This window comes from Quercus robur, chromosome 9 (assembly GCF_932294415.1).
Source record: "Quercus robur chromosome 9, dhQueRobu3.1, whole genome shotgun sequence".
NCBI classification, from domain to species: Eukaryota; Viridiplantae; Streptophyta; class Magnoliopsida; order Fagales; family Fagaceae; genus Quercus; species Quercus robur.
Genome location: NC_065542.1, coordinates 45,669,835 through 45,735,704, shown reverse-complemented (window position 1 = coordinate 45,735,704; position 65,870 = coordinate 45,669,835). Strand labels below are relative to the sequence as shown.

Below are 65,870 nucleotides of genomic sequence, written 5' to 3'. Positions count from 1 at the left end.
GGGCAACTCATTTCCTTTTGTACACCAATATGTCGATGCCACCGCTTCTTCATCTTCTTCAAATCCTTTACTGTAAAATAGGACATTATATAATCAACCAAAAACCACACCAAAATCACAACAAACTACCCAGCAAACTAACTCATATCACACCCAAACCAAAACCACAAATCCAACCATACCAAATACAACCAAACCAAACAGAAGTTTACAAGAAAGATAAAAGCATCTCAAACTTGACCCAACCTCACCGTTGCCAACATCATACCACCGCCAACAACCTAAGTAAGCCTTGATTATAGTGACCCACTACCTACACTGTCATACCGGCCTAGAGTCGCCGAGTATTGGCCGGAGTTAAGCCGCCGAAATACCTCATCTTCCTCTCCCTCTCGATCTCCCGATCTCCCGATCTCTCTTTCTCCCTTTCAGTGTCTCTTTCTTCATCTTAGTTTGCTATGTTAATTTTAGTCTCCTGGTTTTTTCATGGTTTGCTATTTTTTATTCCTAGATTTTTTACTTAAATTTTTTTTAAATTAAGAAATAAATAATAAAATAAATTTTAAATTAGGGTCAAAACTAACAGCAAGAATGGATGGAATGTTAATGGAGGGCTAAATTGAGGAGGATTGAAACTTAGAGGACTAAAATGACAAAATACAAACTTAGAGGACTGAAATGGAAAGTTGTGAAACTTAGAAGGTGAGTTTTGCATTTTAGCCTAAAATTTATACATATGTACAATTGAATTTAAAAGTAATCTACTGTTTTTCATTTCAACAAGAAAGAAGAACTGATTTGTGGAAAAATCGAAAGGTCCAACAATAGGTCTGTGTTCGTGGTTGTGATTCTCGAATAAATATGTGAAAAACAAAGCATTAAAGATAAAAACTCATATATGTTGCTGGCATTGATTGAAGATTAGACACAATTAAAGATCGAAACTCTATGCTCGTGGTTCTAGTAATATATGCTATATGCTATAAAATCTGGATACTGTATTAAACTATGAAATTCTAAACAGATTGTTTAGACCTTCAAGTTTCAAGTTACAAAAAGATTAGCCCAAATCTAAGATCCCCAAGTTGCATGGGGATTTTTCTTTTTTATATTGTTAAAAAGGTTGCATATATAGCCCAAATCTAAGAATTACAACAACACAAATCTTTTCTTATAAAGGTTTTTTTTTTTTTTTTTTTTTTTTTTTGAGAGAGAGATCTTATAAAGGGTTGTTGGTTTGTCCGCCATATAATAAAAAATCTTTTCAAATTATTTAATTTCTTTTTTAGGAAGAATCATTTGAAAAGTAGGTTGTTGAAAATGGCAAGTGCCCTTTAATCAAGTGAAAAACAATAAATAAGGAGAGAGACAAAAGTTGAAAGCAATAACATTTAATGATGTTTTTTTTAACCGATAGATCTTTTTGAAATCTACAGTATAAAAAAAGTGTAATTTTACAAGAATTACACCAAGTATAACTTGAACCTTATCCTATATATATATATAAAAGAATTCCCTTTCTTAGATTGGACTTTTTTGTGATTATTCAAAAATACTCCTAGACTATTTAACAGGGACAAAACTTATGGACAATCCGGTAAAAATATATGTCCAACTCTACTTAAAATACTTACAAAATAGAATACTCTCCTACTAATATATGTCTTTAAAACAAACTTATCCAAAGTATTTTAAAAAAAAAAAAAATTCTCATAATTTGTTAAAAAAAAAAAAAAAACTTGAAAAAAAAATTCTCATAATTTGGAAAAAAAAAAAACTTGAAAAATAGTTTTTTTTTTTAATTTTATTTTATCTAAACAATTTAATCTCTCTAAATGACAGCCCTAAGGGTTTTTTTTTTTTTTTTTTTTTTTTTTTTTTTGTTTTGTTTTGGCTGTGTCATAATCTAAAAATTGAAATAAATGGAAAATTATGACACAAGACCAAAAATAAAATTAAAAAAATAAAAATCTCATCGCATGTGCAAAGTGCGTGTGAGGAGGCTATTTTGTGTCTATATATATATGAGCCATAAAAATAACTATTTGTAATTTTAGGAAAATTGTAGCTTATCAATTATTATGTATGTGTTATTCTCAAAACTTCCCCCAATCATTTGTTACAAAAATTACAACAACAAAAATTGTGAGAATTTTTAATGTTAACCACCACAAACTTTTGACAAAGAGAAGGAAGGTACTCTATGAGAAGAAAGTGGTAGATATGTCAAACAAAGAAAAAAATAAAAGAAATGGAATCAAATAATTTTTTTGGGTGGTTGCCTCAAATTTTATGATTATTTTACTGTGTGAATTTTAGTCTTTTTTAGCACATTGTTGCAATTTACTTATTTGTGTATTCATTTTGTATATATGTGATAACTTACAGGTTGAAAATTATTAATCTTTAGAAAAAAAGAAAGAAAAAGAAGAGTTTTTGAGCATGTGCATAAGTGTATGTACTCACATGTTTAAAGGTTAGTTATATATAAACTATTGAAATTAGATATAATGTTTACAAGAAGTTAAATGGAAGTAACTCGCCTTTAAATTAGAAATTTATGATTTTGACAAAAAAGCAAAAATAAATTGCCAATCAATGAGGAAAGTATGGTTAAATGGTGTACAAAAGTTTTTCCTAATGGTTAGCCCAAGATCAAGATGTTGAATCCCCTCAAAAAAAAGATCATGATGTTGAACATTCCAGTGAACAGAGGAAAGAAGAAGAAAATAATGGGGGAATTTGGTTAAGAAGAGAAGTGATTCAAGTTAAGCAATCAAGTATATAGAGAGCCATGTTTTCCATTATGTTGTGTGATATTGATTTCAATTTTCAATTTTGTTTAAAAGAAAATGCTTGTTTCAAATTTTTATGCCAAAATTCAGTATAATAGAAAGTTATGATTTGGAATTTGATGTTATTATAATTTTTTTTTTTAAATTTCTAAACTCACTACGGTTTCTTTATTAAAATGCTTTCTGTAAGAACCAAGTACAAGAGTTCTGGGCCTTAGATTCCTTGGGCTCACAATTTATTTGTAGTGGGTTTAAGGATTTCCTACAATGGGTCGTTCTCGGCAGAGAGACTCAAAGTAACACTCAGTTGAAATGCTCTCTCGTTGACTATTTTCTCTCAATTTTTCTGAACCCCCTCTTCTCCCAACTTTCTTCTATTTATAGTCAAGGTTAGTGGGGAGATCATGATTACAATCACCGTTAGTGCTACTAAAGGTCCAGTATTATCTGGTTAAAGTGGTCGTTTAGGTGGAAGGGCGGTGCAGCATTTATGATCTTGGAACTTGTTTCCATTTGCACCGATTATGTTCGGCAACTCACGTTCCCATTCATATCATGTCCTTCCCGGATATGACTCATGCGCTCTTCCGGGAAGGATCAACCGGTCAACTCTGGGAACTTTGTGCTCAAAACCTGTTTTTACTTTAAGGCAGTTTCAAGAAGGGTCCGGGCCCAAGGACAATACGGGCTTTGGAAGCTCGGCGCCGGGCCTGCATCCAGGGCTGGTATGGGCTTGGGCCCGGGGCCTAGATGGGTCTGGGCCCAAGGGCAGTATGGACTTTGGAAGCTCGGTGCCATACAATAGCCCCCCCTTGATTCATACTCGGTTGCCGAGGAGAATCAAGGTGCTGCTTAGGGCCTTTTGATCCCAGGAGTCTTCTAACCTGGGACTTCTGGCTGTCACTTCTCATTAAAATTCATCTCAAAAGACGCGCCGTTTCGCGGCGCCAGGCTCAGTCGTCATTATTGCCTGACGGTTCGTAAACCGAAGCGGCGCGCACATCAGTTACGCTTGGCATTCGTTGGGTCGCTCGTAGGCTGTGCCCATTTATTGCTTGATTAAGCGTTTCCTCTTCCCCCGTTTCTTTTGGCTCTATAAATAGTCCTTCTCCACACACCATTCCATTTTTCCTTCGCCTCTGATCTTTAGCGTCTACTCTCTGCCGACCATAGTTCTGTGTGCTTGCTTGCTCAGCGTTCTTTTCCTCCTTAGAACCCAAAGTAAGTCTTCCTTCCCCTTCCTGTTCCTTCAGCTTTGTTTCTTTGAGTTCATTCTTATAGTTTTAGGCTTTGTAGATGGGTTATTCTTACCTCCTAGATACCCCGGCTGCGTTGGCCACCTTTAGGAGTAAATTTAGTATTCCCAGTGACGTGGACGTGGCCTACTGTCACGAGAGTGATATGGAACTCCACCGAGGGCAGGGTACAGCCTTCTTTCCTTTGATGTCCATCTTAGAAGGTGGGGTTAGGTTCCCGGTAGATCCCCTCCTGATAAACACACTCACCTACTATGGGCTGTGCCCCGACCAGCTTCCCCCCAATTTTTACCGAGTAGTTAGTTGTGTCAGCCAATTGAACCGAACCTTTAACTTACAATTAGACCAACATGATATTAACCAAATGTACAGCCTCTGTGGGAGCAAGTCCACAAATTATTATTTAAAGACGAGGGATGCTCGGGTACGGCTGATATCGTGCCTACCCGATTCGAACAGGAACTCCGCCGGGGAGTTCGTCAGGGTGCGCGGCAATTGGTTTGCCGGGGAGATCCCTTGCCCCCTCACATGGCGTGAAGTGGGTTCGTACCCTCCCCTTCTTATAGTTGTTTGAGTAAAAGAAAATTTTTATTTGTTAAAAGCTAACGCGTTATCTGTTCTTTTGCAGACGGCAAAGTTTTTGTTCAGGACCTCAGAGCCGTCCACGTCAAGGACCTAAACTTCGTCCTCCGTTCCGAGATCTTTGTGCATTGGGACGGGCAACTCCGGGCCTCACACCTGATCCTCGGCGTGGAACCGGTTTACTCTACTTAGCAGCCTTTCAAGCAGGCGTTGATAGTTGACAGCCCCTTGCTATCGTACATAGACGTCCGGTACGTGAACTTCTTGCCGCCGAAGCTTACAACCGGGGAAGCGAGGGAATTTGGTCGGCGGTTCACTGCCGCGGACGAACTAGTTCCCCAGCGAGACGATTCCGCGGAACAGGTGTCCCGGCGCCTTAGAGAGAGAGCTCACGAAGCCATACAACAAGGGGACCAAGCCCAAGAGCAGCCCCATCCCGAGGATCCACCTGCCGAGCACCAACAGCAAGTGACAGACGCGGCTAACCTGCTAGCTAAAGCGATCCAGCCCGGTGTAAGAATGGTGGCAAGGAGAGCAATGACCCTCGACAGGTTCGTGCCTGGTGCCCGGCCGACCAACCAGCCCCCGCCTACTCAGGGTCGGGGTCCAGTTTCTCAACCTCCTCCCCCCTCGCAGTCCGGACGTGCCCGGAAGAAACAGAAAGTAACCGAGCAACATTCCACCGGTCCGGGGGACGCCGTAGTTCAGACTCCTCCCCGTCCAACTGGCGGAATCGTTATCCGCGAGCCGCCAACCGAAGCTGGCACGGGGGGCGCGTCCTCCTCCCAAGTGGCTCCAGAGTGGGAGCCTAAGTTCCTTTTGGACGGCAAGCCATTGCCCTCAATCGCCTCCATTCGGATGTGGGATAAGGGCGAGGGCGGTCGTATCGCCCAAACTTTGGCTGGAGCTCTTCAACTCCCCGAGGACGTGCATGCTTTCGAGGATGGGTCCGAGGAGTCTGTGGGGCGCCGGTTAGAGTGGCACGCCATTGCGGTAATTCTTTTATCTCTTTACTTTCGTATATATATAGATTTCCCTGGGTTTCTTTGTTAACCCCCGTGCTTGCTAGGCCGCTCAACTGGCTCATATCATGGCTGCCCGGGCACGGGAGCTTGATGAGGAGAATGAGCGCGAGAAGGAGGCGCGGGAGGCAGCAATAAAAACCGCCAAGGAAAAGGCAAAGATTGCTGAGTCTGCCGAGAAGAAGGCTGCTACCGCGGAGAAGTTCCGAGCATCGGCTGAAAAAAGGTGTACCGAGCTCCTGACCCGGCAAAATGAGACGGAACTTAAGCTAGCCGAAGCCCTCAGCCTCAACACTTCTCATGCTGACGAGATAGCCGATCTCAGGGCCGGCTTGGCGGCCGCGGAGTAGAAGTGGTATGACGTAGGTTTCGCCGATGCCGAGAACTCCGCAGAGCCGGTGGTGACTGGGGCTCGGCGTATGGGTTTCGAGGCCGGGTGGTTTGCTGCTCTTCAGGCAATGGGAGTTCCTGAGGACTCACCGCTGAGGGACCCCAGCCAGATTCCATTTCCGAACCCTGTACCTGCCGGCCAGGACGCCCCGGCTGCTCTTGATGAGGAGGAGACGGCCAGTATGAGGGAGTTGGTCGAACAAATCGACTCCCATGCTGAGCCCGAGGAACTGGAGGCCACGAGCATACCTACTGTGCAGGAACTTCTTGACGAGGCCCAGCCTTTCTCCCTGATCGTCCAGCAGGAAGTGCCACCACCGACTCAACCCCCTAGTTGACTTTATTTTCTTTTTATTTCATTTTTATTTGCCTATGTCACCGGGATGTGGTGATTGAACCGTTGCTCTATTTTATTGGTTTTATTTGCCCATGTCACCGAGATGTGGTGATTGAACAATTGCTTTTACTTGTTTAATTGGTAGTCCGTTTCCTTTTCCTGTGTCAATTTGTTGAGTGAAATTATATCCGTTTGTGCTTTGCTTGAATTATACCTGTGCTATGGCCGTTTAACAGAATGGTACCCCCGAGAACCTGTTATGCGGAGCTGTGGGTAGTTTTGAGAGCGCTATTTGGATTTAGTTTTTGTAAAAAGGTTTAGGTTTTTATCAGGTTTCGGTTTGACTGAGAATTGAGTTTCCATCCTTCGAGCATTTGTTTGCAAAGTTTCCGTTTGTCCGGATATTCGATTTTAACCGAGAATCAAGTTTTTGTCTTCATAGATTTAATTGCAAGTTTCACACATGCTCGGTGATTTTGACCGAGCCGAGGGTCAGGTTCCTGCCCTTAAGATTTATTCGTCAGGTTTTCACCTGCTCGGCGATATTGATCGAGCCGAGAGTCAGGTTTCTGGCCTTTGAATTTTGTTCGTAAGGTTTTCACCTGCTCGGCGATATTGATCGAGCCGAGAGTCAGGTTTCTGTCCTTAGGATTTTGTTTGTAAGGTTTTCACCTGCTCGGCGATATTGATCGAGCCGAGGGTCAGGTTCCTGCCCTTAAGATTTATTCGTCAGGTTTTCACCTGCTCGGCGATATTGACCGAGCCGAGAGTCAGGTTTCTGGCCTTTGAATTTTGTTTGTAAGGTTTTCACCTGCTCGGCAATATTGATCGAGCCGAGAGTCAGGTTTCTGTCCTTAGGATTTTGTTTGTAAGGTTTTCACCTGCTCGGCGATATTGATCGGGCCGAGAGTCAGGTTTCTGTCCTTAGGTTCTGCTGGCGATTCTCTTGGTGCGCGGCTACAGGTTCAAAAACAGCAAAGACAAAAAAGTTCATCATACTCTTAATCTTTATAGAATACAAGTTTTGGCTTACATCGACGGTTACGCGTAGAATTTCTTCAGGTTGTTGGCGTTCCATGGTCGGGGGAGCGGCCTCTCGTCCAGGTCCTCCAAGTAGTAAGCCCCTGCCCCTACGATGGCTGTGACTCTGTATGGTCCCTCCCAACTCTGAGCAAGCTTCCCTGCAGCCACGTCCCGCATGTTCCCTACTACCCTTCTTAACACCAATTCCCCGGCGCTGAATTCCCTGGTCCTTACATTTCGGTTGTACCTTTGCGCCAGCTTCTGCTGATACTCGGCAAGACGTACGGTCGCGGCTTCCCTGCATTCTTCTAGCCAATCCAACTGCTCCATCATAAGGTCGGCGTTCTGTACGGGGTCAAACCCGACGACCCGCGCGCTGCATAAGCTCACCTCGGTTGGTATCACCGCTTCTGCTCCGTATGCCAGAGAAAATGGGGTTTCCCCCGTGGATCTCCTGGGGGTCGTGCGGTAGGCCCACCAAACACTGGGTAGTTCTTCTGCCCACCTTCCTTTCGCTCCATCCAACCTTCTCTTGAGCCCGTTCAAAATAGTCTTGTTTACTGCTTCAGCTTGGCCGTTGCTCTGGGGGTATGCCGGGGTTGAATACTTGTTCTTGATGCCGAGCTCGCTGCAAAAGGTCCGAAAAGCATTGCTGTCGAACTGTAGCCCGTTGTCTGTCACTAGTGAATTCGGCACCCCAAACCTTGTAACTATGTTTTTCCACACAAACTTTTTCACGTCGGTATCCCGGATATTGGCCAAGGCTTCGGCTTCAGCCCACTTTGTGAAGTAATCCACGGCCACTAGTACAAAACGGCGGTTCCCCGTTGCTCGGGGGAATGGCCCGAGGATGTCGAGCCCCCATTGTGCAAATGGCCATGGGCTGCTGACAGGGTTTAGATGTCCGGTCGGCTGATGGATCATTGGGGCGTGCCTTTGACATTGTTCGCAACTCCGAACGTATTCGGCGGCGTCCTTCTGCATCTGTGGCCACCAAAACCCCTGCGTCATTGCTCTGTGTGCTAAAGATCGTCCCCCGGCATGCCCGCCGCATACTCCCTCATGCAGCTCGGTTAGAAGCTCCTTGACTTTTTCAGGATGCAGGCACAAGAGGTAAGGGCTGGCGAAGGACCTTCTGTACAACTTTCGGTCCGAGGACAACCAGTACCTGGGAGCCATTCATCGAATCTTATTGGCCTCGGCCTCATCCTCTGGAACTTTATCTTCGGAAAGAAAGTCTATGATCGGGTTCATCCAGCATGGTCCGGCCACCGACACCTGCGCAACCTCTACTCCGGCACGGTCGAGGGCAGTCTTCACACAGATGCTTGGTTCCCTTACAAGTTCAATCGTGATAAGCCTCGGGGTGTCCTCGATAGCCGATGAGGCTAACGTGGCAAGAGAGTCAGCATGCTTGTTTTGCGACCGGGCCACCTGGGATATCTTTACCGTTCTAAACTGACCGATGATCTGCTTTGCCGTACTCAGATAAGCTTTCATTCGGGGATCCCGAGCCTCGAAGTCCCCCGTGATCTGATAAACAACCAGCCGAGAGTCTGAGTAGATCTCCACATCCCTGGCGCCCAGATGCAATACTGCCCTTAGTCCGGCCAACAGGGCCTCATATTCGGCTTCGTTGTTCGAGGCTTTGAACCCCAATCTGAAGGAATGTTCCAGTCGCATACCTTCAGGGGTGATTATGACAATACCAGCCCCGGCCCCCATAGCGTTTGATGCGCCGTCCACAAATAACCTCCACGGGCGAATCTCCGCACTACAGATTACCTGGCCTTCATTTTTAGGTGTAAATTCCGCGATGAAATCAGCGAGAATCTGCCCTTTCACCGAGCTTCTTGGTCGGTATCTTATGTCAAACGATCCCAACCGAGTCCCCCACTTAGCAATCCGTCCCGTGAAATCGGATCTCTTCAACAGTGATTGCAATGGATACTCGGTGAGGACGAACACTGTGTGTGCCTGGAAGTAGTGTGGTAACTTCCTCGTGGCGTGTACCAAGGCCAAAACCAACTTTTCAAGAGGCAGGTACCTCGTCTCGGCGTCGACCAAGGTCTTGCTTACGTAATACACCGGTATTTGCACTCCCCGGTCCCTTAGTAATACGGCACTTACGGCATGATTGGTGACTGCAAGGTACATAAACAGGTCCTCCCCGGGCTCCGGGGCCGTCAACCTCGGCGCCTTTGCCAAATACCCCTTTAGTTCTCGAAAAGCTTCATCGCAGCTCTCGTCCCATTGAAACCCCTTCCACTTCTTCAGAAGTTGATAGAATGGCCGGCAGCGATCGGCAAACTTGGAGATGAATCGGTTCAGGGCGGCCAACATCCCGGTGAGCACCTGCACCTCCTTAGGGTTGCTCGGTGGTTTGAGGCGATTGATTGCCTCTATTTGGTCGGGGTTAGCCTCTATTCCCCGAGTGGAGATCAGATAACCCAGGAACTTGCCAGCCCCCACTCCGAAAGTGCACTTTTCGGCATTGAGGCGCAGCCTGTGTCGTTGTAGTATCTCGAATACTCCCCGAAGGTCTTCAGTATGCAGCGACTCTTTTCTGCTCTTTACCACCATGTCGTCGATATAAACTTCAACCGTGCAACCAATTTTTTCCCGGAACATCCTTGTCATCATACGCTGGTAGGTGGCCCCGGCATTCTTCAATCCAAACGGCATGACCTCGTAGTGATAGTTTGCGTTCGGGGATATAAACGCTGTCTTCTCTCGGTCCTCGGGTGCTAAGGCAATCTGGTGGTAGCCTTGGAAGGCGTCCAGGAAACTCATTCTCGGGTGCCCGTACGTGGCATCCACCAACTGATCTATCTTGGGCATCGGGAACGGATCCTTGGGACACGCTCTGTTTAAATCGGTGAAGTCCACGCAAACTCTCCATTTACCGCTCTTCTTCTTTACTACGACAGTGTTTGCTAGCCATCTCGGGAAGAATATTTCTTTTATGACCCCGGCTTCCTTCAGTCTCTGGACCTCCAGGTTTACTGCATCGACGTGCTCCTTTGATGCTCTTCTCGGCTTCTGCTTTTTCGGAGGAAATGATGGGTCCACATTGAGTTTGTGAACAATGAACTCGGGGTCTACGTCGGGCACTTCATACGGGTTCCATGCGAAGACATCTATGTTCTGCAACAGGAACAACAACATCTCTACCCTTTCCCGGTCATCCATGCTTGTACCTATCTGGAAGTATTTGCCACTATCTGGGAGAATTCTTACCTTCAGTACCTCCTCGGCAACGTCCGCCCCCTTTTCCTGGGGTATCTGTAATTGCTATGCAGTCTCTTTCTCGGCGTACTCAGCTTGGCCAAGCTGCTCCTTTTCCCACTGGACCGCGGCTACTAGGCATTGCTTCGTCACCTGCTGATTTCCCCTTACCTCTACAACTCCGTGCTCAGTAGGAAATTTTACTTTCACGTGAAGGGTGGACGGAACAGCCCCCATGGCGTGAATCCACGGCCTCCCCAGGATTGCGGTGTAAGGTGCGAACGATCGGACTACTATGAACGTAACTACAACTTCCTTGCCCTCCATGTCCACAGGGAGTGAGATTTGCCCCTCGGGAATCACAATTCTCCCGTCAAACGAGACCAATGGCGTGTTATACTTTGCCAAATCCTGGGTTTTTAACCCGAGCCCTTCGAAGAGGTCCGGGTACATGACGTCAGCCCCGCTACCCTGATCAATCATCACCCTCTTCACCAGGAATCCGCCTATCCGGGCGGTCACCACCAAAGCGTCGTCGTGAGGTTGGATGGTTCCTTCGAAATCATCTTCTCCGAACGAGATGTCTAGCCGTCCAACTCTCTTTTGCTTCTTGGATGATTCTCCCTCCGCGCGAGCCACTGTCATCACCATCCTTGCCGCTGCTGCCCCTCTCGGTGCGGCATGAATGACGTTGATTACCCCCCGGGGTGGTGGAAGTGGATTCCTTCTCTGTGGGGCGCCCTGCTCGGTCTCCCGGTCAGTGGAATCTGCTACAAACTCTTTCAGGTGCCCTGCCTTCACTAACTACCCGAGATGATCTTTCAATACTCTACACTACTCGGTGGTGTGCCCCTTGTCTCTGTGATAAGTGCAGTATAAGCTTTGGTTCCTCCGAGATGGGTCGCCCCCCATTTTGTTCGACCATCTGAAGAATGGCTCGTTCCTTATCCGTTCCAGTATCTTGTGCACGGGCTCTTTAAACAACACATTAACCCCTTCCATCTGCACCTTTGGTTCCTGCATTCTGAAGTCCCTTTTCGGCTTTGGCAGTAAAATGCTTTGCCGAGATCTCCCCGTAAAAGGGGTTTTCCCCCTGCTTTGCAGCCGGTCATCCTCCAGGCGTTTGTACTCCTCTATGCGTCTCATCAGTTGCCTCATGTCCTCCGGGGGTCTTCTTGTTAGCGACTCCCGTAGTTCAGAATCCTCGGGAAGCCCCATCCTGAAGGTACTAGCCGCAATTTTCTCGTTTCCCCCACCGATCTCATTGTAGAGTTCCCAATATCGGCTGGCATAGCTCCGAAGGGTTTCCCCGACCCTCATTTTCATGGACAGCAACGCGTCGACCGGTTGTTGCACTCGGCTGCATGTTACGAACCTGCTGCCGAACTCCTGAATCAACTCGGCGAAGCTGTGTATAGAACCTTTCCGCAACCCATTGAACCATCTCAGTGCGGTAGAGCCGAGACTAGAGGGGAATACTTTACACATCAATGCATCGTTGTGCGCATGCAACGACATCATGTGGATGTAATGACTAACATGCTCCACGGGGTCCGTCCTCCCCTCATAGGAATTGAATGGTGGACGCGTGAATCTGCTCGGCATGGGTGCCCGTTCAATCTCGTCAGAGAATGGAGACCGGGCCGCCATCCGCAAGGCCCTGCTCATGGCGTCCATCGCGGCGTTGTGGTGCTGCCGCTCCTCTGGCGACTTTGACCCTTGGTTATCATATCCATGCGACCGAGAACGGTCTCGTCTACGATGAATATCCCGGGAGTGACGACGTGACTCTTGAGAATGGGATCGGTCCCGGTGTTGTTGTGTAACAGATCGGTTGGAACCTTCCTCGCCACGGTTCCTCCTGGGTTGGGGGTTGTGGTTCCTTTCGTGGCGCCGACCCCTTGCCTCCAGCTCCAAGTCCATGACCAATCTGCGCAACCGCTCCAGCTCCCGGTCTCTATCATCATGTTGCCGATGTGCTGAGACGTTTGAAATCGTCCGGTGCGTTTGGGCCGATCCTTCTCCCAATCCGGACCTTTCCTCCCCTCTTGAATGCTCCCTATCCTCCAGCCGCTTCTGCCTTCTCTCCCTCCACGTCGATCCCCGGGAAGATCCTGCGGAATTGCTCGGAACGTGCCCTCTTGAACGCTCCTCAGACATCTTCTTTGCTTGAGTCTCACTCGAACCACAGCTTCGTAGGATGGCCCCACGGTGGGCGCCAATTGTAAGAACCAAGTACAAGAGTTCTGGGCCTTAGATTCCTTGGGCTCACAATTTATTTGTAGTAGGTTTAAGGATTTCCTACAATGGGTCGTTCTCGGCAGAGAGACTCAAAGTAACACTCAGTTGAAATGCTCTCTCGTTGACTATTTTCTCTCAATTTTTCTGAACCCCCTCTTCTCCCAACTTTCTTCTATTTATAGTCAAGGTTAGTGGGGAGATCATGATTACAATCACCGTTAGTGCTACTAAAGGTCCAGTATTATCTGGTTAAAGTGGTCGTTTAGGTGGAAGGGCGGTGCAGCATTTATGATCTTGGAACTTGTTTCCATTTGCACCGATTATGTTCGGCAACTCACGTTCCCGTTCATATCATGTCCTTCCCGGATATGACTCATGCGCTCTTCCGGGAAGGATCAACCGGTCAACTCTGAGAACTTTGTGCTCAAAACCTGTTTTTACTTTAAGGCAGTTTCAAGAAGGGTCCGGGCCCAAGGACAATACGGGCTTTGGAAGCTCGGCGCCGGGCCTGCATCCAGGGCCGGTATGGGCTTGGGCCCGGGGCCTAGATGGGTCTGGGCCCAAGGGCAGTATGGACTTTGGAAGCTCGGTGCCGTACACTTTCAATATTTTTTCCCACCATGATTGGAAGGTATAAATCAAAAATTTGATATCTTTTTGTAAGACTCTGGATAACATAACAGACTCCAAAATTATATCCATTGTAATTCAAAAATCAAAACCATACATATTCTTGTATTTTATATCTATAACGTGTCCAATGCAATGTGTGAGAGACCGGGAAAACTATCTCCTAATGGTGCTCTCAGAAAAGGGATGAGGCATCGTCACCTTCCCTTTTCGGGATTATGTATGGAGTCGCCACTTATTTTTTGTTACAAAAAATAAGAAAAAAGAAAAAGAAATACACATTGTACATATTTGAATAACACAATCTCTCATTAACTTGAATGAATCACAATTTAGTAAATGAAATATACATGGCTTTGTTTCCTAGATTACAATTGAGTAAAAAATTACAAAGTTTTGTTTCCTAGATTACAATCTAAAAAAGGAAAATTACAAGGCTTTATTTCCTAGATTACAATCTAAAAAATGAAAGGATAACGCACTTTCTACAAACCAAAATCTAGATTCAGGGGCTAGGTTACAGAATGGGAAAATGTTAGGCACCCGTTCTGCCCAGAAAAAGTCTGGTCTTCTAGACTCTAAATGACCATTTATATACCCATTTGAATGATGCATTATAATGACATATTGAAATGTCCAAATTTAAGATTAATTCATTCTTTAAGGATTCAAAGTCTGCAATTTTATTTAAGAAGAAACACAAAAAACTTGGTGATATTCTACATTGAAGAAAACATTTTTTATTATAAAAAAAAATGTTCAAATATGTATTTGATGAAAATACAGATCAATTTTTTATATGCAAAAAAATTTAGATATGTATTTAATGAAAATACAGATAAGTTTTTAATGCAGAAAAAAATTTCAGATCTGTATTTAGTGAAAATACAGATTAGTTTTTTATGCAGAAAAATTTTTAGAACTGTATTTAATGAAAATTCAAATCTGTTTTGATTCAGAAAAAAATTTTAGATCTATATTTAATGAAAATATAGATAAGTTTTTATATGCAGAAAAATTTTAGATCTGTATTTAATGAAAATACAGATTTGTTTTTATTGTTGTTCTTTTTTTTTTTTTTTTAATAAATGCTTTTAGTAATTTGTTGCAGATCTTGAAATTTAAAGAAGAACTAAATCTTAAACCTAGCCGTGTTAATCAACTATTAAAAAACAAATTAAACATGTGAGCATGGCCGAAAAAAATATGAACAAGATTGTATCAATCAATGAATAAAATCAAACATACATTCTTGAAAATCATGCAATGAACAAAACATATATATCAAAATCAGATAGGAAATAAACTAAAGAGTGAGATTAGAGACATACTTGCATGAATATACCATTCAATGAAAGAATAATTTAGAAATCAAAGAAGTTTAACCTCTTTGAAATCTAAAATATGTTCACTTACAGGAAATAAATTCTTAAAGCCAAGGCTTCGAAAGCGTCTTTAACATAAGGGGAGCAAGGAATTCAGAAAAAGAAGGGCCAAAAAAGGGGGTCTTGAATGTCGGGAGGCCTCCCCTATTTATAGAGGTGCTAGTTGCTTAGAAAATAAGCTAGGTTTGCTTAAAAATTAAGTCCAATCATCTTAAAAAATAAGCAAAAAACGTATGAGAAAATCCTAAAAAAAATGGGATTTGGATAAGAGTAAGCTGATTTTTCAAATCATAATAAGTCTCAGTATTTTGATCATATCTTTTTACTCAAAATTCAGATTAAGCTAAAATTTTGACATCTGAAGGGAAATTCGATTCTCTACAGCTTTTTCAGAAATAGCCTAGTCTGAATTTTGAGTTTCACTATGCCAAAAGTGTCTTGAAACGTGAATCTGAAATTCTGCTACTTGATTAGCACATTTTTGAAGTGTTTTCCAGCTCTAAAACTGTATTTGGACGAATTTTAGAGTTATTTTCATGATAAACCTCATTTTAAAGTGATAATTAGGATTTTTAAAATAATTATTTTGAATATAATTATTCCAAAAGCCTAATTATCTACTGTCAACTTATTTGTTTTAATCTCATGCAACAAATCTCACTTTAAGAAAAATATTTAACTAATCACAAAAATTTATTTAATTAATTTTAATCATTAACCAATTAAAATTAATTTCAATTAATCACACGTGATCGGCTTCACCCCCATACAATGCATGCAGACCGTGAATATTTGATCTTGTGATATCTTTCAATCCGACAGTTCGATTTGGGAATCGGGCATACCATCACGACCGTTAGAATCTTAAGATCATTTTTATGATATTTAATGAATGATTTAATGCATGTAATGCAACTATGATTTTTGGGTATATGAAATGGTCATTTTAGCCATCTTCCAAGAGTAAATTATGGGTGCAAAATCGAGTGTCTACACAATGGAATTGGTGACTATTTTATTTTATTTATTTTTCATTCTAATTTAAAATCATACATATTTCATATTTGTGCACTTTTGTTTTTATGCATTCTGTTGTATATATAGGTATATACATAAATAGGTTGTTGTAATGATGTTTGAGTTTGAAGAATATTGTTTCATAAAGTTGTTAAAGTAAAAATTCAAGTTTTGGAATTTTCTAAGCGAAAATTCGAAATTTAGCATTTTCAATCGGTCGAAACTTTGGCTCAATCGATCAAAATGGTATGAAAATAATCTTGGAGCCTCTGGATGAATCGATTGCTATTCAATTCCTATTTGATCGATCGAAAAGAGAACTCGATTGATCGAAAGAAACTTTTGACCAATTGAAAGTCGTAAAACAAGATTTTCTACAAAATTTTCTAGTAACTGTTCTTAATGTTTGAAGAGGTATCAAGCTTTGTGAACGGTTTTATGAAACATTTTAACTCCACGAAATAGTAAGTTAGAGAAAAACATAAGAAATCCCATGATCATTCTCCAGAATTGTTATCTATAGAACTCAACATCTTGGTTGTATCCTGGGGACAAATTTGCGATAACCATTTAGCAAAAATAGTGTGGGGGGCAAATATTGTCTAAGGAAAATGATATTGTGCCTCCAAGTTATTTATTTTCTGTTTGTCTTTTGTGTTAATCTTGTTCTTTCATTATTACTTTGTGTAATATCCCAAACACATTCCACACAATATTTTTTATAAGTTAGATGACGCTAAATATGAATTTGAACCTAACTCAAAAGAACCTAAATATGAATTTGCCCTATAGTTGAACTACTAGAAAGTACATTATGGTATTTTTATTTTTTAACGAAAATATCGGAGGTTCAAATCCCCCTTCCAAATTACCATGATTTTTTAGTGAAATTTTATAGTATATCTTTGTGTTAGAATCTTATTCACCCTCTTCCTTCTTATATGTTTGTTTCTAAAAAAAAAATGTTTCATTTTTTTTTTTGGCATTTTTTTGGGTCAAATATTCAATTATTGCAATAAATATTACTAAAAAACTTCTATCAAAAGTTATTTTGTTATGTAGCCCATTTTGACAAACTTGAGTTCCAAGTAGATGTTGATTGTTTGATGCAAACTTGAGTTACAAAAGGAATAACTTCAGTTTTTTTTTTTTTTTTTTTTTTTTTTTTTTTTTTTTTGTGCAAAAACTAATAGTTGGAAAAAAAAAAAAAAGAAAAAGAAAAAAAGAAAAAAGAAAAAAAGAACCCATTGTTTCAAATCTCGAATTTTCATCCTAGGCCTAACCCTTGCTAAAAGTTTGATTATTGAGTTGAATGCTTTGAGTGTTGTCCAATTGATGAATAACAATAGTGTAAATTTGTGAATAAAACCTTTATTGCCTGAATGCAAACAGATAGAGCATATTTTATCGTGAAGCTAATCAATGTACAGATGTTTTAGCTAGAATGAGATCGTGTGCTATGATAAGGTCAAGACATTTTGTACCAGACTTGTTAATTCTTAATCTAAGCTTAATCCCTTTCTAAAAATAAAAAAAATAATAATAAAAAAAAAAAAGGAATTTTCATCCCACTTGAATACGACAAACTAGAGACAAACCATGTAAAGCCCAAACAGGAAGTAGAAAGGGAAAAGCAACAAAGAAAGTAGTACATAACAAGGAATCAAAAAGCTCCAACAGACAAAAACCTTTGAAACCCAAACTCCAACAAAGCAGCAGAAGAAGAACCAAAAGCCGAAAGCAAAAAAACAACAAACAACAATGGCAGTCACATCTACTAATCTCAACCATATCGCCTCTCTCTTTGTAAATTCTCCTCTCGTACTCTCTCATCCCATACCAAAGTACTCCTTTTGCTCTATTCCTCTTAGCGACTCTCGTGTCCTCAGAACCAACTTCAAAACCTCAAGAAGTCACAGACCCTTTTCTGTACAAGCCATGTCTGAATCCTTTGGGTCTCGCCTCGAAGAGAGCGTGAAGAAGACAGTGGCTGAGAACCCAATTGTTGTTTATTCCAAAACTTGGTGCTCGTGGGTTCAGATCTTTCTCATTTGCTATTAGTTTTTTGTTTTGATTTTGTAGTGTTTTATGCTAATTCTTGTGTTTACGTTGTGGGTTTTGTTTGGTTTTGGGAAAACTAAAAATGGGTTATTCATCAAAACTAAAACAAAAATTAAAATGGGTTTGTGTTGAATTGAAGGTACTCTTCTGAGGTCAAGGCTTTGTTCAAAAGACTTGGTGTGCAGCCTTTAGTCATTGAATTGGACGAACTCGGTAAGAGTTTTTTCTCTTTTAAACTTAAAAAAAAAAGAAAAAGAAAAAATCTTTGTTTGCATTGTTTTTGTTATGCATTTGAATATTATGGATTTAAAGTAAGTTGTTCATCTAGTTCCAGTAGGTTGTTTCCCACATATATTGAATGTCTGTAGGGTTGATTGGTAATGATTAAAGTTTCAATAACTTATGTCTCTGTGTGTGTATTTTGTAATTGGATCGTTACAATGTGCAATGTGGGGAGGGGGGATTTGAACCTTGGACGTCTTCACCATTGGAAACACTAATTAGAAGGCTCTTGGCTAACTTAAGATAGAAAAAAACAAAAGAATAGATTTTTAATTGTGTGTTAATGTATTTTTTTATGAAAAGATGCACTTGTGTCGTAAACACCTTAATGGGTAACTTGTAGAGATCCACTGACCTTTTGAGAAACAAGTTTCTCCCTAAAATATGAGTCAACAGCCTAAGGAAGAGTCTACTGTTGGTGGTGAGCCAGGAGCCTGAACTCTTCAGGTATAGTTTCCGTACCTTTTGTTAGAAACCCTGCTTGGTTTTTTTAATGCCGGTCTGGCAGTCAACTCATACATTTGTTGTTTGGGCTAAAGCGGCAGCAACCCATATGCAGATGCTTATGCAGCAGAATAACACTTGTATTGCCCTTATCAAAAAAAAAAAAAAAAAAAAAAAAAAAAAACCCTTTTATTGCCTGTCATGCCTTGATCTAATATTGATACTGTATAGAGTTCACTTGTGACGGGGCATCTAAGATAGTAATCTATTACTACAGATTTTTTATATCAAGAAACTTGTTGAACAAAAAAAAAAAAAAAAAGCCTAGAACTCCTGTGGATTGATATGGAGAATAAAAGGTTGGGTGCATCTGGGAAGGTAGGTGGTGATGCTTTCTGGCATTGCTAAAACCCCTTGATGAACTGGTTAGGGAAGCATGCTTTGAATATTTGTAATTTGGTACCCTTGTGTATTATGTGGATTCGGAGGGAGCATAACAGTTGCATTTTTGAGGATCAGGGACATTTGATGGATCATCTCATAGCTTTATTTATAGGGACATTGTTTGACTAGTCATGAGCTTGGGGATTTATGTCTAATAATTCCATTCCGTTTTTTCTAGATTCTCTTCTTTTTTGAACATAGTTTGTTTTATGTGTTTATTTATTTAATTTTATTTTTTGTATATATGTTTTCTTTTGCTACTTCATTCTCCTTGCATGAAGTAGCCTTGTTTAATAAAATTTTTCTTAATTATCAAAAAAAAAAAAAAAAAAACAGGGATCTCTAACCACCTTTGCTTTACTACTTTGTCGGATTCTATCTAGTCAATCAATGTGTGCTAGCACAAATAGTTATAAAAAAAATCAAATTGCTTATTAGTTGAAAGCCTTAATGGGAGAGCATCCAAACTACATTAATTATTGAAGTATATGGACATCATTTGACAAGAATTGCTAATGTGAGTAGTGATTGTGCCATAACATAATCTTAGTCTGGGCAATTGCTTCTGTCTCATGAGAGAGTCCTAGCCCTCTCTCTTGGCTTAGGATTGACAGTCGCGGTGCTTGATATCTCAACTCTCAGATGATATAACTTTACTTCTTGGGGTGTAAAGGTGGATGTGCTTATGCAGATTCATGTAGTGTTGATTTAAATCAACATGGAAAACCAACTTGATTTGTTTCAATTTTTTCTGATATAATTACAATCATAGCATTAAAAGCACCAGAGGAAAAGGATGCAATGTGGTAAACAGGAAGAATACAGATGGTGCACACAGAAGTGGATAAAAGAAGCGAAGCGCAGGGGGGAAGGAGTTACAAAGTGGGTCTGAAAATTGGGATGTAAAATCCAATAAATTTAACCTAAAAGATTAGAAAGCATGACTTAAAGGACGGATGAAGAGACCCCTAAGAGAATAAAGTTCTAAGAATGATCATTTTGATCACTCTCATTGACTTCCATATTCCTTCAAATGCTAGATTATTCCTTTTCATGTATATTGTACACATTGGACAGGACAATACCAATCTTCAATAAACTTAGGCTCTCCTCCCATCTATTTTGATCCCCCAATGAGCCTGCAATCCAAGAACTTGAATATATGACAGTTGGACAACTTTTATGCAGATTATCTTATAAGACTGATTTTGAATACATCTGTGGAGTTATATTGTAACTTTTTATTAGCCCATAAAACGGTATATTATAACATGTTAAGGTGTGTCTAAGTGCAAGATATTTGAGGCATTTTGAATTTATGACTTGTAAGATCCTGCTTGTTCTTCAGATATAATATGTTAAGACATGTCTAGGCATTAATGTTTTGAGGCATTTTAGAAGCCAGAGTCTTAAATTTCTCTATAATACTGGAAGTTCCACATAGCATAGAAGTTTCAACTATCAAGAGTTCAATGACTTTGGTTAGCTGATGCCTGAATTTTTCTTGAAGGAGTACAATAAGATTATTCAATAAGAAGAAATCACAGAACCAGTTTCTTACCATTCATTTTTATCTTTGGAACACCGAAAAGCCTTATTCTCATCTAAAACTGAAATGTTTAACCCTTCGTTTGGATTTTTGAGAGGATGAGGGAGAAATAATAGACAAGGTAAAAAAAAATTCTTTCCTTTGCCTTCTTCCTTTCCAAAATTTAAACGAGGAGTGTGCTTTCCCAATGAAGGAAAGTTACTTTTTCTGTTTGTTCCTCTGTGTGTTTTAATCCTCTCCCTCCTTTCCCTTTCATTTTTTATATGTGTGCGTGTGTGTGTGTACCTAAACAGGGAGAAAAAAAAGTCATTGTGTGTGTCTGGAAGATTGGCTGAGTTGTTTTAATCATATGATGTTATACATAAGGACAGTGCCTTGTAGCTTAATTGGTTAGCACCTCCTAGTGTTTCCAAAGGAGATTTCCAGGGTTCAAATTTCCCCTCTCCCAATTTGAATTATCAAAAATGATGTTATGGACTGAAGCCATATTCAACATCGTCAGGATTTTCTTCTTTCTTACTTTTTTTTGGGTGATAATTGGGTTTAAATGCCTATTGATTTGGTCAGTGATTCAGTGCCCTGTGTACCATGTTGGCAATTTCTGCTGTTGTTGATGCCAGGAACCTGGTTTCAACTTGGAATAACCAACTGATCAATTAATTCTATCGGTAACTTTCTATGGAGACATCCAGGGTTCAAATTCCCCCTCCCAATATTGAATTACCAAAAATGATGTTATACATAAGGACTGATGCCATATTCAATATCATCAGGATTTTCTTCTTTCTTACTTTTTTTGGGTTTAAATGCCTATTGATTTGGTCAGTGACTCAGTGCCCGGTATATTATGCTGGTAATTTCTGCTGTTATTGATGCCAGGAACCTGGTTTTCAATTTGTAACCACCAACTGATCAATTAATTATATCATTAACTTTCTATGGAGATCCTATTTCTTAATTATGTTGTTTCTCATGGGATATATCAAATATTGCTGTTGGAGAATATTAGTGACTGCCATGTTTAAAATTTTCGAAGTCATTCCTTGAATAGAAATATCTAAAAGTTTGATATATATATATATAGTTAGTTAGTTCTTTGCCACCTAATTGACAGTTACTATGAAAATGGACCTTTGGTTATCCATTTCTTTTTTGTAGTGCTTATCTTTCAGTTCAATTATACTCTTACCTATTCATTTTTCCCCTCTTTTAGGTCCCCAAGGGCCACAAGTGCAGAAGGTTCTAGAGAGGCTTACTGGCCAACATACTGTACCGAATGTCTTTATTGGTTAGTTGTACTTTTGTAATGCTTAACATTTAATTCTACTACTTCTAGAATATACTTTTTCTTTTTTCTTTTTCTTTTGGTTTTTCTTCTCCTGAACAACATGGTGATTACTGCTTCAATTTATTTTTGAAATGGATAAAAGTATACGTTTGCATTGACTGTTTTAATATGCACAAATGTAGGGGTGTTTCCCATATGGAATTTGAAAAATGGTAAAAGCATAATTTCCAATATAATAACCTATGTCACTGGTGTAAATTCTTGAATTGTGCAAGTTTAACTTATGGATTCATGTCCTATTGCTGTTGTGACTGCTTCCTGTGACTGCAAGACATGCAGCTTTATAAAACTTGTCAAGCATATCCTGAGAATATACCATTCTCATAATTGGATTTTTTGTCTTGATGAAAGATAGTAATCAGTTTTATTTCAATGAGAAAAATGTGCTGCGGAAATGCTGGGCTTCCTCCTTCCACACTACGACAGTTTTTAACTTGAGGCATGCTTAGCCAATGCGTCTGCTGTCCAATTAGGCCATTACAGTATCTACTAGCATGTACCACCCGAAACTATTGTAAGCCTTGAACCAGGTTCTCCATTTCATCTGCATTACACCCAACTTTGGACCTCTTTAGTGTTTTCTGGTTAATTCTGTTTATCACCCCAGTCAAAACTCCTTCAAAGACAGCATTCCAGATCTTTAGTTCAGACGCAAGTTTATGGCTCTCAGTAGCACAATCATCTTGATTACTTTATAATGCATCTGTGACTTTGGGTTCCCTTGAGCTCAAAGCTGCAATGATCTGTGCGTTGTTGTTTGTTATAATTACTCCTGCCCAGCTGCTTCCAATGTTTTGAATATTGCACCATCAAAATTAATCTTTTAGAAGTCATGTTTGGGAGGTTGCGACTGCTTCTGCATGCGGTTATGGTATTGTGTCTGTCTTTGCCATGCACTGATTTGCTTGTATTTCTCATAAATTAATATTCCTAAGCTTCAGTTTCAGTTTTTTGTGGTAGTATTGATGGTTTTCCATGCCATCAAGTGTTCTTCTGATGCCAAACTCTACAGGCTATTTCGAAAAATAACTCAAGAACTTTTTGGTTACTCCTGTTCAAAACATTGAGCACTAAGAACTAGAAATCTGTCTGGGACACTGACATCTGCAGCTGGAGTGCCAAATCGCTTGTAGAACTGATTCTTCAGTCATACTCATACAGCATGTCACACAGAGCCCATTAGGGGGCACTTTCTGTGGGCAAGGTTCAGCTTTGTAGGCGCACCATGCAAAATTTGATTTTGTTTGGCACATTCATATTCCAATCCTGCTTCCACATCCTGTTCTTCACTCAGTTTGAAGTTTCCCCAAACCAGTTTACTTATTTACTAAAGCATATGCACTCTTAACTGTAAAAATGATGCCATCTTTTGTGTAGGGCCACATCATCCTATCCTCAGATCTTTGTCCACTTAGAGGAATTCTTTGGATCACCTGACTTTGGTTGGAATACTTAACAGAGAAAATTCTATCCCCCACCACTTGGTGTGGTCAAAGAGATCGCTTACCTCACATCTGGTGACAACATGTTTTGAGTTGAAGATTCCATGAACGTGGAAGGCTTTGGCTGCCAATGGTCACTCCAAATATTCACTTTCTCCCTGTCATCAATCCTCCACCTTACCTGAGATAAGATCGCTTTCACACCCCAGATACTCCTTGATGCATTTCCTATTTTCACTCTAAGGATTAGTTATGGAAGTACCTTGCTCTAAAGGCCTTATGAAATTAGCTTTGTTTGACCTGTGTGAGTCTCCACCTTTGTTTTGCAAGCATAGCTTGATTGAACTGTTGTATATCACTGAAGACTTTAGGGCGCACATTCTGTCCCAACTTCATAACTGGGATTTAGTAGTCATGATTTTGTGTTTTTAAATTTTTTCTTAATGCATGTATTCATTTTAGATAATTGTTCCAAATCTTATGTCCAGTAAGTTTAACTCAAATTGAAATTTGGACCTTGAAAATTTAGCTTTATGTGTACTGATTTGTTGGATCCATTTGGTAAAGGGGATGCTTCCAGAACCTGTCAGGATGCAGCCTAGTGGTTGGACTCTTGGGATGAGCTGTAAACCCAGACATCTTGGGTTTGAGTCCCCACTAGGAGAACGGTTCTGGCAGGTAGGGTCATTTATCCGTGGTTTACTCCTCAGGGTTGTGTCAAAGGGTCCTACCTTGATGAGTTTCCATGCCATAAAAAAGGGGGATGCTGCTAGAGTGAAACACACTGGACGGCAATATTTTAGACTGCTGTCCAGTCAAAGCAGGATCTGGAAGTGTATATACTACGTGGACACTCAAATAGTCTCACCTGATTGTCTCTGAAATTTAAAACATAGAAAAGATATGTGCTCTCCAAATAACAACCAACAGAGGACAGCCTTAGTAGCTAGTACCATTGAATATTTGGCTGTGTTAATTACTCTTTTTAGGGTTTGTTGGAAGCAAACTCAAACGTAGTTGCAATTTGGTTTGCTAGGATTAAGTTGAATCAGTTCACAGTTGGACAGCTAATGTATGAGGGGTTCAGGCTTCTATAACTTGCCAAATTCTAAAAGAAACTGGGAATTGAAGTTTATTTATCCCTAGTAAAATGGTTCAACATTTGAGTGCATAATGAATTTAATATTTCAAAAAACAAAAATAAAAATGAAAATGAATCTTAATCTATTTTACGATATATGGGGTCATCTGATTTAGAAGATCATAAAAAAAATCTGTTGACCATGAATGTAAGGCCATGGATATTGTTCTGTCTTAACTATTAAGTATTATAATTATTGAATATTACATTTTTTGTTTTTAGATGATGCTTTTTCGTTCAGAATATTTGGCAAATTATCCATTGCAAGATATTTATCTCAGTTTTTCCTTCAAATTATGTCCATTGTTGTGATCTTACAAGTCAATACAAGATGAGCTATGACTTTCTTCTGATGTCCTTTGTTCATAAATAAAGAATGCAATGATGATTACCCCATTGTTCTTGATCCCTTGTCTAGTAACAGTATCATTGAAGATACGACATCAATCATGACAATTTCCAACTTAAAAATGATGCCAGAAAAAATATTTTAACAATGTGAAATCATCAGTTGACAACGTAAGACCTGATGTTGTTTATGTATGTTTCTTTTCAAAATAGTAACTATTCATTTGATGATGGGAAAATTATCAGAGCCATTTAGAAAGATATGATTTAATGTTGGTTTTGAAGCAATGATTAGTTTTTCTTATGCCGTATTTTCTATAATGGATATATTTGGATATTGATATTATTGAAAATAGATACTTATTCTTATTGTTATCCATGACCAGGGGGCAATCATATTGGCGGGTGTACAGGTACAGGTTTTCTTCCATCATCTTTTATCCATTGGTTTATGTAGTCGAGTGTTGTCTCTCCTCCTTTGTAGGGGGGGAAGTAAGGGGTTCAAAACCTTGGTTTTTACCCATTGGTTTAGGTAACAGTGTATGGTTATTAAAAGGAAAAGGAAGAAGGAAAATACATTCTTCATGCTTGTCTTTTATACAATAAACATAGAGGTAAACATATCTATGACAGTTAATATTATAACATTCACCTTTTGTCCCCTTAGCTTTTTCTATATTGTTCCTGAAATTCTTCTTATATCTTCGATAAATTCATGGATATAGTGGCCACCCAAATTAAAATTTTCATTTATTTACTTCCTAGTGATTCCCAAATTCTTGGCCTGCAACTGCTTATGCATCAATCTATTTCATGTTGACCACATTTCTAATATTTCTGGCGTTACATTTTGGCACCAACAATAATCTATGTTTGTCATTCTAATGACTGCCATAGATATGGATTACACTAGTTAAAAGAATTCTCTCAGGGGTTGTTTTTTTTTTTTTTTTTGGAGAGAGATGGGGTGGGGGGTGTTTGGGTGGCGTGAGGTTTACATGTATATTTCTTACATAAAAGACAAGTATGAAGAATGTCATCTCCTCTTTCTTCTTCTTCTTCTCCTTCTTTCTTTTATTTTGTCTTTTATACGTTTGTTGCTTATTATAATGCAGACACAGTGAAGCTGTACCGAAAAGGTGAACTCGAACCTTTGCTATTAGAAGCTAATACTAAGAATACAGAGAGCTAGTCCCTCGGACATGTAGTCATTCAAAGAATCTGTTCTTCATGCCAACCTGGGATTTTTCAAGAAAACATATCACATTTCTGTCTCTGCAAATATCATGCATTAGATTTACAGTGAACCTTCTTAGCTAGTAAATTCGTATAAAATCCTTAAGTTCTGGAAGTTGCTGAAGGGTATGCGCATCTAAATGCTGAGGGTACCTGTGGGTGTGGTTGGAACTGTACATTTATTTGGATGTAACTTTATTATTACCCCTCCACACCCCCCCCCCCCCCCCACTCACTTTTTTTTCTTATTTCGGTTGCTTTGTAATTTTATTTCTTATTTTTGGTTTTTAAGTTACATTCCATGTTTTGGAAAAGTACCAAATAGTTTAATGAGGAAATAACTGTGCTGAGATTTCGGAAGTGAGAAATAACTTGGGGTCATGAAATTGCTGAGCTTCTTATGGATTCACTGATATCCATATATCTGAAGATGGATGAATAATTTTAAGGGTATAAAGAGAATGGTCTGAAAAATAAAAATCATGTGATTTTTAGGAACTGATTACTCTGAACTATGTTACTAAAGATGGATAAATTTTCAATGGCAACCTGAGATCATTTCTGCTACTTCAATGTGCTAGGAAACTTGGAACCTGTATTGGAAATGACAAAATATGAGATTTATGTTTTAAGTTACTAGATTATTTAGGAAAAAGGGGTGAAATTTATGAACTGCAAATTAAAATTGAAAACACCCCACAATTGTTGTTGTCCCCACAATTTTTGTTTTACAACTAAAAAAAGAAGGAAAAATCAATTTATTTGGCTCTCATATTTTATCTAGAAATTGGTCTCGTAGTCATCACTCGCCATTTTTTAGTGAGAATAAGAAAAAAAACTACATAATAGCAAGCCTCTACATGTACAGCAGAACAGTGGCGGAGCCAGGAATGTAGTTTAGGGGGGGCAAGATTAAAAGATAAGATTGAAAGTAAAAAATTAATCTAAAAAAAATTTAAACATGAATATTTAAAGTACGCAATATATCTGTAAATATTTAAACGTGACTGAATGACTTGAATGCTTTTAAAAACTTAGCTTGAATGCTTTTAAAAATGCAACAGAAACTCTAATAGCTTGTTTGGATGGAGGGGGAGTATAGGGAAGTAAAGTAGAGAGAGGGAGAGTAAGTTAAATTACCTTATTTGGATTTTTTTTAAGAGGGAGAGAGATTTGTAAGGGTTCTAATTACTTCTAACCCCTCATTTTTAATTCTTCAAAATTGAAGAGATTTTGAGGGAGAGCAGAACTTAGAAGTATTGAACCAAATGAATTATCAAATTTACCCTTACTATATTAACAAAATAACAAACTATGAAAAAGTTAATTATCCCCACTCTTACTTAATTTTAAAAGAATACCAAGAGCTTTTTTTTTATATAATTTTATAAGGGAAGGTGTGCTTTATACAGTATTATATATATATATATATATATATATATATATATTTTCACAGAGTTCTATTAGTATTAGGCTGTTGTGATTCCGAATAGGCATATAGCATTAGCAGTAGTTTTTTTTTTTTTAATCATTACTAGGTGGGACCAATAGTTTTATATTAAAGTTACAGTAGTTTTAGAGTTACTGTTGAGTTCTGAACCATGTCCATGTAGCTGTAGGTTGTTCCCAATAAATAGAAAAGTTTTTTTTGTCTTTTGTGGAGGGGGGCAAATAACACATTTCAGTTCAATACATTATTATTATCGCATATCAATAAAAAATATTGAAAGTTCAGGGGGGCACCTGCCCCCTCTCGCCCCCCCTTCCCTCCGCCCCTGCAGCAGAACTGTACATCTAGTAAAATGCCAGTCACAGTGCCCTGTCTTTTGCACTCAGCCATGCAAACTTATTTGTAGAATAACAAAACTTGAGAATTAGATTCAGGGAATGAGAGAACACAAGCTATTGAATTAGAAACCAAGCTGATGCTAGTAATGTTTGATGTTTATGATGCTGCTGAGGAGAGCAAGAATTCTCTTGTTCCCTTGAAATATGTTGACAGTGCATTGCGATCAGGAAGGCTCTCTTTAACCACCGGAATTTCGTTGAAGTTTTTGATCCATGCCTGTAAACGAGGGAAGCTATTGTCTTCCAACACTTTGACCCCAGCTGCTTGTTCCAGAAATTCCAGAAAGCAAGCTATCCACCCAAAAGCTATGTCGACCAATCCTATTTTATTGCCACCAAAATACTTCTTCTCTCCAAGACCATGCTCTTCTAGGATTCTCAGAAGTTCTTGCACTTCTTTTGTGGCTTTCACTTGTTCTTCTCCACAAGTTACATAGAAGCTTAAAAAGATTTTAATCTAATTCAAAAGCATCAAGTTAAAAGAGGTAACGCTCCATCTTATCTGGGTTTGGAAAAAAATTTCTTTGTTGTTCAGACTTTTTTTGTGTGCGCAAAGACAATTACCTTTTATGATTTTCTCCTTTTTTGCATGTTTAGTCAAATGACATTTGAAAGAAATACTTTTGAAACTTACAAATGTATAAAAGAAAGTAAGATTTGTAGTGGAGGAATGCTAAGAGCACGATATTTTTAATCACTTTTTTCACAAGTTGCTGGTATGACATATTGTGATTGGAACATCACTTTCATTTTAATTTATCATTTGACATTCACTTTTATTATGCATTAGTCACTAAAAAACATGTCAATAATTGCGAAAATTTATATCATAGACTTATTGTTTGTAGCCCAAAAATAATAAAGAAGAAAAGAAGTTATAGTTGTGATTTTATGCAAGCTAATCTGAATTATTAGTAGTAGATTACCTTGTCCTCTCCAAACTTAGTCCAGAACCGAGCCACAGCTCTCTCATGAGGATCATCTGGAAGCAAGGGGTTCTGTGGCCACTTCTCTTCAAGGTATTCAAGAATGACAGTAGATTCCGGGATGGGTTTCCCACCATGAAGAAGCACAGGAACCTTCTTATGCACTGGGTTGTACTTCAAAAGCAATTCAGTCTTGTTAAATATATCCTCTTCTAAATATTCATATTTGATACCCTTGAGTTTCAGAGCCCATATAACTCTGTAAACATAAGGACTAGGCCAAAATCCTATTAGCTTTACTTCTTCCATTCTTACTCAGATTTTCTTTCTTCCTGCCCGAGTGAGTTCATATATAACTAGTCAAATTGATTCCCTGGCTTTATCTACAAGCTTATGGTTGGTCAATTAGAATAAGTATTTGTTTATTCATCAAAATAATAATAAAAAAATGGTGGGTTGGACCGTTAGGTAAGGGCGGCTAACTATTAGTGCCAGACTAAATTTCTGAACACATATAAGGTCTTAACTTAAAATTGAGGGTACTACTATCCTAGAAAATATGTTCAAATTTAAATAGTGGGTTGGACTGTTAGGTGCTTCTTGAAACCTTCTCCACCAGATGATTCCGTAATTTTTATTTTATCAATTTATTTTTGAGAATCAAGATGATTGCTGTACTGTTATAAAATAATTTATCATTCCTCATTAAATAATTCTTTTGGGGCATTTCACCCTAAATAATTCTTTAGCAAGTAACAGACTAACAATTGTTTTTCTTAAGTTTCAATATATTATAAAAGATTGAATTACAATTTATATCATTAAAATTTAGGAAAATTTTGATTTTATTCCCTAAAATTTACAATTTATATCTCCATGAACCCTTCAAGCCCCAAGCAAAGCACCTCATATCACTGAGTGCTCCTTACAAGCATTAGCAAGTTCGTACGCTTCTTGTAACCGGCCAGCACGCCCTAAAAGATCAACTATAGCTGCATGATGTTGCCCTCTTGGCTGAATTCCATAATCTTTGGTCATAGATGAGAAATATGCCCAACCCTCATCAAGCAAACCTCCATGACTGCAAGCAGAAAGAACTGAAAGGAAAGTAACATAATTTGGTTTGAAACCTTCAGTTTTCATCCTATGAAAAGATTCCAAAACCTCTACAACTTTTCCATGCTGACCATAGCCAGAGATTAAAGCAGTCCGCATAACAACATTCCTATTTAAAGACTTGTCAAATACCCAATGCCCATCAGATAAACTACTGCATTTAAAGTACATGTCCATAAGGGCACTATTGACTACCACATTTTCCCTAATTTGACACTTGATCAAGACACCATGGGCCTGTTTCCCATGCTTAAGTGTTGCTAAAGTGGCACAAGCTCTGAAGACTGATGCAAAGGTATACTGGTCTGGAATAAAACCAGTCTGTCTCATCTTGTAATAAAGATTTAACCCCACTTCTTCAAGCCCCTTTTGCACATACCCTGTAATCATTGCATTCCATGAAACCAAGCTTTTCTCCTGCAAATTATCAAATAGAACGTGAGCAGTTCCTATTTAAATAGCTAAATATAATTGGTGGCCTATTTAAATACCTTAAATAATTACCATCTAATCCAGCAACTATTACTCTTTTGCCATCATGATCAGCAGCTTCACGACTGAAATCATAAAGGTACTCAAAGAATTGACCTTCATCAATACCAATCACATCTAACTGTCACCATATACAGGTCAAAACTAAGTATCACTCCTAGTGCACATAAAAAACTGATGAGAGTTAAAGGCAATAATCTCTCCAAAAAAAGCCAGAAAACTATGCTCATTTCAAATTCAGATTTCTCAGACGCACAAACCACTTACTCGTTACTGAGACTGCAAGTTTACCAAAAAACAATAGCTTTATTTCAAACAATACACACACAAACGCACACGCACAGAGAGAGAGAGAGAGAGAGAGAGAACACACGCACACAAAAGAAAATAGTTCTGCATTTTTACAAAAGAAAGAATATTGTTCGTAATACATGTATCACAAATTGTGTCATTGAAATACTTGATCATATGCCTCAAGACCAAACTTTTGTCTGAATGATGACAAATCAGGTAAGGCCAAGCATGGCAATTTTGCCCCATCATGTGTCACTATTGAATCCAATCCATATCTTGTATCCTTATTTGATTTTACTATTGCCACACTTCTGCATAACAGAGATGTAAAAAAGAAACAAAGCATCATAAGAATAATTCCAAAAACATTTAAACATTGTTCAGTAAATCAAGTATTTGAATATTTGCTGCCCTGTATTTGCATAAAGCATGGGAATTTTTTTCAAACAGAAGTTTTGGTGTTTTTGTAGTTCAAATACCCGTGCAGCAAGATACTTCACATAGTTGAAGTATCTCTAGAATGAACAATATCAACTGTGGTAACAAGAAGTTACAAGCTCCCATAGTTAAATTGATTAAAATCAAAAGCTTTAGATAACAAATGGAAGAAATCCAAAGAGAACACTGATCTCTTTCTAATACTCAAAAAACTAGAATTCCAATATCTATATAGGGTCCTTGGGTCTTCAAGAAAATAATGGGAGAGGAAAGGGATCTTAGGTTTAGGGTTCAGGTCCTGACACAATATTTCCAGCTTAAATGTTGCAGCATGTTAGAATAGACCAAGATTTAGAGGCAAATAAGAAACTTTGTCAGACATAATATGTTTTACAGACTTTACTAGGCTCAAGAGAAGGTTATTATGCCAATTAAATGAAATTTGATATCAATTACTTCTAATAAATGGAAAGAAATGAAATTGAAAATTACAAGTAATATGACATCCAAAATAGCTTGAGAAAAATAATGGGTTTAGAGTGATAACGATCTTGCAAAAAATGACTTTGGATGTGCATATGGACAAAGAGGATTTCTAGAAGGATGAGAACAAAGGAGGAAAGGTTGAGAAAGCAGTGGGGAGAAGTGATTACATATCTTGCATAAATGACACATAATTTGATAAGCTTCTATTTCAATTTTGAGGTTCTTTTTATATAATTCATATCTATTTTGGGAACTTAAGGAAAGCGGAGGAGCGAGAAATGCAAGGAATAAACAGCTGCATTTCTCATATATCACACTAAACAACAACAACCAAGCCTTAATCCCAAAACTTTTGGGGTTGGGTTCTCATATATCATATAGTATCATGCAGGATTTTACATATATATCATCGATTATATATCATTGAAGAAACAAAAGAAACTAGTAACTAGAGAAGAGCAGAATAAAATTATTGTATTATTACTTGCTTATTCCACTATGTACAACTCTAATTAAATAGAGAAACCCTAAACTTATAATAGGAATACAATAGCAGAAATAGGAAATCAAATAATCCCTAATTACTCAGTTTCCTTCTCTGAATATTTCCTTCACCTTCACGCCCAAGATTATACCATATATAGTTTTCCACACATACCATACATAGAATCTGTCAACACTCCCCCTCAAGCTAAGGCGTAGATATCTCTCATGCCAGCTTGTCCAGGATTCTATGGAAGTGATTAGTTGCTGCCCCCTTTGTCAAGATGTCTGCGAGTTGATCTCCAGTTCTTACATATGGAGTACAAATGATGCCTTTACGCAGTTTCTCCTTGATAAAGTTTCTATGAATTTCCATATTTTTTGTCCGATCATGTACAACTCGATTATGAGCAATATTAATTGCTGCTTTATTGTCACAAAACAGCTTGATGGGATCCTTACTATCATATCCAAGCTCCCTCAATAATATCTTCATCCATAATATCTCACATATCCCATGGGCTATTGCTCTAAACTCGGCCTCTACACTGGATCTTGCAACCACTGATTGTTTCTTACTCCGCCAAGTAACCAAGTTACCTCCAACAAATAGACAATATCCAGAGGTGGAGCGTCGGTCTATGATTGACCCTGCCCAATTAGCATCTGTATAAGCTTCTATCTTTAAGTGATCATGTCGAGCAAATAGTACTCTTTTACCCGGTGAGGATTTCAAGTAACGGAGAATTCTACGAACAGCTTTCATATGTGTCTCTCGTGGCGAATGCATAAATTGACTTACCACACTTACCGCATGAGCGATATCTAGTCTAGTGTGTGATAAGTAGATTAGTCTGCCAACTAGTTGCTGGTATCTCCCTTTTTCTACTAGGGGGCTGTTGAGATCTTCTCCCAACTTGACATTCTACTCTATTGGATTATCAATAGCTTTGCACCCTAACATTCCTATTTCTTTGAGAAGATCGAGTATGTATTTCCGTTGAGAAAGAAATATTCCATGCCTTGATCTTGCCACTTCAATGCCAAGAAAATACTTCAGATTTCCCAAGTCCTTTATTTCAAATTCTTGTGCCAAGGATTGCTTTAGTCTTTGTATCTCTTCCTCATCATTTCCAGTTAGCACCATATCATCCACATAGACAATAAGAGCTGTTACTTTTCTTTGTAGTGAATGCTTAATAAATAATGTATGACCAGCCTGACTTTGATTGTAGCCAAATTTCTGCATAGCTCGGGAAAACCTTTCAAACCATGCTCTAGGAGATTGTCTCAGTCCATACAAGGCTTTCTTTAGTTTGCACACTTTACCATTAGAAGCTGGTAGCTTAAGGCCAGGTGGGAGTTCCATGTATACTTCTTCTTCAAAATCTCCATCGAGGAAAGCATTCTTTACATCCAATTGGTGTAGAGGCAAATCTTGATTTGCTGCCAATGAGATAAGAACTCATATAGAGTTCATCTTTGCTACTGGTGCGAATGTCTCCTTATAATCAATCCCATAGGTTTGTGTGAAACCTTTTGCAACCAATCTAGCTTTGTATCTTTCCATTGACCCATCTGCTTTATGCTTAATTGTAAACACCCATTTGCATCCAACTGCCCTTTTTCCATTCGGTAAGTCAACAAAATCCCATGTGTCATTTTTCTTAAGAGCTCTCATCTCTTCTTGCATCGCTTCTTTCCATTTTGGATCTCCTAATGCTTCCTGGAAGGTTTGAGGGATAGACACAGAAGATAACTTGGATAGGAAAGAATGAAATGCAGGTGAGATATGTTGATATGAAAGAAAATTTGATATGGGATGATGAGTGCATGATCTAACTCCTTTGCGTTGTGCAATAGGAAGATCAATATCATTTATGGTAGGTATAGAGAGAACAGGAGCAGAATATCCTGAGTTGGGTTCAGATGATTGCTCAGAAGCTTTAGGAGTAGTCTTACTTTTCTGGCGCCTTGAATAGACCCTTAGTTCTTTCACAGGTGTCTCATCCAGCTTATCATCAGTGGATGACAGCTCATTATTAGCCTCTTGCACTTCAACATCAATGAAATCAGTTTTCAAGTCAACATTAGTGGAGGTACTAAGAATAGGTAATGACACAAAAAACTCCTCATCACCATTATGCTCCCCCTGAGGAGGAGTTTGAGGTGAGAAGTAAAAATTGTGTCTCAAAGAAGGTTACATCCATTGACACAAAGTGTTTTCAAGAAGGGGGGTGATAACATTTATATCCCTTTTGAGTAGGAGAGTAACCTATAAAGACACATTTGAGGGCACGAGGGTCTAATTTACTCCTAGATTGACCATGAAGATGGACAAAGCAGATACACCCAAAGACACGAGGAGGGATGATAAAATTAGAGGATGGTACAGATGAAAAAAGTACCTCAAGTGGTCTCTTGAAGTCTAGGACGCGAGATGGCGTTCTATTGATGAGATAAGTTGCAGTGAGCAAGGCATCTCCCTAGTAGGACTTTGGAACACTGGCAGTAAGGAGAAGAGCCCGTGTGACTTCTAGGAGATGTCGATTTTTTCTTTCAGCAACCCCATTTTGTTGAGGGGTATAGGCACAAGTGGTTTGATGAATAATACCATGTGTATGAAGATATTTTTGAAGAGTACCAGACATATATTCCCCCCCATTGTCTGAACGAATTGTTTTTATTGAGGTGTTGAATTGTGTTTGAACCATTTTGTGAAACAGTTGAAAGACAGTAAACACATCACTTTTGTCCTTTAACAAATATACCCATGTAGTTCGTGAAAAATCATCAATAAAGGAAATAAACCAACGACACCCATTTAAAGAAACAACCCTAGAGGGCCCCCAAACATCAATATGAATAAGCGAAAAAGGTGCAGAACTTTTATTACTATTAATAGGAAAAGACACTCGATGGTGTTTAGCTAGTTCACATGTCTCACATTGAAATATGGAAACATTATTATGCTGAAATAAAGAAGGAAACAATTTTTGTAACAATGTAAAAGAGGGATGTCCTAGTCTTTGATGCCATAACCAAATCTGAGCTGCTGAGTCATCTGATTGCACTGTATGATAAGCCTTCTTGAGCCATCCTTGTGCTTTGGGCTGTTTGTCCAAATAGTAGAGACCATCCTTAAGGCTACCACTGCCAATCATCCGCCCCGTGGTTAGGTCCTGAAAACAACAGTATGATGAGTAAAAAATGGCTCGGCAATTTAACTCAAGGGTTATATGAGCAATAGATAATAAATTTGCTGCCAGGTTAGGAACATGAAGCATAGAGGATAAAGGCATGGATGGAGTCACAACAATTGAACCTTTACCACTGATAGGTGATAAAGAACCATTGGCTACTTTAATTTTGTCCTTGCTGGAACAGAGGTTATAGGAGGAAAAAGATGAGGATTTACCAGTCATATGATCCGTAGTTCCCGAGTCAATTACCCAAGGATCATCATACTCCGTTGACGATGCATTAAGGGCTGTAGCTAAATTACTTGAATGGGCAAAGGATGAGGATGTATCAATAGGTGTTTCCAATCGAGCCATAAACTGACGCAGCTGTGCTAACTCCTCAGTGTTAAGTGCCCTTTCATGATTAGGAGCTGGAGTAGGTGTTGGAGGTATGTCCTCTGTGGAAGTAGTGTGATTTGCATGTGGACGAGAGAATCCACCAGAACGGCCCCCTCGCCCTCTTGTAGGACGGCCATGGAGCCTCCAACATGTCTCTCGAGTATGGCGTGGCCTATTACAATGATCACAAAATAATCTGTCCTTGTCATCTAGAGCATTCTCATTCCAATGACCTTTGTCCCGATTCTTAGAATCTCCTTTGGCAGCACATTGAAAAGTAGTGGTCAGTGCAGATTGTTCTGGAGTAGATGAATATAACATGACACCCTGATGACTTTCTTCATTCTGAACATATGAGAACACCTCTTTGAGTGAGGGAAGAGGATCCTTTCCCAAGATTTGGACTCGAACTTGATCATATTCAGCTCGTAGTCCTCCCAAGAATTCATAAATACGTTCATCTTCAACAAATTTTTGAAAGTCTATCGCATCTTGTGTACATTTAGCTTTGAAAGTTTGATAGTGATCTAATTCTTGCCACAAACCACGAAGGTTATGGTAGTAAGTTGCGATAGACAAATCACCCTGCGAAGTCGCTTGAATATGACGCTTCAAATCATAAACTTGAGCTTTATTTCCAATTTTGGAGTAGGTTTGAGCTGCTGCATCCCAAATCTCCTTTGCAGTACGAAGAAATAAATATCCTTGACTAATCTCTAGTTTCATAGAATGCACCAACCAAGACATGACTGTAGAGTTCTCTGCCTCCCATCTGTCATATGTGGGATTAGTCTCCAAGGGCTCTGTGATTTTCCCATTCAAATAGCCCATTTTCCCTTTACTCCGAATAAACATTAATGCAGATTGGGACCATGTTAGGTAGTTTAGCCCGTCCAACTTTTGAGTTGTAATCTGGAGAGTTGGATTCTCACTCAGGGAGGTCACCTAACTCTCTACCCCTCTAGTGTGAGTTTCGGAAGTCCTACTAACTTCTGACTTTTCCGAATCAGCCATCCAAATAAAATAGCTCCACAACTGGGCTTAATACAAAAAAAAAAATGTGGTAAAGCTGGGCAGGAAACAGAAAACAAACCAAATGGATGACACCACTGTTTTTCATGGATAGTGCCCTGTTGGAATCTGCTGCCCTTAGGACCAGAGAAATACTTCCCTTAGGACCAGAGATGCTCTAATACCATGAAGAAACAAAAGAAACTAGTAACTAGAGAAGAGCGGAATAAAATTATTGTATTATTACTTGCTTATTCCACTATGTACAACTCTGATTAAATAGAGAAACCCTAAACTTATAATAGGAATACAATAGCAGAAATAGGAAATCAAATAATCCCTAATTACTCAGTTTCCTTCTCTAAATATTTCCTTCACCTTCACGCCAAAGATTATACCATATATAGCTTTCCACACATACCATACATAGAATCTGTCAACAATCATATCATAAACAACAACATCCAAGCCTTAATCCTGAAATTTTGGGTTGTCTTCTCATATATCATATCATACAAGTAAATTTTCATACACTTGTCATTGATCTAGATTGCCTGTGAATTCAATAAATTTTGACCTTTACACATCATCAAAAAACATGAATAGACTGAACATAGATACATATGCAAGCATCAATTTGCATTATTTGAAATGCAATTTTTGGCATTAGCAGGAGTCTGGACTCTGAACAGGTCAACCTATATGCTTGGACAGATGGAATGGCTCTATCGCTGCTATGACCAGAACTAATAAACTGAAACTAAATAATTTTCTTTGGTAACAGATAAAAATATGTTTAAATTCTTGAAGAATGAAATAACTAAAATGATCCAGATGCCTAATTATATAACATTTGATATGTAACTGATATCTATTGAGCCTCACCCATAAGTGGACCCTCCAGATTCTGCAAAATTTAAGAAAGCACCAAAGTTTTAAGCGTACAGCTCTTACTCTCTCAAATAGCCCTGCTTCTCAACAGAGAGATATTCGCAGGAAATGAGTCATTTTCCATGACGTGAGTTAGTTGTCACTTAGATCAGGAACATAACCTGCATCCTTTAAAATACAAGTCATTTCTCTGATCAACTCATATAGCTCCTTAGATTGTTTATCACCCTTGAAGAAGAATTGGGACCCATTTTGAACCTCTATTCTGCTATAACTAGGCTCCTTTATGATCCCTGATTCCTGCATCACAGCCCTGACCACTGCAGCATTTTCCTAAAACCCAGAGGTGGCATAAGCATTAGACAAGACCACATATTTTCCAGGATTTTCGGGTTCCAATTCAAAAAATTTCTTTGCTGCAAGCTTTACCAAGTTCATGTCTCCATGAACCCTACAACCTCCAAGCAAAGCACCCCATATCATTGAGTGCTCCTTACAAGGTGAGTTCAGAACAAACTCACACGCCTCTTGTAACCGGCCAGCAAGCCCTAAAAGATCAACTATAGCTGCATAATGCTTCCCTCTTGGCTGAATTCCATAATCTTTGGTCATAGATGAGAAATATGCTCAACCCTCATCAAGCAAACCTCCATGGCTGCAAGCAGAAAGAACTGAAAGAAAAGTAACATAATTTGGTTTGAAACCTACAGTTTTCATCCTATGAAAAGATTCCGAAACCTCTACAACTTTTCCATGCTGACCATAGCCAGAGATTAAAGCAGTCCACATAACAACATTCCTATTTAAAGACTTGTCAATTACCCGATGCCCATCAGAGAAACTACTGCATTTAAAGTACATGTCCATAAGGGCACAATTGACTACCACATTTTCCCTAATTTGACACTTGATCAAGACACCATGGGCCTGTTTCCCATGCTCGAGTGTTGCTAAAGTGGCACAAGCTCTGAAGACTGATGCAAAGGTATACTGTTCTGGTATAAAACCAGTCTGTCTCATCTTGTAATAAAGATTTAACCCCACTTCTTCAAGCCCCTTTTGCACATACCCAGCAATCATTGCATTCCATGAAACCAAGCATTCTCCCGCATATTATCAAATAGAACGTGAGCAGTTCCTAGATCCCCTGATTTCACATACAATATCAACAATTTAGTCTTCAAATACTCACTGGGATCATATCCAACAACAACCATTAGTGCATGGATTCTTCTCCCCTTCTTATACTCTTTTCTAAATATGCATTCCTGCAATAGAAGAGCATAGGTACTTGGTTCCACTTGCACTACAGTAGTGCACAACAGCCCCACAGCTTCCCTCAATCTTCCTGAAATACAAAGACCCTTTAATGTTTTATCCAATTGGAGGTAGCTTTTGTAAGGCTCAACCTGAAAGCTGGTGATCATCACATTCCATCAATTGAACCAGTACATTGCCAAAATCTACTCTTTCCCAATTCTAAAAATAATATATGCAGTTACGCATGTCAATTCCATCAAACCTTAAGCTTTACAAAAATCACATTACATACGTAAGTATGTATATAGTAACGGAAAATTCCATTCAAATTGCCAAATATTCAAATTACCCAATTCACTATTCAACCTAAGGATCTCACATTTGGCACAGAAAATAATACCACCCACCAAATAAATGCAGCATTTTATCAACAACCTGCACGAATTCAAGCTCAAATTCAATTATAATACATACATACGTGTGTATATATATATATATATAAATGTATGTAAGAATGGAAAAATTCCATTCAGACAGTCAAATATTCATACAACCTAATTCACCACTGAATCTAAAGATCTCATCTTTGGCACAAAAACAATACTGCCGGCCCACCCACCCAAAAAAAATTATCAACAAACCGCAAAATTCAATCATAAAGCATACATATATATGCATATAAAAGCAGCATAATTCCAATCAACACTACTGCACCTAAGACATCTCATATTTGGCATAATAACAACACTGTCCACCATAAAAGCAACAATCTTAAAAACAACTCACGTAAATGCAAGCTCAAGATCAATTACGACACATAAATTTAAAAAGGGAACATTTCCATACAAATAGTTAAACTACCCAATTCTGCACTGAACCTAAAAGATCTCATGTTTGACAGTTGACACTAAAAAAACACCAACCACATAAAACGGGCTAAAAAAATAAAAACACCATCCACCAAAACGAGCTAAAATTTTATCCACAACCCACATAAATTTCAAGCATGTATATAACACACATAAAGAAAGTAAGTAAAACTAGTGAAGGTTCACAAACCTGCCATTGCTGCTCTCAGATTTAATTCTGCGAAGAAGGGTGATGGTTTTTCCGTCAAACATGGGGCCAACGATCACGTGAATCTCTCCAGAAGACGCAGGAGGAGTCAGCAGCTCCACGTGCACGCCACGACTTTGGATTGAATGAATGGAACAAGTAGGAGAAAAGGTTGTGGCTTTTAGGGGAAGGAAAATTGTGTGGTTGCATGGAAAGAATTTGGGGAAGGGGGGACATGGGGTTCGAACTATAGACATCAGACATTATTACGGATGCCATTACTACCAGGTTATCACTTAAACCCATATTCTACTACATAATGGTATGTTTTCAAGTTTCAACAATAATTTTGCTAATTAGCAAATGTAAAATCTAATTGTTAGCTTCCTTGAAAACATGCAAATTTTGAGCACTCAAATAATAAATTCCAACTAACCTAATACAACAACAACCAAGTCTTGGTACCAAATTATTTTGAGTCGACAATCATGGATCCATTAATAATAAAGTGACTAAATTTTATGCGGCTACCTGCCGCAACCCTCTTCCTTTTTCCGGGCTTGGGACCGGCTGTGAACAAAACTTATGGCACTAAGCACCAACACAGGCGGAGTTAAATTTTTCTAACCTAATACGCATTGAAATTTTAAAATCCTTCAAAACTTAAGCTACCAAATACCATTAAGATAGCATTAGCTATGATGTTGACATTGCAGTCTTTATGGGCATTGTCATTTTAAATCAATAGGTTAAACTGATAGGGTTCTGCAGTACAATATCTTACCTCAAATAAACTGTATATAGAATGAAATCATTCACATTTCAAAAATATTAAGTTCTAACTTCCAACCACATGGTCCATTGTAAAATGAAAGAAATTCAGACACAGATAGAAGAAGAGCCACTAGTAACAAGCTGTGCTAGGGTGATTATTTAAAGAATAGTCCAAACTTGAATAATAACAACAAAATAACAGATATTGACAGCATAACCAAAACCAGAATTAAAAAAAAAATACAAATATGCTACCAAAATTTGTTGATAAGTAATTCTATTACCGACCAAAACTAGTCATTTACATGAAGGCTAAACCTCAAAACAGAATCCAGCATGCATATACAAATATCCTACCAAAACTTTTTGATAAGTGATAACTAACAGTACTAATAGTAATACTGACCAAAACTGGACATTTACATGAAGTATAAACCTTAACACAGAATCAGTAAGTGAATAAAAATAACCTACCAAAACTTTTTGACAAGTGTACTAATACCGACCAAAACTAGACATTTACATGAAGTCTAAACCTTTAAAAGCTCACTCCAATAAGTGGTATAAGTGGCATACTGTTAAAGAGCCTGCTAAAATTTCCCCAATCCAAGTTGATCAGCATCATAACCAAAACCCAGCACTGAATCTGTGTTGCCAACAGGATCGTTTAATAGAGCCATAATTTCATGCATAAAATTTTCATTTTCTGAACAGTCCAGCAAGTTCTCCTGCCCATTATCCCCAAAATAGTTTGTAGACTCATCCTTAGCTTCTGTGACAGGATAATACAGAGTACCCTCATCAGCACAAAACTCAGACACACCAGTAGACTCACCCTCGGCCTCTGTCCCCACCAAACTTGGCATGTCGGCTTCAGTGACAGGATAATACAGTGCATCCTCATCAGCACAAAACTCAGAAGGGTTTGCCGCAGTTGTGGATTCAGATCCCACAGGACTTCCCATTGAATAAGGGACAGACTCAGAGGAAGTCCAGCAGCAATCCTTCACAGATTCCATTGAGGTTGTGCGACTTGTGATATCTGGAAAGTTAAGCCGAGCAGAGGAACCATACATTGTTGAAGCAGCTTCGTCATACGCAAACGCAGCATCAACGGCAGTCCCAAAAGTCCCTAGCCAAAGTTTTTTTCCACCATTTGGCTCACGAATCTCCGCCACCCACTTACCCCATGCCCTCTGCCTAACCCCTCGGTAATGGCACAGTGAGTTTTCAGGTCCTCCTTTTCCTTTCACACAACACCCTTTCTTTGACCCTTTGGCTTGAACTTTAGGAGCCCCACAAGACGCAAACTGGGCAGTATTTTTTTCTTTCCACTTCGCCAGTGTCTCAGCCACAGAGTCTCTACTATTCTTCCTCTTCCTCTTCTTCTGATTAGGATCAGGATTGTCCATGACCGTATGAAACCTTTCCAGACAATTCCAATAATGCACCCTCTTGCAACGTGGAATGAATTTCCCAAATCGCAAACCCTCTTGCAATAAATCCCACAACAATCAAAAACCCCAAACAGAAAAGGAAACTGAATTTCCTAATCTGAAAAAACACAAACACTTTTATATCAAACCCCAGAAAATTCAAACCCTAAAAAAATAATCCAGAAAAACCCAAACAGAATATTTCCCCCACAATCAACGAAAAACCCAATATGAAACCCTAATATTCAAGTAACAATATTGAATTTTTCAAAAGAATCAAAACAGAAAAAAAAAATCTCAAACCCCAGTAAAAAAAAAAAAAAATCAAACAATAAAGAAAACCCAAAACGGAAAAGAAAAAGTATAGTCTAGAAATTGGTACCTCTCAGTCTGAGTCTGAGTCAGTGGACGATTTCTTCTTGATGGGAACGTGTTTGTGTTTGTGTTTGAGAGAGAGAGAGAGAGAGCTTTCTTTGGTCCCAAGTTCAGAGAGCTTTTGAAAGTGAAAAGGAGCCGTTATGAATCTAAGGGTATTTATAGGGTTCCCGCTTGTTTAGTTGCTCTGTTTTATTTTTATTTTTTTAAGGCTGAATATTTCTTTTATTTATTTAACATATTTCTTATGTGATTTGTACCTCATCAAAAAACTAATTTTTAAAAAAATTCTTGAAACTGATTTTAGTTAAAGTAATATTTTAATTTTCTTGAACTTGAGTAGTAAATTTTTTTTTAAAAGTAAATTACCTTAAAAATTATTAAATTACTTGTCATTTGTTTCATAAAAAAATAAAAATAAAATAAAACTTAATAATGAATTATTCAAATGGAAAAAAAAAAAATCATTTCATAAAAAAAATTGTCAAAAATCATACTATTCAACTTGTGACACGTTTGCTGATATAAAATAAAATGGCAAAATCATTCCATATTTGTCGGCCTTGAACAGTCTTGATATTATAGATTCAAACGTAAATATATCATTATGTATACATCATTTCCTAGAATTTTCACATATATATACCCAACAATAAATATATATAAAAATGAGAATCAAATTATAAATTTAGAATGATTCCAACAAGAAATATATATATATATATATATATATAAATGAGTATCAAATTATAAATTTAAAATGACACATTTCTTTTGTAAGCTGATTAGAAGCTGCTAATCATCTAGCCCTGCAACATTTGGAGGAGTAACACTTGTTACTCACCACCCGTTTCAAGTAGTGTATTATTAGATTTTTCTTTCAAAAGGGAGGAGGGGGGGGGGGGGGGGAGGAGGAGGAGTGTAGTGGCCTGGTAGGCATGATATTATATAAACATTAATTATTGTTGCACATGATGAGTTATACACTACACACTTAAATTGTAATTATGTTTTGAAAACACGATTTTAGTTATAATCATGAAATGGTGTTCACAATTAAAACTAAAATCTTGTTTTCATTTCACAATTATAACTGTAAACACAAAAGCACAATTTCAAATGTGTACCCTTAAACACAATGTGTAACACTATAATTATCTAATTACCACTACTATTATGTAATTATCACTACTCTTATGTAAAGGTATTCTAGTGGTCGTCTCATTGGCTTCATCATGAGATAAGCCTAATGGAATCATGGCTTTGCGTGTATGCATTTGAATATAAAATGATTTTTTAGAGATGATAGAGGGAAGATTTGGATAGAAGTATACTTTATAGAATCATAACTCATAAGTCTTTATTGTGTCATTTTTACCTTTTTATTGCACACTTTGGTGATATATGATGGTTCTAATGAAATGGATGCCAATTCGTTAGGGTGGGAATCAACAACACGGACAGAGAGAGAAAATAATTTAACATACTTGTGCGCACCTAAAGCAAGCTTAATGGATTGGTCTCGCTCTTGGGCTCACAATATACATATAATGTGGGCTTTGGATTTCCTACTCTGGGTGATTCTAACCTAGAGACCCAGCAACATTTCTACAGCCACTGGATTGCTTTCCCCTCACTCTTTGTAGCTCTTAACCTAGATTTGAGGCTTTCCTTTTAGACCTTCAACAACCATTTCCTCTCCTTGGCCTCGTATATTTATAGTCCAAAATTAGTGGGAAAATCGTGATTATTCTCGAGGCTAATGGGAATGGAGGTCCAATATTGTTATCGCTAAGTGGATGTTTAGTTGTGAGTGGCAATGGAACTGGTTCCTACTTCAAGGAAGGGATGATGTTCGGCGGTGGAATTTGAAAAGGATTTACAGAGCATCCAGGATAGGGCCTTCCCGAGCACTCATGTGCCTAGGAGATGGACGCGCCGGGCAACATCCTAATCATGAACTGACAAGTACTTATTTCAAAGGCCAGCCCAATAGGTTTTGGGCCAGACACAACACTGCAGGATTTGCTCCCATGGCCCTAGTGGGTCTTAAGCCCAATTTCTCTGACATAAGTGTTAGGGACCGCAGGACATACTGTTCAGCTTGGGTCTAAGGCCCAAATGGCTCTGGGGGCCTAGTGCCGTACAATACTAATTATGAACTCCTTCATGTCCCTTGGGAATACATTCCTTTTCTCTAAAAGATATACCTTATCTAAGAAACATACCTCTTCAATATATGACTAATTTTAACATTAAATTTATTCTCTTTTGCATATTGGTGAAGCAACATCGTCCACCAAGTAGAGGGTTATTGTATAAGTGAGGGTGCATCATTTTATTGTGTGATCACCCGTTACTATTATATACTAACAATATGTCCATCTATAGTTTGGTAGTACATCTTGCACTCAAACGATATTTTTACCTCCCTTTTATTGGAAGGGATAAGAGTTGGACTAGACAAGGTATCTTTTCATCACAATCTTCAATCTTAGTTCTAATTTTTGTGATTCCGAGGCTAAGGCCAGAAATCTAAAAAAATCTTAGGGCAATTTGCTTTTGGAACAAAGTTAAGAATCTAAGACATGCAACTTTGATTTCCATAAATCTAAAGAAAAAGACCTTAATACCAGGTAGAACACACTCCTACTCCCAAACAACTTTTATCTTCTCAAAGGGAGACAACCGTTCACAAGCAAATGGTTGGTATTATTAAGGTATCTAAGATACGGCACCTGAGAAAACTATACTTTAAATTTTAAACTTTCATACCATATGTGAATACAACTATCTGACTGTAAACATCTCTTTAAGAAGAAAAAAAATAGAAAAATACCTGTTTCAAATTTACATTCACTATAGTTTTATATTTTCCAGCAATGAATATTGATGATAATTAAAGAATCTATCAAACATTGACCACAAAAATAGATGTAACAATATCTACATTCTTGATAGGGACCTAAAGATGTAAAATTCCTAACTCAATTGCAATTTCACTATTGACAAGTTGTGTAGGCTACAAGGCAGAGCATACTAGGAAAATTCAGATTTCCAGCCTAACAAATGGGAGGTAAACGGCAAAAAATTCAATCGAAGATTGAACCACAAAAATATATTATAACATATATGATACAGGGAGTGTTCAACTTGTATCTCCAACTTGTATTTGTTAACGAATGAAATATTTCCAAAATTAGAAGTCAATCAATCTCTCTCTCTCCAAACACGGTAACCGCAAAAATCCCAAATACCTAAACTACACCAATCATCCTCTCAATATTAGCTCTAATTCTTTGGAACTGTACAATTTGAAACACTAGAACGAAATCTTATACCCAATACCCATCATTCCAAGCACACCTTGGAAAGAGACCCCATACTCACTCCTACTTCCTGTAAATCTATACAAGGCCGCCTTCCTTCGGACTGTTCTCAAGGGACTTGATCTGTTCCTATGCCTAATCAATAAAGACATCTCATCCCCAAACCAACTTGAAGCTGAAAACAATCTATTTTCCATCTCCTCAATTGGACTAGAACTGTACTCCATTGTGATGAATTGTGATGAAGGAAGAGGCATGCCCATAAGTAAACCGAGGGATGATCCCACCTGCATTCCACCAACTGCTATCAAAAGGGGCAAAGTCTCCTTTAAAGTCAGATTCTAGAGCAGAAGACTCCTTTCGACAACAGCAATCTCCACAAGTCTCATCTGTGTCATTGTATATTAGTTTCAGAACTTGCACAACTTCACCCATAAAAGGACTGTGAGTCACCTCTGGGTGAACACACATGGAAGCAATGGCTACCACCTTAGCCATGTCATCGAAGTCATAACTTCCGGCCAAAGAAGGATCAACAAACTGCTCCAAACCTTCTCTACTAGTCAGTAATGGCCGTGCCCAAGTTACCAGATTCTCCCGTCCAAGAGGTTGGGACATGTCCACAGGGTTTCTTCCAGTGAGAAGCTCAAGGAGCACAACCCCATAATTGTAGACATCACTCTTGACAAGTAGATGCCCTGTCATTGCATATTCTGGGGCAACATACCTGCAAACCCATTATATTCAAAGTTCATTAATATTTGGAATTGCTGACTGGAAATATGGTAGTATATATACAAATGAATACTTCTTAATCCAAACTATGTCACAGAATATGTGGAGAGAGAGAGAGAGAGAGCATGTCCAATCAAGAACCTACTTGAATTTATAGAATTGTAAGACTATGACTTCAAAATAGTATGATTACCCAAAAGTTCCCATGACCCGAGTAGAAATATGACGACTTCCTTCAGTTGCTTCCCTGGCCAACCCAAAATTTGAAACCTTGGGGGTGAAGTCATCTTCTAATAAAACTTTACTAGCCTTGAAATCACGGTGTATTACACAAGGATTAGAATCTTCATGAAGATAGGCCAATCCTCTTGCTGCTCCAAGGGCAATCTTCATCCGTGCATCCCAGTCTAGAGGGCCCTTGTTCTTGTCAACACCTAAAACACCAATACAGGGGCAATGTGGAAGGAAGTTTGCCAACCTATATTCCATTAAATAATTACAAACAAAATAAAATAAAAGGTAATGCAGAAAATATACCATGTAAATGGGACTCAACACTGCCATTGCGAACAAGCTCATACACCAAGCACCATGTCCGCCCTTCAATGCATATACCAATCAATTTCACAAGATTACGGTGATGCAATTGACTTAGCATCTCAACTTTTGCAATAAATTCACGGTCCCCATTTTGATTATCCCTTGTAAGCAATTTAACTGCAACTTCAGTTTCATCTTCCATAATCCCACAGTAAACACGTCCAAATCCTCCTTCACCCAAAATCCTCTTTGAATTGAACTTATCTGTTGCCTTCTCAAGCTCAACAAGTGCAAATGTTTTAGCAGAGAGAACACAGGTAGCCATGGTGGACATGAGGGATACTGATGTTGAGCTTGCAATACTACTTGATAATACAGACCCTATGCCTGCGTTAAATGCAGAGGACTAATTATTTTGACTAAGAAAAAAGTGTGTTGATGCAGCTCATTAGGTAACACTCATATTAATCAGCTTATTATACAATTGTTCATGCAAGAGGAATCTTCCATGATTGGCTAGTGTGTTGATACATCAAAAGTTAATAACCCAACTTTAAAAGACTGGCCAGCGTGGATTAAGAAGATGCAGTATCAGTTTTAAATGATAGGTCTGCAAGACTTAATGACAAAGTTATTAAAGGTATTGTGATTGATATAAAATATTTATTTATTTCACTAAATTTTGTAACATGGTTCTCTTGCTAGCATTTGACATGGCACAACTTAGACCTTACAGGATATTCATCATCCATCAGCAGTGAATGTCTAGAACTATTTATTGATGTCATAAATTACTAGGGTTTTTTTTTTTTTTTTTTTTTAATATTAAAAAAGGGTTAGAAACACACACCCCTTGGGGAGGTACCAACTCCCCCAACTGGGTGGTGGTGATACATTACTAGGGTTTGAAAGAGCATTTTCTTATAATGCACAAATTATTTAAAAAGGTAAAATAAAAGAAAACAAATGGGACTAGCTTCCCCCTTTCACAGAATTGCTTTTTTGATAGCACAATTTCCATTTTTTTGGGCCAGAAGAAAGAGATTATTTCTTCCCTTTTTGTCAATTATTGGGCAGTTTGCAAAGAAATGAATATTTTCAACATCGTATGTGTGAAAAAAAAAAAGATTAAAAAAAAAGTTTTTAGAATCAAAGCATGGTATGTGTGCTTTTCATGGGATCCATCAGTGGTGAAAGTCTCATGTAGGAAATTTTAAGCGCAAAGAAAAAAAAAGGCCCATTAGTCTTTATTTTAATAGATCATGTGACTTTCAATGAAGTTGGATCGCTAGGATTTTATTAATTATATGTAAGATTTCTAGAGTCACCAAATGCTTTTTTTTTCCTGATAAATTGATAACTTGGGGGATGGAGGGATTTGAACCCTAAACAACTTCGTTGGAAACACCAAATGGTGCTAGTTGAGCTACAAGGTTCTTAGTTAGTCACTAATTATAAATAGCATTTTTTCTTGAATTATTGCGGGTAACCTTTTCTTATCCATTTTATGAAATTTCATATTTGAATATTTCTTGAGCTTCGAGCCTAGAAATTGATATCCAATTGTTCCAACTTCAATCTTATTCTCTCTATTTTTCTTCTCTTTTTTTAATCTTATTGCTGGAATTTCTTTTTCTACGCTAAACATAAGTCCTCACCACATCAAGTTGTATTAGAGCAAAAGATCCTAGATCTAAGCCAAAAAATTCATATCTGAGTCAAAGGTAGTAACTTTAAGCTATGGCTGGCTGTGGTAGAGATCATGAGGGTAGATGAAATCAGGGCTAGTAGAAAAAAAAATAATGAGATGAGGCGTATTATTGAAGATTTATTGCTAGCTGTTCTTTTCAGCAACGGGAACCAGTGGGAGACTCACATGAAAATTTTGGAAGGAAACTACAACCCCTTGGACATATTGGAAAGTGGTCATGAGGATGAGAATGATGATATAGAAGATGAAAACTCCTTTCATGATACTAGATAGAGCATGCACCATGAGGTAGGTTGGAAGATCAATTGGTGTGTGTAGTTGAATTGAAGGATGAAAATTTTGAAAGAGTCTGCACCACAAACTGAGATTCTCTTTATGATGGTTTAGGGGTGAGTACTTAATACAAATTAAAGATATTACTTTATTAAAGTAATGTACATCAAGAGTTCGATGCAAGTCCTAAGAGTGTTCTTTTGGACACGGAAGATCTACATGCACACGATTTGAAAAACCTAGTACTGTTCGATGGAATTCAAAATTGAAAATTTTTAGTGAAGATGGATACTTTTACTTGGAATTGTGATGTTTAATAATTTTTCTATTGGCATAATGCTGAATCATGATAATCTTCCTTTTTATGATGATAAAGATACAAGATTTGATTGTGTTTAGGAAGAATTTATGGAGGAAGAGCTGCGAGACACAATTCGACAAGCTCCAAGAGATACATGGACAGGGTTAAGCCAATTTTAGAACAAAGTTGTATGGTGTCAGGTGATGGTACTTTGTTCTATGTGACTTGTTCATGTTACAAATTGAAGAAATGTCCCAAACCTTGTTATGCAGAAGTTCTTATTGGCATATTAAGTCTAAGTAGCTATTTCTTGATGCATTTAAGAAGACAAAGAATGAAAAGATAGAAAATATTATTTGAGACTCCAATAAATTGTGGAGAATTGAAGCCCAACCAAGGACGAATTTTCTCCAACCCAAGGAGAACTGATGTAGGAAAATTTAAGCCCCTCAAAAAAAGGCCCATCAGTCCATTCTCTTTTATTTCTATATTTCACGTTTCATCTATTATTATGTCTCGAGTATTTGAAAAGGTCATTTGACTAGCATGTGACTTTTAGTGAAGTTGGTAGGTTAAGATTTATTTATTTATTTTTGATAAGTAACAAAACTTTATTGATTAAAAAAAGAAAAGAAAACCCAGGTACACTGGTGGTGTATTTGAGTAGCAGTACATCAAACACTCAAATTACAAAGCTCTAACATAGCTAATAAATTAGAACAGGGAAAAGAGTTAAAAGCAGCACTCCAATCCAGAAGAGAGTGAAGAAGAAGAGATTTAATTGTTATATATAAGATGAAAGATTAGAATTCTAGAGTTGCTAAAGGCTTTTATACATAGAATTTTTTAAATCGTGGGCATCCTTTTTGTATAGCCTTCAAAAAATTTCAGATTTGATCTCTTCCCACATTTTTTGATGACTTGGGAGCTGTTTATGATATTATGCTTCTTTGGTGTCTCCTAGGTAATGCTTTATTATGTTATGGGAGGTTTATCATGTTGTACGAGGCTCTTTGGCAAGAGAAGTAATGGGAGGATTTGGAAAGTGGTTCCTCCGTGTCTAATGTGGCATCTTTTGAGAAAAAGGAATGCATGTTACTTCAAGGAGCCAGAGTGCCGAAGTTCATGAACTCCCTTGAGATTGTGCTTTGCATTTGAAGACCTTATATGAATGGACTTTGACATCTCCTATCTCTTCTATAGCATGCTTTTGAAGACTTTTCTTACCCCTCCTTTTTTTGTTCTTTACTCCTACATCTCATGTACTTGGGTTGCTGCCCTGTGCTTCGTTTTTTATATTATTTTTTGCAACAATTTATTTACTTAGAAAAAGCAATTCAGATCCAACCTCATTCCAATTATCCTTTTTCTTTGCCTTATTCTTATTGGAATTTCTTCTTAAACCCTTCTACAACACTAGAACCAAGTTCTCCTCAAAGTTCATATTACTGGTCTGGTAAATTAATAGTGTTTGAAGGAATTTTCCTCTTTACTTCAGACATTATTAACAAAAAAAAATTAGAACATTATTATCAAATTTTTTAGCAGAAGGATGACTCAAAACAAACGGAATATCTAGGAAATATAATGCAAACGTGGAAATAAATCATGACCACAAGCCACAAGACTAGCATCCATACTTTTGAGTAATAATTCACCAGGCATGACTAGATTTTGCGCAACCAAAAATGACAAATTATGATGGAACATTCATGATATTTTATTTATATATAATAATTAGGCACTAGGCAGGCATATAAAATAAATGGTGGCTGCAAAGGAACCAAACTTTTCAAGCTAGGAGGACTAACACATATACAGTCATGATGGAGCATTGTTCACCATAAAAAGTTCAAAAACATTTGATGACATTGCATTTTAGTAAAAGCATCTACATAATAATTCATAAACTTACCAGATCTTTTGTTTGCAGAGGGTGTAAATGCTGGACCAACGGCATTTGATGGTCTTCTAACCTTCCTCCACTTCAAAAAGATAGAGACTGCTCCAATGAAAACTAATAGGAGCAAAAATGCAGACAAAGATATCATGGCAATGGTTTTGAGGTCCATCCGATGGTTCTTGTTGATAAATTTTTCTGTGATTGGGAGATCTCCAACACTTCCTATTGGTCCATTGCCAATGTAACTCCCATAAGGTGGTGAAGAAGGAATCCCTGATGAAAACTATTTCAGTGACCAAAACACGATAATAAAATAAAAAAGAAGGATACTTGAAGGACTCCTTTTTGTTCTTTTCCCCTTTTGCTAGAAATTTAAAGGTAATCGGGGTAGGTACCTGGATAACTAATGTATAGCACTTCATAGTTACCGAAAAGAGTTGTATTTAGAGGCACTTTCTTATGCCAAAATCTGTCAGATGTCAGTACTGCAGTAGTATTATCAAACTTCTCTCCCAGTGGAACCAAGTTAATATCCACAACTGTACTTTCCTGATTTTGACTATCAGCAATAACACCCATAATTTTAACTTGGCTTTGCTCCAAATAGGTGCCTTCCGCGATCTCAATCTCTAGCTCCCTCATTACTGGAAAAACAGATAAAGTGGCTACATCCAGAAGAAGTCTGACTTTCATGGAAAACACACAACCACAAGGTGAATCAATGGGAGTTGCAGTAAGTGGCTCTATACAAATTTGATCACAAGCTGCCAAAAAATCCATTAACAAGTACATGATTGGTTAAAAAACTCAAAACGAGCAACAGAAAAAGACTTTTAACTTTCATTCTAGCTTTTGGGATGAACAAGATATTACGATCGATCTTTCAAATAATGTTCAAAATTTCCAACTACCAATTATATTTAGCCTTAAGGCATTAATGTTATGTGATTTCTATTCCATAGGGTTTGTGAGTCACTTTACCAAGCAAAAAAAAAAAAAAAAATTCAAACCATTTTTCCTAGTATAAACACACACTTAAGGCATTAAGAGAGAGAGAGAGAGAGAGCGCAATGGTACAATTACCAATTTTGTTAAGTTATAATTTCTATTTTATCATAAGAACATTTTGACTTCAACTTTTAAAGACTTTTTTCTCTACCATTTTGTTGATCCTGTATTCCACCCAAAACATGCTCCTCTTTTAAAAGATAAAGGCCACTGATTGACTTTCCTAATATGCACTGGCTTTATTTGAATTTGTAAATTATAAAAAAAAAAAAAAAAAAAAAAAAAAAACCCTATTATAACATCTGAAACAAAATAGAAAAGGCATGAGTGCCAGCTTAACCTTTTAGGGTGGTAACTTTTTAATCTAGCAAATTTCAAGGCAAAAAAAATTGATATTTGCCTCACCAACAAGCAAAAATTTTGACAGCAGACACTAAGAAATTAAAAACAAGGTTTTTCACGGGTTACTTGTCAAATTTATCTTTCATACATATTTTAAGTGTTCTTGATATCTTGATACTTATGCATTTTGCATAAGGGTTTTTTACAGACATTTGGGCACACAAAAGAGTCACGCATACCACAAGTTAACGCTACTGATCAGTATAAAAAATCATCTACTTCTCCTAGTTACCACTGAACACAATGGTATGGGCCTATTTCATTGTAGATATCTCAGTATCTTTTTTTTTATATTACAAATGTGCATGTGAGCAACACAAACTCTCAAGTAGACAAATTCAATTTGACAGATGGATATTACCATGGTTTTTTGAAGGGGATGGAGTAATTGCATTGGGTTTAACATGCTGATGATGACCGCATATTGGTGAGGGATTACTGCTAGGACCTGACATATATAAGTAAAGATAGAGAAAACTATTAACAATAACGTAATGTCAAGCTGTTAATATTATGAGCACGGTAATACCTTGGTAAAGTGGAGAAGGTGCAGGGCAGTGGATGGTCACAAAGAGGGCTTATAAACCCATGTTTTGGGTGGTTTTGATGCAGCAAATGACACACCCATCGAAATTGACCTTTCTGCAAGAAGTAAAGGAACATCATATGTTAAGAACAACTGAAGATATTCATGGACAGTTATCAATAAAAGCTGGAATGGATCTAAACTATTACTAAATGATGCATTGCATTAAGTGGCCACATAAATCTTACATTGAATGCACTAGTGAGGCACTCAAGGAAAGAAAGAGGGTAAACAAATTTGAATTATATGTTCTCAAGAGATGTTAACAAAAGGAGATATGAAAGGCATTCAGCTGATAAGCAGATGAAAAAAAAAAATCTTATAAAGTGTTTCTTTGTATCAGGATAAGCAAATGAGAAAGAAATGTCTTCTAATTGATGTATTATGTTGGGCTTGAGCAATTTAACTTGATTTGATAGCTAAAGTCAGAGTGGTCCAAAGTATGCTACATGCTCGGGTGAGATGAGCTGCCACTAAGGTCAGCTCCAAAAGCTCCGAAGCTAGGAGGCTTTAGTGAGGTGCTCACCTTCAAAGTCTAGGCAAGGCACCTTTAGTTAGATGTCCACCTAATGCCTAGGCACCCTTTAAGGGGCCTGAGGCAATGCCTAAAACAAATTCCAAATACACACACATATATACCAACGCACACTTTAGTGCCTGGGTGAGTGCCTCAAGCAATGTTTAAGGCGCATGAGGCGACGCCTAAAAACAATTCTACACAAGCACACACACATATATAAATATTCCACAATTTGGCAAAAGCAGGCAGTCTTTATTTTATTAAAGTGGGGGTTGAGCTAGCCACCACAAACATATTAAAGACAAAACAGGAGAGAGAAGAGGGGGGGGGGGGCGCGGGGGAACACATCTACTACAAGAATGAAACTCTGGAATTTGCTTATGAACAGTACAAATTTCAGTCCACCCAATGCATAATGGGAAGGTTCCAACATTCTTCTTAATTCAATCCCAAAGTCCCTCCATCCTTGTTGTAACTTTCCAGCAGGGATAATGATCGATCTCCGCAACCCGCCTACCTTAAGCTCATTCACTGATAAATACTAACCAAACGAGTTTGACCCCCGTTGCAAAGTGTAAGCAGTATCGCCTTCCCTGAGCGTGAAGAACTTCTTTGGATTGACTCCAATCATGGTGTGTTCCAAGTTCCACATTGACCAAATTGCAGCACTCTTGCCCATAAAAACTGATTGCATATAGTATTTTCCCCGTTCAAAAATCCTAAGGGAGAAAAAAATTCCCTCCTTCCTCCACCACCAATTGAAACAGCTTAGATTCAATAAAAAAAACTTTGGAAACCACCCATTCCAAACCACTAACAATATGTCCATCTATAGTTTGGTAGTACATCTTGCACTAATAGGATATTTTTACCTCCCTTTTATTGGAAGGGATAGGAGTCGGACTAGACAAGGTATCTTTTCATTACAATCCTCAATCTTAGTTCTAATTTTGGTGATTCCTAGGCTAAGGCCAGAAATCTAAAAAGATCTTAGGGCATTTTGCTTTTGGAGCAAAGGTAAGAAACTAAGACCTGCAACTTTGATTTTCATAAATCTAAAGAAAAAGACCTTAATACCAAGTAGAACACAATCTTATTCCCAAAAATCTTTTAACTTCTCAAGGGGAGACAATAGTTCACAAGCAAATGGTTTGTATTATTAGGGTATCTAAGATACGGCACCACTATACTTTAAATTTTATACTTTCATACTATAAACGGTTCCTTAAGAAGAAGAAAATAATAGAAAAACCTGTTTCAAATTCACATTCACTATAGTTTTATATTTTCCAGCAATGTATATTGATGATAATTAAAGCATCTATCAAACATTGACCACATAAATAGATGTAACAATATCTACATTCTTGATAGGGACCTAAAGATGTAATATTCCTAACTCAATTGCAATTTCACTATTGACAAGTTGTGTAGACTACAGGAAATTTCAGATTTCCTACTAAGCAGTTGAACTATGCATAAGAGACACACTGAACGTTTTGAGATTCCAGGACAGTCTTTGCAGTTTCCTTGACTACTTGTCCGCTGACATAGTGCTGCCGACACACAGGCATGTAGACAGACCAATCAGTTCGGTCTGTGTCTCCACCGTTTTCCTTAGTTGAACTATGCATAAGAGACACACTGAACATTTTGAGATTCCAGGACAGTCTTTGCAGCTTCCTTGACTACTTGTCCGCTGACATAGTGCTGCCGACACACAGGCATGTAGACATCAGCCCCACCAATCAGTTCAGTCTGTGTCTCCTCTGTTTTCCTTAAGGTGAAGAAAGCACGTTTACCGCAAAGTTCACAGCGAGCAGTTAATTTGGTCACGGAATCAGCCAGCGGAATTATATCCAGCACAGAACCAAAGCTCCTCCTGTCAACAATATTTATATTCATCATTAGAAGGATCTTGTAAGAATTTCCAAGCAATGTAATATCATATGATGCCATTTAATTGCAAAAAAGCTTTTTAAGTTATAACCTAATTGTTTCTCAAAAAAAAGAAAAGTTATAAGCTAAAACTCTCAATCCAAAAAGAATAGTTAATAACCTAAAAGCCATTATATGAATGGTGGTAGATTATAATTAGGTAAAAAAAATTGAAAAAAAATCGCGAGCATAAAAATAGCTAAATATAATTGGTGGCCTATTTAAATACCTTAAATAATTACCATCTAGTCCAGCAACTATTACTCTTTTGCCATCATGATCAGCAGCTTCACGACAGAAATCATAAAGGTCCTCAAAGAATTGAGCTTCATCAATACCAATCACATCTAACTGTCACCAAATACAGGTCAAACTAAGTATCACTCCTACTTATAAATAAAAAATAAATAAATAAATAAAAACTAAAACTAAGTATCACTCCTAGTGTACATAAAAAACTGATGAAAGTTAAACGCAATAATCTCACCAAAAAAAGCCAGAAAACTATGCTCATTTCAAATTGAGATATTTCTCAGACACACAAACCATTTACTCATTACTGAGACAGTGCACATTTGCCAAAAAACAATAATGTTGTTTCAAACAATACAGAGAGAGACAGAGAGAACACATGCACACAAAAGAAAATAGTTCTGTATTTTTATGCAAGAAAGGATAACTGTTCGTAATACATGTATCACAAATTGTATCAATGAAATACCTGATCATATGCATCAAGACCAAACTTTTGTCTGAATGATGACAAATCAGGTAAGGCCAAGCATGGCAATTTCGCCCCATCATGTGTCACGATCGAATCCAATCCATATCTTGTATCCTTATTGGATTTTATTATTGCCACACTTCTGCATAACAGAGATGTAAAAAAGAAACAAAGCATCACAAGAATAATTCCAAAAACATTTAAGCATTGTTCAATAAATCAAGTATTTGAATATTTGCTGCCCTGTATTTGCTTAAAGCATGGAAATTTTTTTCCAACAGAAGTTTTGGTGTTTTTGTAGTTCAAATACCAGTGCAGCAAGATGCTTCACATAGTTGAAGTATCTCTTGAATGAACAATATCAACTGTGGTGATAAGAAGTTACAAGCTCCCATAGTTAAATTGATTAAAATCAAAAGCTTTAGATAACAAATGGAAGAAATCCAAATAGAACACTGATCTCTTTCTAATACTCAAAAAACTAGAATTCCAATATCTATATAGGGTCCTAGGGTCTTCAAGAAAATAATGGGAGAGGAAAGGGATCTTAGGTTTAGGGTTCGGGTCCGGACATAATATTTTCAGCTTAAATGTTGCAGCACATTAGAATAGACCTAGATTTAGAGGCAAATAAGAAACTTAGTCAAACATAAATGTTTTACAAACTTTACTAAGCACAAGAGAAGGTTATTATGCCAATAAAATGAAATTTGATATCAATTACTTCTAATAAATGGAAAGAAATGAAATTGAGAATTACAAGTTATATGACATCCAAAATAGTTTATGAAAAATAATGGGTTTAGAGTGATAAGGATCTTGCAAAAAATGACTTTAGATATGTATATGGACAAAAAGGATTAAGGGAGGGGGCCATGTAATTTCTAGAAGGGTGAGAACTAAGGAGGGAAGGGTGAGAACTAAGGAGGAAAGGTTGAGAAAGCAGTGGGGAGAAGAGATTACATATCTTGCATAAATGACACATAATCTGATAAGCTTCTGTTTCAATTTTGAGGTTCTTTTTATATGATTTATATCTATTTTGGGAACTTAAGGAAAGCGGAGGAGCGAGAAATGCCAGGAATAAACAGCTGCATTTCTCATATATCACACTAAACAACAACAACCAAGCCTTAATCCCAAAATTTTTGGGGTTGGATTCTCATATATCATATAGTATCATGCAAGATTTTACACATTTATCATCAATTATATATCATATCATACAACAACACCAGCCAAGCCTTAATCCTGAAATTTTGGGTTGTCTTCTCATATATCATATCATACAAGTAAATTTTCATACACTTGTCATTTATCTAGATTGCCTGTGAATTCAACAAATTTTGACCTTTACACATCATCAAAAAACCTGAACAAACTGAACACATAGATACATATGCAAGCATCAATATGCATTATTCGAAATGCAATTTTTGGCATTAGCAGGAGTCAGGACACTGAACAGGTCAACCTATATGCTTGGACAGATGGAATGGCTCTATCGCTGCTGTAACCAGAATTAATAAACTGAAACTAAACGACTTTCTTTGGAACAGATAAAAATATGTTTAAATTCTTGAAGAATGAAATAACTAAAATGATCCAGATGCCTAATTAGATAATATTTTATATGTAACTGATATCTATTGAGCCTCACCCATAAGTGGACCTTCCAGATTCTACAAAATTTAAGAAAGCACCAAGGTTTTAGGCATACAGCTCTTACTCTCTCAAATAGCACTGCTTCGCAACAGAGAGATATTCACACGAAATGAGTCATTTTCCATGACGTGAGTTAGTTGTCACTTAGATCAGGAACATAATCTGCATCCTTTGAAATACAAGTCATTTCTCTGATCAACTCATATAGCTCCTTAGATTGTTTATCACCCTTGAAGAAGAATTGGGACCCATTTTGAACCTCTATTCTGCTATAACTAGGCTCCTTTATGATCCCTGATTCCTGCATCACAGCCCTGACCTCTGCAGCATTTTCCCAAAACCCAAAGGTGGCATAAGCATTAGACAAGACCACATATTTTCCAGGATTTTCGGGTTCCAATTCAAAAAATTTCTTTGCTGCAAGCTTTACCAAGTTCATGTCTCCATGAACCCTACAAGCCCCAAGCAAAGCACCCCATATCACTGAGTGCTCCTTACAAGGTGAGTTCAGAACAAACTCATACGCCTCTTGTAACTGGCCAGCACGCCCTAAAAGATCAACTATAGCTGCATAATGCTGCCCTCTTGGCTGAATTCCATAATCTTTGGTCATAGATGAGAAATATGCCCAACCCTCATCAAGCAAACCTCCATGGCTGCAAGCAGAAAGAACTGAAAGAAAAGTAACATAATTTGGTTTGAAACCTTCAGTTTTCATCCTATGAAAAGATTCCAAAACCTCTGCAACTTTTCCATGCTGACCATAGCCAGAGATTAAAGCAGTCCACATAACAACATTCCTATTTAAAGACTTGTCAAATACCCGATGCCCATCAGATAAACTACTGCATTTAAAGTACATGTCCATAAGGGCACTATTGACCACCACATTTTCCCTAATTTGACACTTGATCATGACACCATGGGCCTGTTTCCCATGCTCAAGTGTTGCTAAAGTGGCACAAGCTCTGAAGACTGATGCAAAGGTATACTGGTCTGGAATAAAACCAGTCTGTCTCATCTTGTAATAAAGATTTAACCCCACTTCTTCAAGCCCCCTTTGCACATACCCTGCAATCATTGCATTCCATGAAACCAAGCTTTTCTCCCGCAAATTATCAAATAGAACGTGAGCAGTTCCTAGATCCCCTGACTTCACATACAATATCAACAATTTAGTCTTCAAATACTCATTGGGATCATAACCAACAACAACCATTAGTGCATGGATTCTTCTCCCCTTCTTATACTCTTTTCTAAATATGCATTCCTGCAATAGAAGAGCGTAGGTTTTTGGTTCCACTCGCACTCCAGTAGTGCACAACAGTCCCACAGCTTCCCTCAATCTTCCCGAAATACAAAGACCCGTCAATGTTTTATCCAATTGGAGGTAGCTCTTGTAAGGCTCAACCTGAAAGCTGGTGATAATCACATTCCATCAATTGAACCAGTACATTGCCAAAATCTACTCTTTCCCAGTTCTAAAAATAATATATGCAATTACACATGTCAATTCCATCAAACCTTGAGCAGCTTTACAAAAATCACATTACATACATAAGTATGTATATAGTAATGGAAAATTCCATCCAAATTGCCAAATATTCAAAGTACCCAATTCACTATTCAACCTAGGATCTCACATTTGGCACAGAAAATAATACTATCCACCAAATAAATAAAGCATTTTATCAACAAACTGCATGAATTCAAGCTCAAATTCAATCATTATACATACATACATAAAAATGTATGTAAGAATGGCAACATTCCATTCAGACAGTCAAATATTCATACTACGTAATTCGCCACTGAATCTAAACATCTCATCTTTGGCAAAAAAAAAATACTACCCACCAAAAAACAAAATTATCAACAACCCGCAAAATTCAATCATAAAACATAAATAAATATGCATATAAAAGCAGCATAACTCCAATCAACCCATTACACTACTGCACCTAAGACATCTCATATTTGGCACAATAACAACACTGTTCACCATTAAAAGCAACAATCTCAAAAACAACTCACGAAAATACAAGCTCAAGCTCAATTATAATGCATAAATTTAAAAGGGAACATTTCTATTCAAATAGTTAAACTACCCAATTCAGTACTGAACCTGAAATATCTCATCTTTAACACTAAACAACACCACCCACCCAAACGAGCTAAAATTTTATCCACAACCCACATAAATTTCAAGCATGTATATAATACACACAAAGAAAGTAACTAAAACTAGTGAAGGTTCACAAACCTGCCATTGCTGCTCTCAGATTGAATTCTGCGAAGAAGGGTGGTGGTTTTTCCGGCGAACATGGGGCCAACGATCACGTGAATCTCTCCGGGAGGCGACGGCGGAGTCAGTTGCTCCGTGTGCACGCCACGACTTTGGATTGAATGAATGGAACATGTGGGAGAAAAGGTTGTGGGTTTTAGGGGAAGGAAAATTGTGGGGTTGCGTGGAAAGGATTTTGAGGCCAAGGAAAGGAGGCCAAGATGAGCGGTTTTGGGGAGGTGAGTAGTGAAGGCTGACAACGTTGGGATCAGGAAGGACTTCATATGAGAGAGAGAGAGAGAGAGAGAGAGAGAGAGAGAAGAGAGCTTTCTTTGGATTAAGGTAGAGAAGTTTCAGACTTCAGAGAGCTTTAAGAGAGGGAGAAATAGCAATTATGTACCTTTTTTTTTCTTTTTTAAATGGAAAGCAATTATATATATATATATATATATATATATAATTGCTTTCCATTTAAAAAAGAAAAAAAAAAGGTACATTATATATATATATATATATTTATATATCCTTTTATAGAAAATGCTAACAAATGCCATAATTCATTTAAATTTTTTTTATGAGAATAAAAAAAAGCTATTAATGTTTTAACAGTTTTTTTTTTTATTTTTCATAAAAATAGTGTCAAAATTTTTCTAAACTGAATTGTTAATCGATGCTCTAAGGGCACTCGTTAATATGACCCTTCTTTTATTTAAGTTGAAAAAATCATACTCTCAACCAAAAAAAAAAAAATATATATATATATATATATCTATCTTGTTATATCTATTAATGTATAAAATCAAATAATCTACTAAAAAATCATAATTTATTTTGTCACAAAACCTAGCTTTGATAATATTCATGTCAAGAGATACTTTTTTTTTTTTTTTGAGGAAGAAGCTTTCATTTATTAAAAATCAAAACATGGCCGAATCAGCCATTACAAATTGGCGAATATCTGGTGGTACATCTTCCATCCAGACAGTTAAATTAGGCTTCTTAATAGCCCATCTTGCCAGTGCATGTGCAACATTATTCCCTTCACGACGTACATGAGTAAAATTAAGGGAGTTAAAAGAGTTTTGTAAACTTTTAACATCATGGATCAAATGACCATGCAGTGCCAGAGAAGGATTTGGTTCCATAAGCTCCTTGACAATGGTTTCTGAGTCGCCCTCCAGTATTGCCGTAGTGATACCAATCTCCAACGCAAATTCAGTAGCTCTCCTTACTGCAAGGGCTTCTACTTGAGCCACGGTTGTAGGGAGTGGAATTTGTTGCGCCATTGATGCCATAACAGCTCCTTCATGATTCCTGATTATTACACCAAGATCGGCTTTGCCCTGCTAACTAAATACAGCCCCGTCGTAGTTCACTTTATAAGCTCCTTGTTCGAGCGGCTTCCATCTGGTATGGTTTCTGTGCTGCGGCGTTCCTGTCACTAGATGAATACGTTGAAACTTTGTTTTTCTATCCTTTGATAAGGTTAGAATCTGGTTCAGAGGGCAGGGAACTTCATTGAAGCGTAGCTGGTTCCGTCGATTCCAAACTGGCCAGCCCGTGAAAGCCAAGAGCTCTGCATCCCGTCTCTCTGAAAAAGCTTTCTGGAAAACGTCTTTGATGGAACTCCCATGCATCGTCGACAGCCACCTCCATTGTGGGTCTGCAAACCACATATCTTGCACCTCCGAACAAAAAAACAGAGCATGTAAGCAATCCTCATCCCCTGCCTTGCAAATATCGCATTGCCCATCCTGTGCAATCTTTCTTCGCAGCAAGTTTTTTTTAACGGGCAGGGAGTCTTTGCTAGCTCGCCAAACAAAATTTTTAATTTTGCTCGGCACCTCTAAGCTCCACACCTTTTTCCAGAAGTCAGCATCTTGCCTTGTTCTCTGAAATTGGACAGAATTCTCCAACAAGAAACGGTATCCCGACTTCACAGAGTATGTACCAGAGGGAGTGAAAGGCCAAATTAGAGCATCCGGTTAGGTTGTTGAGCTAAGTGGGATGCTTTTTATTATCTCTGCTTCTTGCACATTAAAGACATGGTCAATAATATTATTTCTCCAGCACCTGGTTCGTGGATTTATTAGGACCTCCACATTTGAATTCTCCTGGCCATACAGAACCAGTGTAACTATTCTTGCAGATGGTTTTGATGGCAGCCAATTATCTCCCCAAATCCTCACCCTTTTTCCATCACCTATTCTCCAAAGTGCACCTTTTAAGATAACATCACGGCCCTTAAGGATGCTTTTCCAAGCATATGAAGCGGATGAGGAGTCTTTTGCTTCGAGAATAGTTCCCCTAGGAAAGAACCTTGCTTTGCAGACCCTATAGAATAAGGAATTATCATCATGGAGTAATCTCCATGCTAACTTTGCAAGCATCACTTCATTGAACATTGTTAAATCTTTGAAACCCATTCCTCCTTGGCCTTTGTCTTGACACAAATCCTCCCATTTCACCCAATGTACTTTCCTCCTCTCACCCCTTTGTCCCCACCAAAACTTTCGAATGAGGGTCTCAATCTCATGACATAAAGTGGTAGGGAGTTTAAAGCAACTCATTGTAAAAGTGGGTATGGCTTGGATCACTGATTTAATGAGTACTTCCCTTCCGGCTTGAGACAATAGCTTCCCCTCCCACCCTTGAAGTCTCTTCCAAACCTTTTGCTTCAAACGATCAAAACTAGCCCTTTTATTCTTGCCTACCAAAGCGGGTAAGCCCAAATATTCTTCATACTGCTTCAACTCATTTACCCCAAGTAAATCCATAACTTCCTTTTGCATCTCACTTGGAGTAGATTTGCTGAAAAACAAAGCCGTCTTCTCCCTATTTAATTTTTGCCCCGACACCCTCTCATAATTTGATAGGATCTCCAATACCTTCTGACAATCATGAGTATTGGACCTACAAAATAAAAGGCTGTCGTCTGCAAAAAATAAATGAGTTAGTTTGGGCCCATTACGACAAATAGAAACACCCTGTAGTTCACCTCTCCCAGCAGCCTGTTGGATCATTCTGTGAAGGCCCTCTGAACAAAGCAAAAAGAGGTAGGGCGAGAGTGGATCTCCTTGACGTATACCACGACTTGGCATGATGTCTCCAAATGGTTCCCCATTGATCAATAGGGAATATGTAACTGAAGTGATGCACTCCAAGACTAGAGCCACCCACCTATCATTAAAGCCCATTTTGATCATCACATCTTTCAAAAAAGACCATTCCACCCTATCATAGGCCTTGCTCATATCAAGTTTGAGCGCCATGTAACCCGTATTTCCAGAGTTGTGATTTTTCATATAATGCAATGTCTCAAAAGCCACAAGGATGTTGTCTGTAATCAGTCGACCTTTGATGAAAGCACTCTGATGCTCCGAGATTATTTGGGGCAAAACCCTCTTTAACCTGTTTGCAAGGACTTTTGAAAAAATCTTGTAAAGCACGTTACAAAGACTAATCGGTCTATATTCAGTAACACTTTCAGGATTTTTTGTTTTGGGGATTAAAGTTATGAAAGTATGATTGAGAGGCTTGGGCAAAGTACCCGAATTCAAAAAAATAAGCACATCATGGATTACATCACCTCTAACCAGCTCCCAAAAATTCTGATAAAAAAGAGGCGGCATCCCATCCGGACCCGGAGCCTTGAGTGGCACCATCTGCTTCAATGCACTTTCTACTTCCCATGCTTGAAATTCTCCGGTCAACATCTCATTCATTTCCTCTGTTACTACTTGTGGAATAGAGTCCAGGTCACCCACCGAAGCTTCTGGATTGGATGAGGAAAATAGTTGCTGGTAGTATTCCAAGAAAATGGTTGAAATCTGATCTGGATGAGTGCACCACTCATTTGTCTGATTTCTTATCCCCGTTATAAGATTCCGTCGTCTTCTCTGAGTTGCTCTACAATGGAAAAAACGGGTATTGCGATCACCATCCTTAAGATACAAGGTACGTGACCTTTGACGCCACATCCTTTCTTCTTCATCCATGAGTGAGTTTATTTCTTTCTTCAACTGAACGAGGTTATTTGAGTAACCTCTCTGCAAAGCCACTTTCTCAGCCCGGACCAATTCCTTTCTCTTTTTCTCCAGCTCATATCTAACATTCCCAAAGCAGTCCTTACTCCACTTCATTAAGGCTTGCCCACAATTGTCCACTTTCTTGATCACTCTACTGGACCCTATTTCTTCATAGTTGACCTGCCAAATTCCCTCCACAGTTTCTCCACATCCCTTGTCGCCTAACCACATCTCTTCGAATTTGAATAGTTTTTTCTTCGGTAAAAAGGCCAATTCCGACAGTTCTATCCACAGGAGCTTGTGATTCGAGGTTGTGCTATCCACATGATTAACCCAAGTCCCTGGGAATTTCACAAACCAGTCATAAGATACCAAAGCTCGATCCAACCGTTCCCATATCGATACCCCACTTCTGTAATGCTTGCTCCAAGTGAATGGGGAGCCCTTAAAACCAATATCTAAGAAGCCACACTCATCCAAAACTTCACGGAAGAGTTACATTTGTCCCTGTGGCCTTACTCGTCCTCCAAGCTTCTCAGATTGTTTAACAATCTCATTGAAATCCCCGGCGCACAGCCAGGGTAATGAGCTTTGTTGGTGTAAACTCCATAGAAGGTCCCATGACTCACGTCGTTTGCAAGTTTCCGGTTCACCGTAAAAACCGGTGAAACGCCAAGCTGCCTCGGAATCTTTATTTATGATCGCATCGATGTGATTCACGGAAGAAGAAACTACATCAACCATTATATCATTTTTCTAGTACAAAACCAGACCTCCACCATTATTAATCCTCTGCACAAAGAATTTTCTGTCAAAACGAATCCGATCCTTTACATAATCCAGCCTTGCTTGCACCAAATCCACAAGCTCCTGAACTACCAGGGGGTTCCCAAGCCCCCTGCAGTTCCAAACGATGCAACTCATGGCTCTTGGCGGGGTTGTATAACAGCCGCCGCCAATATTGAAGAATTTTCTTTACCCTCGTGGGAAACCTGTAACTTCTTACTTGGTAACTCAAAAAGATCATCAGTCCCATTCATGGGCCATTTTGCACCAATGTGATTCTCATTGCTGGAAACAGAGCACGTACTAACCCGTAAGAGGCGTTTCCATTTTGGCTAGGGAAAAAATTCAGAGTTTGTGGGAGTGTGGGAGTAGTTAGAAATGTCACGTAGTGGGGCTGCATGTTCAGCATGGCAGTGATGCTCACGTGGTGGGGTCAAAACCACATTCTCGTTGATGGCCAGCTCAACCC

The 65,870-nt window shown here is 38.2% G+C and overlaps 5 protein-coding genes and 2 pseudogenes across 10 annotated transcripts; 1 reads left to right on the top strand and 6 right to left on the bottom strand.

Annotated features, from left to right (window-relative positions):
• Positions 1-17,536: 17,536 nt before the first annotated feature.
• On the top strand, positions 17,537-26,572 carry LOC126698666 (glutaredoxin-C5, chloroplastic-like). Of its 2 annotated transcripts, none has more exons than XM_050396047.1 (5): positions 17,537-17,930; positions 18,107-18,180; positions 21,900-21,974; positions 25,352-25,378; positions 26,081-26,572. In XM_050396047.1, the coding sequence occupies exons 1-5, from the start codon at positions 17,668-17,670 to the stop codon at positions 26,155-26,157; spliced, it is 516 nt and encodes a 171-aa protein (XP_050252004.1). In that variant the 5' UTR covers positions 17,537-17,667; the 3' UTR covers positions 26,158-26,572. The 2 variants fall into 2 exon arrangements, with proteins under 2 accessions (XP_050252004.1, XP_050252003.1); XM_050396046.1 differs by having other exon boundaries at positions 17,541-17,936.
• Positions 26,573-28,036: 1,464 nt separating this feature from the next.
• On the bottom strand, positions 28,037-29,347 carry LOC126698665 (probable glutathione S-transferase). The gene is made up of 2 exons (XM_050396045.1): positions 28,976-29,347; positions 28,037-28,506 (listed from the first exon to the last, which is right to left on the bottom strand). The coding sequence occupies exons 1-2, from the start codon at positions 29,282-29,284 to the stop codon at positions 28,147-28,149; spliced, it is 669 nt and encodes a 222-aa protein (XP_050252002.1). The 5' UTR covers positions 29,285-29,347; the 3' UTR covers positions 28,037-28,146.
• Positions 29,348-29,827: 480 nt separating this feature from the next.
• LOC126701096 (pentatricopeptide repeat-containing protein At2g33760-like) lies at positions 29,828-33,050 on the bottom strand. Its single transcript, XM_050399234.1, is given in 5 exon segments — positions 29,828-30,508; positions 30,618-30,704; positions 31,044-31,188; positions 31,373-31,392; positions 32,517-33,050. Coding segments are annotated over 5 exon segments (1,467 nt in total).
• Positions 30,582-60,988, bottom strand: LOC126698661 (pentatricopeptide repeat-containing protein At4g16470-like). Of its 5 annotated transcripts, XM_050396042.1 has the most exons (6): positions 60,567-60,988; positions 58,757-59,721; positions 58,585-58,642; positions 56,636-56,780; positions 56,144-56,265; positions 55,217-55,858 (listed from the first exon to the last, which is right to left on the bottom strand). In XM_050396042.1, the coding sequence occupies exons 1-6, from the start codon at positions 60,869-60,871 to the stop codon at positions 55,603-55,605; spliced, it is 1,851 nt and encodes a 616-aa protein (XP_050251999.1). In that variant the 5' UTR covers positions 60,872-60,988; the 3' UTR covers positions 55,217-55,602. The 5 variants fall into 5 exon arrangements, 1 of the variants encoding a protein (XP_050251999.1); XR_007646546.1 differs by having other exon boundaries at positions 55,711-55,858; positions 56,157-56,265; positions 58,368-59,721; XR_007646547.1 differs by lacking the exons at positions 55,217-55,858; positions 56,144-56,265 and adding an exon at positions 30,582-30,704 and having other exon boundaries at positions 58,299-59,721.
• On the bottom strand, positions 37,761-41,026 carry LOC126698663 (pentatricopeptide repeat-containing protein At4g16470-like; annotated as a pseudogene).
• On the bottom strand, positions 41,110-42,855 carry LOC126698664 (dehydration-responsive element-binding protein 2A-like). The gene is made up of 2 exons (XM_050396043.1): positions 42,676-42,855; positions 41,110-42,411 (listed from the first exon to the last, which is right to left on the bottom strand). Exon 2 carries the CDS (start codon positions 42,267-42,269, stop codon positions 41,448-41,450), a length of 822 nt encoding a protein of 273 aa, XP_050252000.1. The 5' UTR covers positions 42,270-42,411; positions 42,676-42,855; the 3' UTR covers positions 41,110-41,447.
• Positions 45,760-54,159, bottom strand: LOC126698660 (receptor-like serine/threonine-protein kinase ALE2; annotated as a pseudogene).
• Positions 60,989-65,870: the final 4,882 nt, after the last annotated feature.

Excerpts from the sequence above, each read along its gene's own strand:
- LOC126698664 (XM_050396043.1), bottom strand. The coding sequence starts at position 42,269 with ATGGACAATCCTGATCCTAATCAGAAGAAGAGGAAGAGGAAGAATAGT.
- LOC126698665 (XM_050396045.1), bottom strand. The coding sequence starts at position 29,284 with ATGGAAGAAGTAAAGCTAATAGGATTTTGGCCTAGTCCTTATGTTTAC. Across the intron at positions 28,507-28,975 it reads CTAAGTTTGGAGAGGACAAG|ATTAAAATCTTTTTAAGCTT; the intron begins GTAATCTACTAC and ends CTTTTGAATTAG.
- LOC126698661 (XM_050396042.1), bottom strand. The coding sequence starts at position 60,871 with ATGAAGTCCTTCCTGATCCCAACGTTGTCAGCCTTCACTACTCACCTC. Across the intron at positions 56,266-56,635 it reads GTCTTGATGCATATGATCAG|TTAGATGTGATTGGTATTGA; the intron begins GTATTTCATTGA and ends ATTTGGTGACAG. Across the intron at positions 55,859-56,143 it reads CTAGATGGTAATTATTTAAG|GAGGAGCTTTGGTTCTGTGC; the intron begins GTATTTAAATAG and ends TATTGTTGACAG.
- LOC126698666 (XM_050396046.1), top strand. The coding sequence starts at position 17,668 with ATGGCAGTCACATCTACTAATCTCAACCATATCGCCTCTCTCTTTGTA. Across the intron at positions 18,181-21,899 it reads CATTGAATTGGACGAACTCG|GTCCCCAAGGGCCACAAGTG; the intron begins GTAAGAGTTTTT and ends CCCCTCTTTTAG. Across the intron at positions 25,379-26,080 it reads TCATATTGGCGGGTGTACAG|ACACAGTGAAGCTGTACCGA; the intron begins GTACAGGTTTTC and ends ATTATAATGCAG.